Source organism: Phragmites australis, chromosome 7 (genome assembly GCF_958298935.1).
Source record: "Phragmites australis chromosome 7, lpPhrAust1.1, whole genome shotgun sequence".
NCBI classification, from domain to species: domain Eukaryota; kingdom Viridiplantae; phylum Streptophyta; class Magnoliopsida; order Poales; family Poaceae; genus Phragmites; species Phragmites australis.
Genome location: NC_084927.1, coordinates 15,952,453 through 16,024,541, shown reverse-complemented (window position 1 = coordinate 16,024,541; position 72,089 = coordinate 15,952,453).

Below are 72,089 nucleotides of genomic sequence, written 5' to 3'. Positions count from 1 at the left end.
TAACTAATTTTCAATGACAATGCTGCAAAGCATCATGCACAAATCATCACTTCCATTCACTGCGACACCAAATATTTTAAGCCTAATACAATTCTACACTTCCAGTACATGCATATTTCACATTCCCCACACCCAACAAGCCAAACAGAAGGACTGCGACAAACACAACAATCAGAAGCCCTTCTGCCAAGCGATGTCATATCTTCACGTAATGCATCAAGTGTTTGCTCCTTTTCTTTCGGCTTCTTATTCAATTCAGATACTTTCGCAGTTTGCAATGCATTCACCTTATCCAGCCACCATTCTTCATCTCTGATTGCCCTGTTCAACTCAATACGTGAAAAATAGACAAGGATGATGGGTTATAACCATCATGGGTGATCGTCACCCCGAACGCGTAAATGATGATATGTAATAAGTGACGGGTAAGGACCCGTCATCAATAAGGTCATTGGTGATGGGTCAAAACTTGACCCGTCACTTATTAAGGTCATTGGTGACGAGTCATAACTGTGATCCGTTACTTATGACTTGTTTGTGACCCGTCACTTATGATTGATATACGGTTTTCGTGCTTTTTGGATGCGAAAAAGAAGTCAAAAAAATATATATTTTTCACCCAAGCCAATCCAACTCAGGCCTATCACTACTCGTCACATGTCTTTACCTATTTTTCAGGTTGTTTTTAGAATGTGCGTTCTGTGGGAATCGAACTCGCGACGACCCCTCACGCGCATAGCTGCCTAACCACCTCAACCTCGCGTGCGACCTGAAGGGACTCGGATAAAAGATCTTTTTAACTATTTTGCCGAGGGTCATAAGTGCTGGGTCACAGTTATGACCCATCACCAATGTTAATTTTACAATAGACATAAAAACCAGTTGACTCGGAGTGCCTTCGGTTAAATGGCTATAACTTTTACAGACGAACTCCGATTTCGACGTTTTTTTGACTCTACGGACATCTACAGAAAAAGTTACATCCGTTTCTCCCCCACTTTGTCGGGTTCGGTGAATTTTTCGAGGCTTAAAACGGCTTGGAAGATTGAGTTCTCGTCTCTGGAAGTTTCTGCACCGTTTTCAGAAGGAGTGTTTGTGTCCATAGCCGTTACCCCTTACATCAAACTTGAGCAGAAATGTACAATGGTTCATATTCTAGTGATTCTGAATGAGAAAAAATAAGAGAAAAATAAAATAAAAATAATTTTTTTGCAATGTTTAGATCATTTTTTGTATTTCTGAATAACGTCATTAGTGACGGGTCACAACTTGACCCGTTACTTATGACAGGCCTATGAGACCTGTCACTTATAACAGGCCTACGATGACCTATGAGTGATGAGTCGTCATTGGTGACGGGTCAAGTTTTCACCCATCACCAATGACTGGCATTAGTGACGGGTTACAACTACGACCCGTCACTTTTATCATAAGTGACGGGTCCTTATATAGTGTCTTCTTTGTCTGTTTTTCACGTAGTGACTCCACATTCTCCCTCTTTAAGCTCCAAACAGCATCACGTAGATTCAAAAAGCTTCACAAAGGGAGGCACCTCTGGGTCTATGCCAGCGCCAAAGTTGCCATCCCACAACCTGTGCAAACCAGATCCGATTCGCAATAAGCAAACAAACCAAATCGCAGAACACAAATGGAGCAATGAACAATTGAGTAAATGAGCACATGATTCATACTTTCTCAGTGATCTAATGTTAAGTTAATTCATGGAACTCAGGGAGTAGCTGAGGGATAAGGCACTGATACAACGAAGAATCTTCAGAACTAGATGAACAATCCTTATTAACAAAATAAATCCTAGCTGAGCAATTAGTTGTGTGCTTATACAGAACAATAAACATCCTCAGTTGCTAACTGCATGTTCATCCCACGCACCCACATAAGCTGATTGGCAAGCTAGATTGCAGGAATTTTTTGGCGATATTAGGAGCATGGATTGAATTCCAAGCACATTCGTACAGGACCAGTACTATGCGATTCTTACCTGATGTGAAGATCTGTGACGTCGAGGTTAAGGCGCGAGTACCAGAGCAACATCTCGGCGACCCAGATGGCGGGGTCGTCGCAGTACTGCATGAACCCGATGCTGCACAGCCACACCTCGATGCACGGCAGGCTGTGCGTGTATAGCGGCTTCTTCTTCGGCAGCCGCTCCAACCACTGTGCGTCCGACGGCAGCGCCGTCGCCAGAGCCACGACCCCTGCCCCCCTCCTCTGCCGACCCTGCGCACAAGACGCTGGGGCTACGATCCCACTCGGGTGCGCGGAAGGTAGGGTCGGGGGAACGAGGGCTAGGTTACAGAGCGAGCACGAGAGGACCATGGACAAATCGAATGAGCAGCGGAGGTCTTTGCGAGGGGTGGCAGCTGATGGCAGGGGCGCTCAACGAATGAGTGGCGGACAGCGGAGGGGCGACGCCTAATGGCGAGAAAGGAGGAGCGGTGGCGGTGGAGGTCTTTGCGAGGGGCGGCAGCTGATGGCAGGCGCACTAGCAAATCGTGATGCTCGCCTAACGTAACTGCCGTCTGACATGATTATTGACATGTGGCCCCATGCCTAGGTTCACACATCAGTGACAATATCATTGAGCAATTCACATCAGAGAAACCAGATCCTTTGGAAAATGAACAGCGGACATGCGTTGGAATGGGATCTCGTGACTTCACTAGAGAGTGAAGTCAGGTGACTTCAAATTGTTGTGTACCATTGGATCGTAAAGCGAAGGATAAGATCTTGATGCTATAGTACACTGTAAACAGTAAAATCTGATGGAATACTACATTACAGTTGCTACAGTGACCTCATTATACTGTTTTGCCATTAGGTTACTATTCATCCTATCATATTTTACTGTTCTCCCGTGACTTCACGCTCCTGAAGTCAGAGGATCCGGATCTGTGGTGACTAGGTTGGGAGGGGAGCGAGATGCAGAGGAGTCGAGCTGAGCCGACCGAGCGCAGCCGCATCGACCCGATCCCCCGCCACGCTGGACAGTCGACGGAGACCACGCGGCGCAATCTGATGCTCAGGTATCTTAAAACACTTAAAAATTTGCAGGTGTTTGACTGAACTGAGAGTTCCGGTGAGAATGTAAATGAAAACTTCCTATTATGTAAGTGGGTTTTTACAATTTTCTTTTTTTTTTTCTATTTTGTTCTGTTTTTCGGTAGCTGTAATGATCTAACTTCCCAGTAGAGAGCTTTTACTTTTTACCATCCTGAATACTTTGGGTATTTTGTTCAATTTACTGCTAAACTAGAATAGCTTGTACCATAACAACTTAATAGGTAACCAGTTTTGCAATTGATTGTTATTACTGCTGCTAAAATAGAGTGTTGGAGTTCGACTAATTCCTTATGAAACAGAGCCTTAGCTCAATTGATGTGAATCCTGGGTGTTTCTCTTAAGTTCAAAATCTCATGTTTGCATTGTACGGGCTGTTTCTCCTTTCACTCTTGAGGGCATAAAGGACCTGCTGAGTGCATTCTGCTTACTATTGTTGGTCCTTTCAATAGTGAAGTGAAGATACTGAACAACCTTAGGCAACTAATTTATCCTTGGGATCTTCTGTCACATTTAAGCATTTCATCAGCTCGCAAATTTTTGTAGGCCAAATATTGCTTTCTGCTATCTATCTATCGACTACATGATTTCGAGTTCTCATATGATTATGTTATTCTGAAACAGTTAACTGCTTGTGTACATGTGATTATATGTAGTACTTTCTTTAATTTCCTTCAACACAGAACGTGCGAATAGCACAGTGGTAAGACGTTTAGGACTGAGACTACCAACTAGAACTCGAACCTTGATTCTCGTAAGAACAGACCCCTCGCTGTGTGTTCCCTGTGGTCGTGTCGTGGTCATATACAGGTTGTAGCTAGCTTTTGGGACCTTTTCTGGATCTTAATTGGATCGAGTTTTTTTTTTATTTCCTTCAACAAGCCTGTGTGCTAACTCCAATAGTGAAACGCCTTTGAAGGCCACCATTGAGAGGTACAAAAAGGCCAACAGTGACACCTCCAACTCTGGCACAGTTGCAGAAGTATGCTCAATTGAAGAACTCCACAGTTTGGAAGTCAAACTTGAAAAGAGCCGCCATATCATCAGGGGAAGAAAGGTCAGTTATTTCCTAATCAGTATAGTCTATAATGTTTTAAAAAATGAAGCTGCCTATGTGCGCACACAAGCTTACAGCCTTACATGTCCTACTCAGCTTCTGGAATAAAAAGAATCATAGCACCATTAGTAGTATACAGTCAGCCATTACCTTGAGGTTGCAGCTTCGCTTTCGTTGCATCTGTCAGCTTGTATAGCCCCAAATCATAAGTTCGTTTCCTTAGTTTACAATTTTGCATATGTATGGAGTCATATTTTCAATTATTTGAATTGACGCATTTTGTGCGATTTCGGATGTATGTAGATGGTTAGATTTGTGAGGTTGAACCATGGAGGTACTGTGAAGAGGACCAATAATGATAGTGTGATATTTGTGAACATGCGAGAGGAGATATTGCTTTTTGGTGAAACTCCGTCTTTGTCAAGTTTGTGTGCCTGAATGAAAGAGCGGTTGGGATGGACGAAAGAAGGGGTTGATGTTGGGGCTGAAGGGAGGATTGATGTGGGTTCATCGAATGGATCTTGCATCAAGATGATGGCCCCAATCAGTAGTGATAGTGAATATGAAGCTTACATTAAAATTGTGATAGACTCAGAAGTAAGAGTTCTAGACTTGGTGATCCGAAAGTTGATGAGGGATCCTTTGCATCAATCTGAAGTTGAAGTACCTCTACCAACGCAAGAAAATGGAGATGATTGGCCCGAAGTTGTTACAGATGATGGTGGTGCACTTAATTTGGATACCGATACATTTTCATAGGTGGTTCTAGATGCTGAAGAAATTCCTCATTTTTACGAAATGGAATCACCAATTGCTGATGATGTCGCTGATGGGGTTCCTGATGATTCAGCTAGAGTTGGTATCACAGCAGACCCAGGTGGATGCAGATGTCTTCGGTGACAATAAGACATACGAGAATGAGAGAGTTGTACACTCGGATGATGACCGACCGATGGTGCAATTGTCCCCTAGGGAGATTGCAGCCTTGAGGAAGTTGGTCACATATCGTGATCCCCTTGTGCCAGACTTTAAGGACCTTAGCCAAACACATAGAGTAGTGGCGGATGCGGAGCATGAAGACAATGATGTCCCTCCAGCTAACTCAGCTAGTATCATAAATAAGGGGATGATCTTCTCAAATATGGAGGCATTGAAGATGTGGATGCAGGAGTATGCAGTTGTGCACCACCAGCCGTATCGTGTGATGCACTCGCACAAGAAACGATATTATGTAGTCAAGTGTAGGAGGGGTTGTGAGTGGACCGTACAGGCGCGCAAGACTAGAACTGATCAATGGAAGATTACTAGCGTTGTGCAGCCTCACACTTGCAGTACCGTAGAGCCTAAGCAGAAGCACCAGCAAATGACCTTTAAGTTCATTGCGAGCCGGTTAGTCAAAACGATCAAGCATATGTCTATGATGCCTGTGTGCTCCCTCGTTGAGATGGTTTCAATCATTTGGATCTATCGCATTAAGTATGGCAAAACTTGGCGGGCGAAGCAACGGGCTCTTAAGATGTACTATGGAGATTGGGCTGAAGCATACGAGCATTTATCGGCTATGTTGTATATAATGAAAGCAACGAATCCTGGGATACATTTTGAGTATGTGCCAAATCCAAATACCGTGCAAGATGGTGATGGGAGGGAAATATTCTTCAGGGCGTTTTGGACATTTGGACAATTCATAGAATCTTCCAAGCACTGTCAAGACGTCTTCTCTATTGATGGGACGTTTCTGACACGGAAGTACGAGGGCACACTACTGACTGCCATTGGGATAGATGCATATCATTAGCTGGTCCCTTTGGCATTTGGGCTAGTTGAGAAAGAGAAAACTTCAAGCTGGGGGTGATTCTTGAGGCTTATCAGGAAAGTGGTGGTTGGAGCTGGCTGTGAGGTATGCATAATATCCGATTAGCACGTCGACATATTGAATACAGTTAGAGAGGAGATATCGGGTCATGGGTGGGTGCATCATCGTTGGTGCACTAGACACCTGGCACAAAATCTTATCAGCCATGATAAGATTAGAGACAATTTCAAGCCATTCGAGGAGGTGTGCCGACAAATAGAGCCAGCGCTATTTGAAGCAAAGCTGAAGAAGCTGGAGGTCAAGACAAATGCTCTGGGGAAAGAATTCCTTAATGGTTTGATGTCTAGCAAAGAAATGTGGTCTCTAGCGCACGACGCTAGGGGTAGGTGCCATGGGTTCATGACAAGCAACATGACAGAGATCTTCAAACAGTTTGCTCAAGGGTGTCCATTCATTGCATGTTACTACAATTGCCTTGTACACATTCTTCAAGTGCGCCCAGTGGTTCGTAGACCGGCTCTGGCATGCTAGGGCTCTAAATATGCAAAACAGGAGATGGACACCACGAGTTTCTTATGAGCTTACGAAGGCAAACAAGAGTGTGAATGCTCAGTGTGAGGAACTATCCAAATAGTATTCTAATTAATCATCAGGAGGATCATTATTCATAATCACAACCTCGACGATTAACCAGAATACCATTCCGGTAGTCCCGGCACGTGTTTTGTGCCCAGGATCGGAACACATGCCTTCCAACTCAAATATCACAACACAGTTTAATAGAGAGCAAGTAATTAAGCTGTATTACAATACTTAAACATGCAGCTGCTTCCACAATTTACAACAAAAGAGGAACAACAACAACTATGCAGCGGAAGATAAACCTATACAACAAAAGAGTATGGAACCGTATGCCCTTAGGCTCCATACCAAAAGCGCCGGAGTTCGGAGTAGAAGGTGCTACTCCTGCCCGCCACCCTGATCAGCAGGCACAAAGTAACCGAACACTGCCTCTTCCTCGCCAACCTGCGAACCTGAAAGCAGCTTAAGGGCAGCACCCCTTAGTACGAAGGTACTAGCAAGTCTTACACAGTATGAGTATATATATTCTCGACTCCAAGGATCATGCATTTAAAGCTGTAGCAAGATTAAGACATGTTTAAGTTCATTAAGCGGTAAGCAACCTAGACTCTAGGTGTAAGCAACTGACTTAACCAACCACCGACTCAAACCCTGCCAACCAACTGATCAGAACAGATATATGAACAACAAGTGTATAAAAGCAAACCATTCCCACCAAACCACCAACCACATACCGACCAAACCACCCCAATCCAACTAGGCCACAACCCACATCGAAACTCTACGACCAAAACATGGTCGCTCGGTGGAGATAAGCGATAGCGATGCTCATGACCGAGAGCGCGGTAGTTCGAACTGATTATACACCCTGCAGGGGGATACTCCTGGACCCACACGACACAGGGACCATACAGCTTGTGCCACCCGCTAAGATGCACACAAGGGGGTACCCGTGACAACCTTTCCCAACCAGGCCCAACCATGTGGATCAACCATAGCTCGGCACGGCGGTATTAGAACTACTCCCCGAGCAAACTAATACCGCTAAAAGCCCGGACTCAAACCGGACTCACCGTCTATGACGAGGCCCACATGACCACGTCTGCGAAGGTAATTAGCTCGCCTACCATTATATCAACATGTGGTGAGTAAGGTAAGTGCTAAAGCCGACTACACCGACGGTCGGTGCTTAACCAGTGCAAGCGGTCTACGGTGTCCGGGTTCCCTCCCCGAACTGCCTGAGGACTCCTCGTGAGCAGATGACACCCCTAACACCGCCCACACCTCGTCTCAACTCACCACTCACCAAACCGACTCCTCATCAACACAACCATAAGTGTGAACAAGTAATAAGCCCTAGGCTCGCGACAACGGTGGACGCCGTCATCGACTTCTACCGGAAAGCCTAAGTACCACTAAGCATAGCGAACTATAATTAGACCTCGACGACACCACTAGGATCCAAGGAATAACACATGACACGTGACCGAATGGGAGAATGCATCGGCATAGGTTCTACCCAACTCGGTACCCGACACATGCAATGTATACATAAGCATAGATAACATATTAGATTTTGAATTGACACGGTGCAATATGATAGATGCTTGCCTTGCTGCCCTGGATCAGAAAGGTGGGGCGCCTCACGATTGCCCACGGCCTCCGGGATCGACGGATCGGCGTTCACTATAGAGAGCAACGCGTGCAATGTAATGAGCATGTATGAAATGCGACCATATAAGAAAAATATGCTCTACAATACATGACAATATTTTTCCCAGATCGCACTATGCAAAACAAGAGTTTTCCCAGTAGTCTCACAACTTTCGAACATGGCATTGACTATTTGTGCTTTAACTAAGCTGAAACACATTTAATCAATAAATAAATTCTCAGAACGTATTTAATGAGTTTCAACACTTTTAACATGTAGTTCATGTTCCTACGAAGCCAACGCAACTGGTCTCATGAAGTTTGGAATTCGTACGAATTAACTATGAATTTTACAAGCTACCAGCTTCCAGGAAAGCCTGATAACCGCCCTGCGACCACTGCTATAGTACTCGGGGTACCGGGGTGATCAGTGCTCGGGGTACCCGGGATGAACCGTGCTCGGATGCTCGGGGTGAACAGTACCCGGGAGTACTCGGGATAAACAGTGCTCGGGGTGCTCGGTGTGCTCGGTGAACAGTACCCGGGGAGTGGTCGGGTGCTCGGGTGAACAGTATCCGGAGCGCTCGGGTGAACAGTACTCGGGTGCTCGGGTGAACAGTGCCCGGAGTGCTCGGGGGCAGCTGTGCTCGTGCTCGGTGTACAGTACCCGGCAGGCTCGGGTGAACAGTACTCGGGCGTACAGTAACAGCCTCGTGCAGCTCTAGAACAGCAGCCATTACGAAGGGAAAAATTGGGCTAAACTAACCTGAGAGTCTCTCTAAATCAAAAGTAAAAATGCCTAGAAGGGTGTATAGGGTCTAGACTTTGCTCAACCACCTAGCAACATGATTCCTAACTCAAATCCACATAAAACCTCATTTGTTCCCAGACTGAAGAACTTTAAGAACTTTGCAACCCTAGTTCCAGATTCAAGATCTATCCAACCAAAAATGAGCATACTTGCCATGGGATCCTAGCAGACTCACCCAAGGTCCTTTGCTGAGGTTGGTGACCGCCAGTTGAAGGAGGAAACGACGGAAAATGGCTTGGAGAAGAGAGAAAAAACTGCTGCTTCCTTGCTTCTCCCAAAGAACACCAAACAAGTTCAGAACCAGCTCGAATTCCTTCGGGGAAACTGAAAATAAATTGGATGGACGAGTAATCCTTGAGCTGGTGGTCACGTGAGTACCACATACGTACCTTGATCTTGCTCCCAGAGGTAGGGATCCAAAGGGGAAAAAGGGAGCCTAAGAGAGAGAGTGAGAGACAGCCAACTCCAACTTGCTTGCTCAAAAAGCCTTACCTGGTGGAGTGGGTGAGTAGTACGTATGGGCAAGTTTGAGGGGGAGAGAGAGTGTTGTTGCCCACCTATAGAGAGATATTTTCCACCCAAGTGGGCCCCATTTACCTAGAGGAAAGTCCAGACTTGCTTCTAGCTCCTTTATTTCTCTTAGTTTTTCCTTCTCCCACCTCATTGATTCAAAGTGAGGTGCTCCAGTGACCCAAACTGGAACATGAAGCTGAAATTGCATGTTTTAGAATTAAAACACACAATTACGGATTTCAGAACGTGACACTCAGAGAGCGACATGTTTTGACATGGACACATCGATATATGAGGTTATGGAATGAGGTGGGACGACTATGGGAGGCGAGCATCGTGGTGCATGGAAGCAAAAGGTGGTTATCAACATAAATTCTTGCTCATGTGGAGTACCAACCTTATTGCATATGCTATGCTCCCACATGATCACAGCTTATCGAGAGCGTGGAGTTGATGTGGAGGCACCCATACGAATGACCCAATATTATAGTATACAGGCACTAGCGCAGACTTGGACACCACTGTTCTAAGCCTTCCTTGATGAAGATCAATGGGGACGTTACTTGAGTCGTCGGTACATGGCAGATAAGGGCCTACTATGGAAGAAGAAGGGTCCAAGAAAGAGGGTCCGGTACACGATGGACATGGACCAGGCTCAGCCTAGTTGGTCAAAAAGGAGAAGGGTGTCGATGCACTTTCTAGAGGATCCCATGACCACATATTGTTCAAAGCGCCACAAGCCTGGTCAACAGGAAAAAGTGCAAACATACACCAGCTGAAGTGGGACAGCTTACATGTATTATATGTTAACAATAGTACGATTCTTGCTTTACGTAAACTTTAATTTTTTTTCTTCATTTTATAACTTGTGCCATATTTTACAATGCAGGATGGCGCAATACCAGCTGCTGGACGAGTTCTACGAGAGGGAGCACGAGGCACGGAGGATAGGGGAGGGGGAGGTACCTAAATACTAAAATAATAATGTTGTTGACTTTTGTAACATACCTTTGCTCTATATTGTCACGTACTGATATCATGCATGTGTTTCTAATTTTAGGTTCTTCCCCTACTCCGCATCCGGGGCCATGACAGAGCCTCTCTCATGCAATTCGATCACCACTACACCCCACTCCTTCAGCAAGTGAACCTCGCTACAGTCTCCATCATCATGAAGTGGGCCATGCCAACTTCAGCCCATCATCCCTCACCGCACTTCTGGACAGATGGAGGCCTGAGACACACTCCTTCCACCTTCCGTGCGATGAGATGATGGTGACCCTGCAGGATGTCGCCATGATCCTGAGTTGCCAATCAGAGAACAGCCAGTGACTGAGAGATATGTCTCCGAGGGCTGGTGGGGTCACATGTAGGCATTTTTGGGTGCAGAGCTACCACCTCAGCCAGAGGGCAGGAAGGGTCATGTGTCATGTGTCCCTATCAGCTAGCTGTAAGATCGATTTGGGACAAGCCCTCCCGATGCAGACGACGACACGGTGTAGGGAAACGAGGATGTCCTAAGAGGGGGGTGAATGAGGACACTTAAAAACTTTTGGCTCCAAAACTTTCACAAGATAAACCTATCTCAATTTCTATCTAAATGTGCTCTAGGATTATCTAGTGTGTCTACTCTACCGCTTAAGAGAATTGCAAGGTAAATTGCAAGTAAGTAAATGCGAAAACGTAAATGAGGTAGAGAGACAAACTCGGCACGAGGGATTTTTATCCCGTGGTATCGGTGGCACACAAGCCACCCCTAGTCCACGTCGGAGCTTCACAATGGATATGCTACCGGTTGCCAAGTCTCTTTCGGTCACTGCTCTTGAGATACCAAGTCACCAAGATAAGACCTCAAGCACGATGAGCCACCAAGCCACCAAGGCTAGGTCTCACCACTAACCTCTCTTCCGGTCATTTGTACACCGTCTTCACTTCAGACCTTTAGTCACAAAGACAAGGGCCTCCCCGTCCCTGCACAATCCTCTTGCCGCCGCTCCACACCAAGTCAAAGGGTCAACAAGTTACCAGCGAGTCACAAAGACTCCAAGGCGCCGGCATATCTCTTGGTACACTTTTGGATCACTCCTTGATCCACACTCTAGGTTTCAGTACCTAGCAACTCTTCTCTCTAGACCTATAAGCACTAATGACTCACTAATGGTGTGCTTAATCACCTTAGATGAATACTTTATGCTCTTGGATGGCTTGGATGTCTTCTTAGGTGTACAAGGGTTTGTCTGGACTCCAGCAGCTTCAAATTAATGAGTGGAGGGGTATTTATTGCCTCAACCCCGAGGACTAGCCATTATCCCAACGTCTCAAATATTCTGTGAACACCGGATGATCTGGCATTAACAGAGGTACAAGCACCGGACCATCCAGTGTGTACAATCTCAAAAACTAGCCATTGGAACTCCATTCAGAGTTCTTCTGAACACCGGATACTCCGGTGTATACATCCTCTTCATCACTGGACTATCCAGTGAGTTATCCTGAGCCAGACCATGCCAAACTTCTTCTCTGCACAAAATACTCCGGTGTGCACTATCTTCATCACCGGACCTTCCGGTGTGTTGAACTTCTCCTTTTCTTGAATTTTCACACCTTCTGTTAAATGCTCCGGTGAAGCCTCCGGTGTGTTATCCATCTCATCACTGGATCATCGGGTGCCTTATAATCTATTTCCTCTGAAAATACCAAGCTTATGTTAAATGGTCTGGTGTACATCTCTTCTGATCGTCGGACCTTCTGGTGAGTGCAATCAACTTTGATCCCTTCTGACATAATTGCTCCGGCGTGTATATTCCTTATCACCGGATCATCCGGTGAGGCAAACTGCCTCTGGACATAATGCTCCGGTGAGTGCAATTCTTCTAGCGCCAGACCTTCCAGTGAGAACAATTTCTTTGGGACTTTTTCCAATTCAATCAAACTTTATCCTAGCTGTGATGGCTTCTTGATGTATCATCCATGATACCTACCAAAATATATTCTTGACAAACATGTTAGTCCTACTGACTATGTTGTCATTAATCACCAAAATCACTATCATGGCCTAATAGGGCCATTTTTGCTACACACAGTCACCTTCCTTGCATGGGCATGGGTGATGCACATGTTTGGTGATGTGCTTTTTTCGGACACCACTAGAGACTGCGCTTCCTGGATGTATCTTGTTGAATATATAACTATAGGGTACATGAGCATAAGGAATACACCATATACGAACATGGTATACCGTACACATGCTTAACAACTTCAGATATTGCGGACCCGAATCTACGGGACCAGGTATACTTGGAGATCTCGAAGACGCATACTAGGAAAGTCTCGATTGGGTTACCCGACTCGAATACGACTATTATCCAGATCGGATTCATCTGATTTACCTTGGCGAACAAGACAAAGGACTCCCTATCGACTATGGTCGGATCCAGGATGGTACATTGACCCCTATATAAGGCGGGGACCTAGACCGCAGGAAGAAGGAGGGAGAGGAAAGCGACATCAAGACCCTAGAAATTGGAGATACTCTGCGACTTCAACCCTAGATTAGCTTAGATCTAATTATCTTCATTGTAATAGGTCTAGCCACATTGCTTGTACTCGAGACGATCACTATACAACAGCATCCACCCAGGACGTAGGGTATTACTCCAATTGGGGGCCTGAACCTTTATACATCATGTGCCATGTTTCATGATTGATTCCTAATCTCAAAGGTACCCATGTTCAGTTACGGATATATTGTCGGGCACAAATATTCGACAGTTGGCGAGCCAGGTAGGAGCCTTCATATGTTTCTCAGGATCGATCATGTCTCAAGTGCATGTTAGTTTTGAATTTTCTAACACCGTCTTCTACATCCACTTCGGGTCGGCGGTAGTCATCTTTGCATCACTTCCTATTGGATCCGAGATCACCTTCAAAAATGGTGTACTGCTGGGACGATCAAGGTGAACTGATCCACACTGGTAACATCAAGTCCAGCCCATTGGACGCATACCATAAGATGGGATACCTCGACTGGGATCCCAAGAAGCCTAACATTCATCAGTTCATGGACACCAATAGCGATGGTGAGGGTCACGAGAGCAGCGATGACAACTCCATCAATAGCCAAAGCAGCTGAGCAGATCGATTAGTGTTCATGGCCAAAGGAGTCGAAGGCACACCCACTGACCCGAACGCAAGAGATCCAAACGCCATAGTAAACAATGGTGTGGGAATCCCTGAGGATCCAGTAGTGGCTGTCGTTGCCCAAGGTATTGGCATTGCCGGAGAGTTTCCACTAGGGACGTCTGTAGCTGGAGCTTTGCAGATCTTTGATACCACCCATCATCGACGAACTGCGAAGAATCTGGTGAACCTCGATATTCAACATCGACTTGTCACAGAGACGCCTCGGGGTTAGGCGATACCCCCACCAACAACAGCTCCAAGATCAAGGAACGAACTCCTTCGGAACAGTGATTATGGGGCAACATTGGCTCAACTACAATCGAGCCTTGACAGTGGTGCCTTCAGCACTCTGGAGGCTAACGTCCAAGGCGCTCATCTGATTCTAAGATCCTTCCTCGAGTTGGATCCGGTGAATCCCTTAACCCCAATGGTCAACCAATTGAAGATTTTGCTCGATGCAGCTCAGATCCAAGCTGCTCGAGTAAACAACCCTAGCGACTCTAGGTGCCCCAGTCGGCAAAATGCTGGTTCGAGGAACTACGGACGCGGGCACCCCCAAGTCGAGGGATCGCAAGTAGGAAGCTTGGGTAGTCAAGCTCAAGCATAGCCTTGGAGGTCGAACTGCAGCTACTCCATTCATAGGCGCAGGAACCAAGAAGACCTGAGGAACCACATCGCTCACGACAAATACGACTTACAGGAAGTAAGCGATAACCATCACAAGAAGCACCGTGAAGACGTTCATCGTCATAACGGCCACAGATCTCTAGGATGGGACTGTCGATGTCACTCTCCTGTCTGAAACAGGCATGACAGTTCTCCCCCATCTCCTCCTGAAGAATTCGATGGAGGTCGCGAAGCCTTCGCACCCGAGTTTCAGTCGATACGATGGCCCGAGAAGTTCAAACCGGGTTTGATCCAGAAGTATGATGGGAAGCTCAACCCCAACGAGTGGTTATAGATCTACACCACTGTTATTCGAGCAACAGGAGGAGCTGCCCTCGATGGACCTACAAGGTGCTAATTGTTGAACCTACCCTCCAACTCAATTCGATCATAGGCCGAGTTAAAGGAGCAGTTCATCGCCAACTTCTAAGTTATGTTCGAGCGCCTAGGAACAGAAGATGATCTCCATCAGTTGAACCAAGGCAAGGATGAACCTCTTCAAGATTTCATCTGGAAGTTTAATGATAGGCGTAATATGATCCTGGATATCTCCGACGGGTCAATTATCATTGCCTTCAAGAGAGACATCAAGGACAGAGATCTGGTTGGGAAGCTAGCTACCCGAAAAGTCCAGAAGGGCCCTACATAGTAGTCGAAGTCACTCGACCTGGATCAGTGCAATTATCTACTACAAACGGTGAAGAACTTGAAAACTCATGGAAAATCGATCAATTCTGATAGTTTCATTCATAGATAATGTCAATTGAAGGTAAGTTGAGTATATTTAATTAGACTAACTATTCGATTACATACCTTTTCTTTTCCTTCCAACCTGCGTGGCTAGCGCAAAGTTGACAGAAATGATTCGTCTAGCTCTTGCAAATAGTGAAGATCCACCACCTACAAGAGTTCAGAACTAGGTGGAACCCTACTACTTGCCCTCAAACGAGTCGAGAAACCTCTTCTGCTCCTCCTTAGGGTAGCAGCTGATCGCACCAGGGACTGGCCGCTGACCAACGTAAGGGCTAGGGAGAGTGGTCGAGACAAAGACCCTACTTGTGCTGGAGCTACTGATAGAACCAACGGAGGCATGTGTTGGGTCGATGATAAACAACTACACCTCATAAGGCATAACGGTACCAAAGATTGTCAGACATCTCACGCCTAACGACCCACAAGGTTCTAAAGTTCTAGTCTGTCCCATATGTGTTCTTTATTGAGTTCATGTTTGTATGCTGGCTGAATACGTAAGTCAGTAAAAGTTTGCAAAAACCATCATGTTATCTCTTTTTCTAGTTTTATACTAGCATTTTCCTATTTTGTTTGGTTACCTCAAGTGATTACTCAAGGGCCATACATTTAATAATGTGTCTAGTTGAGCTTTCAGGTGCCAATAGGATACACAGTTAGCCAGTTTTGAGGATGGTCATAACATGTACTAATCAGTATTGCATCTACTTATGTGAACTCTATTTCACCGATAAGGAAATAGCAGGCAATAGCATATTATACAAGAAAAATACCAGTAATGTTACAAGACATCCCCAAGTCACATGACAAGTTTAAGATGTTTTGAGTTGAAAACTGCAGAAAATCAGCTAGAAGGACTACTCTTGCTTTCGCCGTCAGGTAGCCTAAGTGCTAGAGACTTGATGAAGGCAGGAATCAGAGGTCCAACGCTTTGAATAATATTTGTTGCCTCCTCTACAGAGCACTCGAACCCCTCAGTCACTACTGATGTGTCAAGATTGGGGTTGTAGGTCTCGAGGAGACCAAGCATCGTCTCAGCGCTGATGGAAGCCGATTGGGTCATGCGGTCAAAGGTTTGCTCCTTCAGCTTTTGAAGTGCTGCAAGCATGGTGTCTCGACTGGCATCCATAGCGTTCTGATCAGTTTTTGTTTTCTTCAAAGTGCCCCTAAGTCCTTCGAGTTCTTTATCCTTCATCTTGATGGCTTTTATTGCCTCATCAACAGCCTTGAGTTTGATATTCACGTCGGCTTTGAGAGCTGGGAAAGCAAACAAAGACAATTCATCATTAGTTGTTTAATGTTCGAATCATACACTAATGATCTATAGTAAAACTAACCATTGATATTCTCTTGGCTAGCGGCAAGCAGCACATCCTTCTCCTTGAGGGCCCTTTGGCAGTCAGTATGGTTGATCGTCGAACACTGAGCTTTGGCGGCTGCTACCTGGGTGCTTGTAGCCTTGATGCGAGCTTCTATCGCAGCCCAAGGATCAATAGTTCACGCCGTCACCAGGGCCTCGGCTGCATTGAGCTTCGAGCTTGGTTCAGGAGCATCTGCAGGAGGTTGCCCTGCTCGAGAAGGTGAAGGCAGTGTGATGGAGGAATCTAGAACCAGCTGACCAGCTAAACCACTTGTCGTATGCTCCTTTGATTCCTTCATACGTGGCGACCTGCAATCGACAGGATCAAGAATGGAAAGGAAATATGTGAGTCAAGACAAATACTCAAGTCAAACCTTTTGGCGACCTGTATGCTCGAAAAGAACGGTTGACTTCTTTTCCTTGATTGTTATCTTCTTCTTCATCATATCGACAGCTTGGATCAATTGTGTCGAAGAGATGACCTGGGGGTCAGACAAAACCAGGGCATCCATTGCCTGCAAAAAATCCACCCACAATGACTCATCATCATTCTAGCCTTATCGAGCCAATCCTCAGAAGAATGACCAATGTAAGTGGGCAATTTGATACGAGTTACCTTTCTTACTGAGTCATCAGGCACGCTGGTCACTCGAGGAGGCGATCGAGGAGGAGATCTAGCTTTCTCCTGTAAGAAAAGGCCACCCATATAGACCGGGCGTCAGTTGGTATGTGCTTGACAACTGGAGCAGTAGCTGGGTAAGTGATCACATGACAACTCGATATTAGTACCAGTTGACTTGTTCTTCGCGTGTGCTTGAGGGGCGGCAGATCAAATGGCGAGGACAATCTCTTGGATCAAGGAGACCCTTCAGCTTCTTGATTGGCTGCCTTTTTCCCTTTGGCTTTAGCTTCCTTTGCAACAGCACTGGTTGTGGGATGAGAGCCTTGCTTATCATTGGCGCTATCCTCGAGAACAAGGACCCCAGCCATGGGGATGTTTTTTTCTTGGTGGAAGACTGGAACCTAGAATCACAAAGACAAATCAGGTCAAACAAAAAATAATCATTACTGCTTCCTTGGTTAATGAAATTCTCACCGGTTGTCAAGGATTCATGAGGGAGTAGGGCTGAACATAGCATGGCTGCGCCTCTTCAGCAAATAGCTTGCTCAATCGAGTAGCAGTGTCCTGGAGGGACAAGGCTGAAAAAAGAAAAGAAAGTGTCACTCGAAAGAGCTCGATTGCAACAATAGAAGTAGTAAAGTGTTATATAAATCTTACATCCGAATATGTCTTGGGAGCTATCATCATCTCCAGCATAGTCCCATGCAAAGTGATCCCGCGCTTTCAAGGAGCTTGACCTCCGACTAATGAAGTCTTTGGCTACATGCCACCCGGTTAAACCACTCTACCAAAGTTTGCCAATCCTCTTGATGTACTAGGTAGTGTGGTCAAACTCATGGTGTTTCTTCGACCAGGATGGATTTGGGTGGGGATGGAGGCCCTTATACACTAAGGGAGAATTGACTGGGTCAGGGTTGGAAACATAAACCAATGTTTCTTCCAATCTTTCTGCTAGGAGGTTAGTGAAACTGGAATATAGGAATTCTTCATTCCATTTTGTAGCTGGAAACCACAGCATCCGACACATTTGTTCTCAATATTCCTTTTCAAATGATAAAAGTACTGGAACAAATTCAAGCTCGACATGATACCGAAGAAGGCTTCACACAGATGGACAAACACGCTAAGCATGGTAATCGAGTTGGGATTCAGGTGATGAAGTTCGATTTGGTAGTACTTGAGTATGGTGAGATGGAACTTAGAACGGGGAACATTGAAACCGCATCAAAAAAATAATTCAAATACCACAATCTCATGGTCAAATTGGTAGGAGGGGAATTCCTCACCTGACGCCAGCCTCCAGTTGGCCAGCTAGCGAGGAGGAACAATTGCTTCGACTTTGAGTTCCTCGAGTTTCAATTCTTGCATTGTCGAGATTGACCAGATATCTGTCAGGAGCTTCATCTTGTCCAATTGCTTGGGAGAGGCATCGGCGCTTTTCACATCAGACTTCTTCTTAGGCGAGGAAGGAGCGGCGACGTTCATAGAGGGACTAGAAGCCATGGGGCTAGGTTTCTACTCAGCTGTGCATGCTTTGGCCGAGAAAGAAGAAGGTTTGTGAGAGAAGATTGATGGTGAGAGGGTTGGCTACAGTCTAGGTTCGTACAGATAAATAGCCAGTAACTCACCGTCTCTTTGGTAACCACTCCCTTCACTGTAGTGCCTCGTTCGGTGCAAAAGGAGGCATGATGGCATCATGCGAATCTTTGCATGTCCATCCATAAGCATTAAATGCACCTATACCCAATGGTCCAAATTTCAGAGTTTGTTTTTTAACTCTACTCAAAGTCAGGTCTCGATCAGTCGAGTTTCATGCCTTTTCTGAGCCATGAGTGCGGACAACGGCATGACACTCGACCCAACTACGTTTCCACTCGATACTCAGAAAGGGCCCTTTCCTGCTCGATTCTTTCGACTACAAGCTTGATTCACCTTACTCGACCAAACCTGGACTTGACGGTACTCGAGTGGGCGCTTGTGGAAGCCCTCCTTACTGAGCAGAGTTAGGGGGCTACTGTTGAATATCTAACTATAGGGTATATGCACATAAGGAATACAACATATATGGAAATGGTATACCGTACACATGCTTAACAACTCTGGATATTGCGAACTCGAATATGTGGGACTCGGTATACTCGGAGATCTCGAAGACACATACTAGGAAGGTCTCGATCGAGTTACCCGACTTGAGTATAGCTAGTATCCAGGTCGGATTCATCTGATTTACCTTGGATGACAAGACAAAAGACTCCATATTAACTACGACCGGATCCAGGATAGTACATTGACCCCTATATAAGACGAGGACCCAGACCCTCAGAAAAAGGAGGGAGAGGCAAGTGACATCAAGACCCTAGCAATTAGAGATACTCGGCGACTTCAACCCTAGATTAGCCTAGATCTAATTCTCTTCATTGTAATAGGTCTAACCACATTGCTTATACTCGAGACGATCAATATACATTAACATCCACACATGACATAGGGTATTACTCCAAGGTACCATGCTTAGCATCCACACAAGATGATCAATATACAACAGCATAGTGTGTCTTGTTTCCTGATTGATCCCTGATCTCAAAGGTACCCCTGTTTAGTTATGGATATATTGTCGGGTGCAAATCTTTGACATATCTCCCCTGCCTCCAAGACTGGGGCGACGTCGGGCAGTATAGCTGGTGGTCGGTTGTGCTTGCCTTCTTGTAACGGTAGCTTTGCGAAGCCTTGCGATGTTGATCCCCGTCCTCCTCACTCGGTGGCTACGCGTACCTGCTCCAGATACGGATGTGGGAGAGGATGCAAATAGGAAGGCCAAGGCTGCTCTATCCACGCATTTGGGGTCCCATGAATGATGTTGTGTTGTGCCCCTCTGTTGCCTACATGTGGGACTAGGTTTCAGCCCCCTACGCACTTACCAGCACAGCTTATGTTGAGTACAACAACGAGTTGGACATCCTGCACCCCAGCTCGGTAAGCATTTCATATTTGAATTTTCTCTCTTGAACCTATGCATTATGTCAAAGTTACTATTAATGCCACACCGAGTCAATTGCCGCCAGCCACCCTCTAGCCAGGCTCTTTAGCCGAGACCTACTCCATTGAGTTCACCATCTGTTGTTACCTTTCTCCGACCGGATCTCACCGCTGGTCACTGACGATGTGACCACGCCACCACGCTCGCAACAAGATATGAAGGTAGGAACACATGGAACAAGATAAGTTGTACCCGATTCACCTTTTGGCATACATCACACTTAGGGGGGATAAAAAGAAAACCTCCTCCCATTCAAAGTCCGGCCACATACCGAGCGATCTCTCGCATCATGCGAGTTCACCAAAATCTTTGCTTGAGGTCTTGATACATTTTGGTTCTTCCGGAACGAATAGATAATAAAGAATTATGAGCATCATACAAAATTTTCCTCCTCAACTCATGGACCTTAGGGACCACAAGTCATTTCCCAAACCACAAGGTGCCTTGATCATCCTCTGAAAAATAACTAGCTTTGCCCTCTTTTTCTTGTCATGAATTCTGGCCAGACCCTTGTCATTCTTTTATGCTTCCTTGATTTGGTTGAGGAGGGAGGATTTGATCTCAAGATTAGCAAGAACTCCCTCTGATACCATCTCAAGACTAAGTCTCCGAAATTCATCACAAAGTGTGGAAATTTCGGGCGTCAGCACAAGACAATTACATCGAGCCTTTCTGCTCAAGGCATCGGCGACGATGTTTGTCTTGCCAGGATGATAATGAACCTCTAACTCGTAGTCCTCGATTAATTCATGCAATCTCCTTTGCCTCATGTTGAGATCGGCTTGAGTGAAGATATATTTGAGGCTTTTGTGATTGGTGTAGATGTTGCAATGATTTTCGAGGAGGTAGATGTTGCAATGATTTCCAAGGATATTTTTCAAGAGGAATTACCGAGAATGCCAACTAGATCATGAGTACAATAATCATGAGTACCCAGATGTCCTAGTCGGGCGGCATTCTCGGTAATTACTCTAGAAAAGCATCCGGGTACTCACATACCATAGGGATATCAAAGAGGTCCGTGGTCACGGCACCCTCCAAGGCATAAAGACAAGAACCACCTTCATTAAGGTTGAGAGGGAGTTGGATACCGGAAGAGTCATTAAGTGTGATGGACCTCCGAGCACAATCGATTATGGAATTATTTTTTGTGAGCCAATTCATCCCTAATATGACATCAATCCCCTTAGTATCTATTACTATCAAGTTTGCGGAAAAAGAAGCCCCATTGATAAGAATCGATGCCCTTGCTATGATTTGATCGGTGAAGATTTTTGCTCCAGGTGCTTCTATGAGGTATGGTGTATTGGTGGTGCAAACTTTTAGCTCATGATACAAGGCATAGCTCCTCTTTATGAATGAATGAGAAGCTCCCTAAACCTTATTTTTCAGCATTTATACATGTTAGGGCTGTTAGTAATTAAGTTCCTTTCCATGATATTGTGGCTGCTCTTAAGCGTTTATTCTTGTGATGGTTGCCACATGTTTGTGTGTCATTTATATGTTGTTGATGCTAAGTTTTATTCCGTTGAGTACATGCTATCATGTGCCAACTTATTCCTAGTAATGCTCATGTTAGTAGCTGAAAGTTAGCATGTATATTATGTTAGGGCTGCTAGCTGGTTGCTCTCTTTTCCATGATCTAGTGGCTGCACCTAACTTGTTTTGGTCATGCATATCCATGCTCTTTAATTGTTCAAGTTCATGACCCACGTGCATCGACTCAATCGATGACTACGGTAAGAAGGTAAGTACGTGGGATCCATACCACATTAAGGCCATGGACACTGCTGTACAATGGAGTGTACGGATGCTAGCCATGCGGCGAGAAAGCATGGAATGAATACATTCGAAAGAATGTATGAACGCCCACCATGCGATGAGAGTCATGGCTGTTTGCTATGCACGAGAGGCATAGCCATCCGCCATCCAACGAGAGCTCGTGGCTGTTTTTGCCCATGTAGCGGGCACATGGGTGTTCACGTACGAAAACGGCATGGGAAGTAAATACGTTAGCAACAACGTATGAAAAGTCGCTTGTGCGGCAAGTTGCATGAGCACCGTCCGTGAAACGCTTTTATTTTCTCTCACGGAGGGTGATGATTGGTGGGCCATTATATATTGAATGTATGTGATGATTGTCTCTTGATTTTTGTTGGGGAGTGATGAACACGAGAAGAAATGTGTAGATAGGAACGTGAGCATGTTCTTTTTCCTATCTCACATGTTGCATACATTTGCATTTTGTGGGCTTTTAAGGAGCCTACCCGCATTCATGTTGATTTATCCCCTCCTTGTCATCCTAAAATTCCATATATTGTTATCTCTCTTATCAAGACCTTGGCGTCATGCAAGCTCCAAAGCGTGTCCATGTCAACTACACCACAACCAAAGAAGTTCAAGAGGGCACTAACACCCTCTTGGGTACGCTCTTCATCAATCCTCATTCCACCATCGTTCTTTTTGATTCTGGAGATTCTCATTCTTTCATAAGAGGAGGTATGCCTTTCTTCATGAGCTAAAAATATGCACCTCCAATACACCATACCTCGTCGAAGCACCTGGACCAAAAATCCTCACCGATCAATTCATATCAAAGGCATCGATTCTTATTAACGGGACCTCCTTCTTCGCAAACTTGTTGGTAATAGATACCAAAGGGTTAGATGTCATCTTAGGGATGAATTGGTTAAACTAAAATGGAGCTCTCATCGATTTTTCTCGGAGGTCCATCACACTTAATGACTCTTCCGGTATCCAAGTCCCTCTCAACCTTGATGAAGGTGATTCTTGTCTTTATGCCTTGGAGGGTGGCGCGAGTACCTGAATATTTTTCCGGAGGAACTGCCGGGAATGCCGCCTGACCAGGACATCAAATTTGTCATTAAACTCATGCCCAAAACGGCCCAGGTATCTAAAAGACCCTATCAGATGCCTCCAAATAAATTGGTAGAATTGAAGAAACAATTAAAGGAATTGCTAGAGAATTGTTTCATTCGCCTAAGCTTCTCACATTGGGAATGCCCGATTCTCTTTGTCAAGAAGAAGGATAATACCTTGAGGATGTACGTTAACTATCGTCCTCTCAACACGGTCACCATAACACGGTCACCATAAAAAACAACACGGTCACCATAAAAAACAAATATCCTCTTCCTCGCATTGATATCATATTCGGTCAATTGACTTGTGCTCTTTTCTTTTCCAAGATTGATTTAAGGTTGGGCTATCACCAAATAAAAATTCGACCTGAGGAAGTTCCAAACACAGCCTTCTCTGCTCGTTATGGGCTCTGTGAGTTCACCATGATGTAATTCAGCCTAACCAATACATCGGCATACTTCATGTATTTAATGAACACCATCTTCATGGAAGAGATTGATACCTTCATTGTAATATTCATCGATGATATCCTCATTTATTCCAAGACCAAAGATGAGCATGCCAAACATCTTTGAATTGTTCTTGACCGACTCCATGAACATCATCTCTAAGTCAAATTTAGCAAATGTGAATTTTTGCTCAAAAAAGATGCCTTCCTTGGTCATGTCCTTTCTGAAAATGGCGTCGTGGTTGACCCGAGCAAGGTGCAAAATTTTCTAAATTGGGTGTAACCTCAAAGTGTCACCGATATTCGGAGTTTTCTTGGACTCGCGGGATACTACCGCCGATTCATTGAGAAGTTCTCCAAAATTGCGAAGCCCATGACCGAACTATTGAAGAAGGGCGTAGCATTGAAATGGTCTGAGGATTGTGAACGAGCTTTCCAAACCTTCAAGAATCTCCTTACCACCGCTCCCATTCTTGCCCAATCGGAGATGTGCAAAAGCTTTGATGTCTATTGCGATGTTTCCTGCATAGGCCTCGATTGTGTTCTCATGCAAGAGGGTCGAGTCATCGCCTATGCTTTTCGTCAAATGAAGGGGCATGAAGAGAATTATCCCACTCATGATCTAGAGCTTGCACCATTGTGCACTCTCTAAAAAATTAGCGCCACTACCACCATGGAAATCTTTGCAATATATATACTGATCACAAAAGCCTCAAATTAATATATCTTCACTCAAGTCGATCTCAACATGAGGCAAAGGAGATGGCTTGAATTAATTAAGGACTATGAGTTGGAGGTTCATTATCATCCTGGCAAGGCGAACGTCATTGCCAACGCCTTTAACCGAAAGGCTCGATGTAATTGTCTCATGCTCACGCTCGGCATTACCACAGTTTGTGATGACTTTTGGATACTTGGACTCAAGATGGTCTTGAAGGGATTTCTTGATAACCTTGAGATAAAATCAACCCTCCTAGATCAAATCAAGGAAGTACAAAAGAATGACAAGGGTATGGCCCGAATTCGGGACAAGAAAGAGGGCAAAGCTAGTTGTTTTACCAAGGATGATCAAGGTATTCTTTGGTTTGGGAAATGACTTGTGGTCTCTAAGGTCCATGAGTTGAGAAAGAAGATGTTGGAAAAATATCATGATTCTTTATTGTCCATTCATCCTGGAAGCACCAACTCAAGGAAAGATTTTAGTGGACTCGCATGAAGCGAGAGATTGCTCGGTATGTGGCTGAGTGTGATGTATGTCAAAGGGTGAAAGTGGATCACTAAAGCCGGCTGGTATGCTCCAACCGTTGCATATTCCTTCATGGAAGTGGGAGGAGATCGGCATGGAATTCATTGTTGGATTGCCCAAGACTTCTCAAGGGTACGATTCTATTTGGGTTATCATCGACCGGTTCACAAAGTCTGCACATTTCCTTCCCATCAAGACTTCTTTTACCATAAATAAATATGCGGAGTTGTACCTCTCTCGGATTGTTTGCCTACATTGTATTCCTAAGAAGATCATTTCAGATCAAGGCTCTCAATTTACCTCTCATTTTTTAGGAATCGAAACTAGGTTTTGGAGCAACTAAGGTTGGGAACTAGGTTCAGTGACGAATTGATGTTCTAGTGATCAAGATTGTCATGCGTGACGTTCGGGTTAGAGAACAGTACACATGAAGACAAGGTTGCTTGTGTGCGACTAGGTGTGTTGCGGGGAGGGCAGATGTACGCGAGGTCGTGGGCAACCAGATGATATCATTAGATGATGGAGTCATCCAAGTACATGGTGAGGTCAGGCTACAGTCTGACTGGATGAAGAGTACAGTCCCATAAGGAGTCGAGTGCGAGTCGGAGCTGGACTCGGGCATGAGTTGGATTCGGTTATGGGTGGATGTGTTTATTTGGTATTGTTCGTGTCCGTGTTGGATACAACAAGGTAGTTACCTTAGATACAGCTACACATTGCACATGTTGCATATGTCACCGTATAGGATTTGTTTTTAAACCAAGGTTGGTTTGGGAGGCTATATATTGAGAGGGTCTCGGCCATGAGGGCAAGCGACAAGAGCAGACCCAAAGAAAGAACTTAGACTTTAGATCTAGGGAGAGGATCTGTCTAGGGTTTGAGATTTCAAGGAAATCCTTGTTAGGATACTTTGGAGAGGCATCTTGTAAACTCATCTATACAATGAAGATAAAATTTCGTAAGTTGAAGAGTTGATGATTCGGTATTTTCTTTTTGTTCTATATTCTGCGTATACGGTTTTGGTGTTCAATTGATTTCATGTTTTAACAAGTTTCATCTTAGTTTAATCCATCCAAAATCTTGCTAGAACATCTAGTGTTTGATCTGAGAAGATTCCGAACTGTTTTTGTTTGATCTTGAGTTGCTTTTGATCAATTCCGACTAGGTTTTGATCTACTCAATTCTATTTGGTACAATCTACTTGTGAAGGTCATAACTCTTGATCCATATATCTGATTGACCTGATTCTAGTTGAAAAAGTTTTGTATTTGAATCTATAATCTACTATCCAAATTTGAGGGCAATCGAATCTATGGATCTTACTCAACATTGGTTTTAATACAGTGTCTGCAATCTATTCCGAGTGGAATACTGAGTTTAAGTTTATTTTCGATTAGGGTGAATTATATTTTGAATTTTTTCCCCGCAATCATTACCCCCCTATGATTGCGTTATTAGAGTGTAATTGATCATACAATTGGTCTCAGAGCCTTAATCCTTTCTAATTGATCTTAATCGGTAATTAGAAACATGGCATCGGATAGGTGTTCCACAAAACCTTATATTTTTGATGGAGTTGATTTTCAGTTCTGGAAGGCAGAGATGGAGGCTTACATTCAAGCATAGGGCTTTGCAATTTGGAAAAAGGTCTATAAGTCGTACGCGGTTCAAGAGAATAATGAGGTGACGACGCAGAATATACCAGCTATTGAGGGAAGCAGTAAGGCAAAACTTGATCATCCAAGGTTCAGGAAGGAGCGACTTCGACCGAGTGATACATCTCAAATCGATGTACGAGGTATGGAAAGCATTTTGCGATTACCATAAAGGTTCATCTACCATTAAAGAGGTACGTCAAGATTTATATAAGAAAGAATACATGAAATTTGAGATGAAACCCAGTAGGTCTCTTGATGATTTCTTTGCCCGCTTTAATAAGATTCTTAGCAATATGCTTGATGTTAAAATATACTGATGCTGAAAATGCATGACAACTACTTGGAGGTTTAGACATGTCGGTATGAGACATGAAAGCGACATCTATTAGAGAATCTACTATCATGAGTTCACTTACTTTAAATGTTCTTTATTCTAAATTAAAAACTCATGAGCTAGATGTTTTTGCTTGAAAGAACACTAATTAATTGATTGCTTTGAACTCTCAACCTAACATGTCTTAGACTAAGTCTTCTTCAAATTTTACTTTATCTGCTTTGTCTTCACTAACCGATGATCAATTTGAGCATATTCCTGAAGAAGATTTAGCACTACTCTCAACTAGTTTTTCTAAAGCTTTGCAGAATGTGCATATAATGAAGAGAGGAAGTGGAGGTCCTCAAAGATGCTATGAATGTGGTGATCTCAACAATATACATTCCAATTGTCCTAAGCTTGCAGATACATCATCTAAGGAGGAGATGAAGAAAAAGAAGCGCCCGTTCAATGACAAAAAGTAGAGCTTTCTCAACCGTAAGATTATGCATCGAGTTCTTTCGGCGCTTGAATAAGTCAACTTAAGCGATGTTGATTCTTAGAGTAGCGAGGATGGCACAACATCCAAGGGCAAGATGGTACATGATTTGACTAGGTTGTGTCTCATGGCAAGCAACAAGGAAAGCTCCACCAAGGACGAACTTAACAGTGATAGAAACGAGGTATTACCTTCTTATGATGATTTATCTAATGATGTTGTTCGTCTTGGTACACTCTTTAGAGAAACATAACAAAAAAATTAAGAAACATGACATTTTAATTGAATCGCTTAATTCTAAAATTGCAAGACTTAAAACTTTAATTCCTGATGCTGATGCTTGCAAGAAATGTGACTTAATTTATTCTGAGCTTACTTCTCTTAGAGATGTTCATGCTTCGAGTCTTGAGAAACTTAAAGATGAAATTGTGAAGAATGAGAAACTTGTTGTGTTGAATAACAAACAAACTAAAAATGCCAGCTGTTCAACTTTTGATTTTCTTTATTCAACTCCTTGTTCTAATTGCTCAATTCTTGATTTGAAGTTGCATGATGCTAATACTAGAGTTTCTTAAATAGCTAATGACATGATTAATCATGAGGTTCTTTCATGCTCTAATTGTTATAAACAAAAGAAACCCATGGATGTTGCTTGTGACAAGTACCCAACTCTTTCTAAACAAGTTAATTATTTAAAAGGAACTTTAGAACGCTTTTCTAAGGGAAGGAAAAATCTAAACCTAATTTTAGATTCATCCAAGTAAAGAATATGTAAAGAAGGTTTATGTTTTGATCCCTATGCTCATTCTAAGACAAATGCAACAATTGTTGTTAGAGCTCTTGATAATGGCAATGTTGAAAGTCTTGTTGAACCTGAATCTAAGAAAGCTATCTTTAAATCTGCTGGATTTTTACCTTCTTCAATGAATCTAAATGTTGTTTCTTCTTCTAAATCTAAATATCTAGTTAAGTACACTTGCACTTATTGTGGTAGAGATGGACATTTAGTAGATTTTTACTTTAGACTAGCTAAACAACAAAGGAAAGAAAGGGTTAAAGCTAGGTCTAATTTCTGAATGGCACAATTTATCCCTCGTGAGGTTGTGGCACCTCATTTTGTACCTCGGGTAAAAGAATCATCACATTGCTAGTAACTCGGGAAAAGCTGAAACTAATTTTGCTCATAAGATTTCTCGGGTTGAGCATACTCAAGTTACTCATGTTGTCCCTACTAATGCTACTAGTTGGGTGACTCAGTACTATATCCCTAAATGCTTTGTTACAAACCCAAGTATTGAGCCCTCGACATTTGTTGTTGCTTTGTAAGCTTCTCAAGCGAGGAAGGAGAACATATGGCTAGTCAATTTTGGATGCTCATGCCACTTGTCTGGTGATAAGAATTGGTTCTCCTTCCTTGCATGTGCATCTCATGCTGAAAGTGTTACATTTGGAGATGCTTCTTCTAATTCTATTGTTGCAAAAGGTACAGTGCAGGTAAATGATAAGTTTATGCTCAAGGATGTTGGTCTTGATCATCTTACTCGTGTTAGTGGTTTAGATCTTATTTGTGACTTGCATAAGCTTAAGGTTGATAACGAGTTAGTTTACTCTTCTTATAGACATGGTAAAATGCATTCTTGTTCATATCCACCTATTACCATGGTTATGACAAATGCGCTCAGTCGACTTTTACACCTTGATACTGTTAGCCCTTCTAGAGTTCATTTTTTTAGAATTAAATGGTATATGCTTGTTATTATTTATGACTACTCTAGATATTCTTGGGTTTATTTTATGGTATCTAAGGATGAAGACTTTGGTCATTTTAGAAGTTTAGTTCTTAGATTTTCTGTTGGCCTCCCAGCATCTTTGAGAGCGACTAGAAGTGATAATGAACCTAAATTTAAGAATTCTTCTTTTGATCACGTTTGTGCCGAAAAGGTATTGAACATCAATTTTCTTCACCTAGAGTACCTCAACAAAATGGTGTAGTTGAAAGGAAGAATAGAACTTTGGTTGCGATAGCTAGGCAATGCTAGATGAATTTCATACTCCTAGAAATTTGGTAAAACTTCATATGAGCTGCAGTTTGAACATAGGCCTAATATATCCCATTTTAGAGTTTTTGGCTGTAAATGCTTTGTACTAAAATCTAGAAGTTTGGATAAGTTTGAATCCAGATCAACTGATGTTTTCTTGGATATCCCCTGTTTTCTTGGATATCCCCATCATACTCATGGCTATCGTGTGCTTGTTTTGGAGACTAATAAAATTGTTGAAACCTGTGAGGTTACTTTTGATGAGGCAAGTTCTGGAACTAGACCAAATGGTGCAAGTACAGGTACACATGTTCAAGGTGAGTCTGAAAGCATTTTTGTAGATGAATATGATGAGGCAGAGGATGAAGATGTGATTCCAATGACACAACCCGCTGTAGATTCTTTGACACCTTCGACTATCTCGGTTATAGTTGGACATTCTCAAACTACTACATCATTTGTGCATGTTGAAGGAGAAGAAGAGGAGGTTGTTTCTAGAGTGATAGCTCCTTTGCACATTCAGTGGAGTCATCCACCTGAGCAGATGGTTGGAAATTTACATGAGCGAGTTACACGGTCCAGGTTTGTTCACTCTAATTCTCATGCTCATTCAGCTTTTGTTGCTTCTTTTGAACCTAAAGATATTTCACATTATCACATCCCAAATCCGTAAGCATGTCATTAAACATGATCACGCATCATGAGCATCATGTTTAATTGTTAAGCATTGTTGATTGCTTGTTATTTCTAATGGTTGTTTAAACAAATTTCTTTTAGTTATGAAAATAACCGACGTTAGAGTTTTTTTTAGTTTAACCTTTGCTTATGTGTTGTGGGGGAATCCATTTAAAATGGGTTCATCTCATTTTGTAAACGCGGCACCAAAAATTCGAAGAATTTTTGGAGTACTAGAGCTTCTCTTTTGGGCTAATAGAATGGGGAGAGAAATAAATGAGTTTTCAGATGAAATTCTTGTCTCTCTAGCATGTGGGACCCACCGGCTGGCCCCACCCCTCCTCTCTTTTCCCACTCGGCTGCACCACCCCCACCAGCAGCACCCCCTCTCCACCTCACTCACTCACTCACTCTCTTGCTCTCTCTCTCTCTCAACCGGCCAAACAAGAGGACAGCAGCCTTCTTCTCCCTCTCTCTTTCATTGCCACCCAAATCTCTCCTCTAAGATCAAGGACTCAAGGTATGCATGTGTTGCCATGGTGTTCCCCACATTCTTAGTTCTCTATCCACCCAAAAATCTCGTGCATGCATGAGGTTTTGAGTGATTCCCGAATCATTTTTGTCACCCTCTTTGTTCTGAAAATTTCAGCAGCTTTCTTCTCCTCTCCAAGCACTTCTCCCATCAATTTCTTCTCCAACCGAAGGTCACCACCCTCCAACAAGACCTTGGGTAAGTCCTTTAGGTTTTCCTTGGTGAGAATGCGCGTTTGGGTGGGTTGGATTCGCGTTTAGGAGGTGCGGTTAGGATGTTGCATAGCATGCTCATTCTTGATGTTAGAGCTCGTAGGGAGATGTTGGAATGAGCAAGAACTAGTGTTTGTGTTTGTTCCTGTGAGTAATTTAGGTTTATGACCAATGTTTTAGAGCCTATGCATGCTTAGGTGGTTCAAAGTTCAACATGCAAATCGAATCAACCAAGCTTCTTCACAAAATTTTGCATTCTGGAAGGTATCAGAAGTTTCAATTTTTATATCGGAAATTCTAGTTTAAACTCGGGTTAACCCAACCCATAACCACATATTTTACCCATATCGGAAGTTCCGACCTTGGGACCAGAACTTCCGATTGAGTAGAGCTGCAACCCGAGAACCCCTGCCCGGAGCCTCACCCGAATGTTCCGACCAGATCGGAAGTTCCGATCTACATACCGAAACTTCTGATTAAACATTTTGCTAACCGAGCGTCCATATTTCGAAAGGGTCAGAAGGTCCGATCGATCGGAAGTTCTGACTTCCAGGTCAGAAGTTCCAATGTTAAGTCAGAAGTTCCGATATTATCCAGTTTGTAAACTTCTTTTTTCTTTTGTGTTATTGTATTCTAAACTTGTTGTAATGTACCCTCATTCATTATACATCTTGTAGCATACATCGTTGCACCTCATTCATGCTCATCACATTGCACGCGTTCTTCTTTAGTGAATGAAGGACTGGAGTGTGATGCGGGCGTGGTCGAACATGATCCAGAGCTTGTTTTCGTTGATTGTGATCAAGCTGAGCACCAAGGCAAGCATCTAAGCATGTTGCACCCCTACTTTGGATCATTTGTTGTGTTAATTTGATAAGTTATGCTATGCGTATGTCTTGCATGATAGCTAGTCAGATGTTGGGTTTTAGGAGTAGATCCTAATTGTTGCATTATCCTTCCTTGGTATTGTTATCTCTTGATCCATTGTAACCCAGGGTATAGCACTTAATGGTCTAACCTAAAATGAATACTTTATGCTTAGCAAGGCTTAGGTCATCAGTAGAAGTCGAGCTGTGGTTCGACCATCGTTCGCGAGCTTATGGCTTATTTTATTAACAAAGATAATGATGATGGAAGGATGTGTAAATTAGTGAGGATGAGGCAAGGTTTGGGCGGGAAATAGGGATGGTTCAAGAAGGGAGTCTCGGATGCTATAGGCCTACTTGAATCAATTAAGCATCGTCCGTTGTTGCAATTGGCTCTAACACTTTCCGTACTTTTCACATGTCGATATAATAATAAGATAAGCTGAATACCTTTTGTATATGTGACCTTTTGGCTTGTTGGCCTATGGTGTTGTGGGCATAATAGGTTGTAGAGGTAACGTCGTAAATGTGTTGTGGCATAATAGACTTGTGAGGTATCTACTTTGCTCGAGGAGTAGTTCTAGCTACCTTCACACCTTTAGGCGTAACTAGGGTGCTCCGGGAGTAGCCCTAGTGGACCTCCGCACCTATAGGTGCATGTTCAAACGGTCCGGGCTCAATTGGAAAAGGATGACACGGGTACTCCCTTGTGTGTACTTTAGCGGGTAGCACAAGCCGAATGATTCTCATGTCATGTGGGTAAAGGAGTACCCCTTGCAGGGTATAAAATCAATTTGAATTGTCATGCTCTCGGTTATGAGCTTGTTGCTGTCCATTTGCATCAATCGTAGAGTTCTCGATATCAGGATGTTGTAATGGTATGTTGTGAAATGGATGGTGATGATGATGAAGAGTTGATATGGTACAAGTTACAATTTTATTATGTTGATGAACTAATGATAGAATGGTGTTTTGGTTAGGTGTAGATGCCTACACTTGAGTCCAAATTGCTTTTGCATATGAAGTCACTTAACCTTATGGCCGAGTCCTTGCTAGTTTATACAATTGCATTCTCCTTGGAGTCGAGTTATTTATAAGTATCCATTACGGATTAAGTCTTGTGAGTACCTTCGTACTCACGTGCTTTGTTTGCTTTTCAGGTGAGGAAGATTTAGTTTTTGGCTACTTTATGCCCATCGATGTTGGCAATGGGCAGGAATAGTGCCATCTACTCAAATGTTGCTATTTTGGAGTGGTGCCTTAGGGCAAATGGCGCTGCCCACCTTTTGTCATTATGTACTTATTTTGCTAAGTAGCTACTTTAAACAGATAGGAGTGGAAAACAGTCCTTCATCCTCCTAGGGTTTGGGTTATGTATTTTGTTGTAAGGTTTAAATCACTTGGGGTTTGTAATATATTTCTTTACTCGCCCTTTATTATATCTTGTGGTGATGTGCTTGTTGTAAAGGCGTGTGTTCCAGTCTTGGACACAAAACATGTATCAGGACTACCGGGATGGTCTTCTGGTTAATCACTACAGTCGTGATCGTGTTAATGATCGACTTAGTGATTAATTAATACTATTGGGACGATTCCCCACAGCATTGCATCATAGCTTGGTTTAATAAAGTAGCTAAAAATGCTTAGGGTGGGTTAATAAAATATATCAACCTCACTAAGACAACCCACTAAAGTTTATCTTTGAGTCCTAAGTGTTTGTTCTATTTTATTCCTCATCTTGTCTTAAACATGATCTCTAACTCTCTTTTTTAATGGGTTAAGGATAGCCGAACTTGCGTTGGTAATGGCTACTCGTGCTAAGGGTGTGGAAGGGTTTCCCACCCTCCTCCATGAGATGCTTTGACGCGCAAACTTCACCTATGCGCCAGAGTACGCGGTGTATGCTCGTGGAGTTGGACCTGACTTGGTGGATTTTGTGGCGACTGTGGACATTCGAGTGCGGATTATTGAAGGCGGGGCCAATCCCCACTACTTTGAGGTGATGGGAACTTTGGAAGAAATGGTGGTCCAAGTTGTGGCATACAAGGCAATGGCTGCCCTTCGTGATGAGCTGCCAGTTCTACATGGATGGCTGTTCATATACTTTCCAATTAGGGGCAATAACGTTAACAACTTTGAAGATGTCTTGGATGCGGTCCCACTCAATGAGCTCCTTGGACCAATTCTACCATTGCATGGTGGCTGAGTCGTGGGACACGCGAAGACGCTACAACAGGTTGCAACGCGAGATGGAGTTACAAGTGCGCTGCGGATTGGTGAACCGTGAGGTGTTGTATAGAGTGGGCCATATTACACCGTATGGCATGGCACCTCAGACTCACCATTTTTCGGTGGTACAAGGCACATAGGTACCTCGTCCCCATTGCCGAGGCGCGAGAGCATCTTTTGGATTGCAAGTGCCACATTTCTACAACTCGAGCTTCATGAGGGAGACACTGTTGGGCGAGTCACAACCTCTCATGCACCCCTATTCCATTGACGATACGAGCTCCCCTCAACATCATTTCTTGGATGAATTTCCAGAGGACTTTGTTCGGGATCTGTATCATGGGTGGTTCTAAGTGGTCGAGTTAAAACTCGTGTAATAGGGCGTAGCTTCCTTTTTGCGAACTTTTGGACGATTATGTTAGCTATACTATGCCCTAAGTATGAGACTTGTATGATGTACCTTTATGTTTGTATGAGTTTTATGACTACTTCATATGTATTTCATTCTATTGATTGCTATTTATCTTTCTATCTTTATTACTATTGTTGCATCGACACAATCGATGAAAAAGGTAAGAAGGTAAGGGACGCATCCCGATAGTGGTCAATATCGGGGGCTCAACCAGTACGAGGTAGGAGCCTGGTGCGTCCCGTATGTAATGGTATGGGAAGTGAATACGTTAGCAATAACGTATGAACATCCACCATATGATGATAGTTATGGTCGTTTACCTATGTGGCGATTACATGGGGTGTCCCGTAAGACGAAGGTACGGGAAGTGAATACGTTGGCAACAACATATGAAAGATCGCTTGTGCGGTGAGTCACACAAGCACTGTTCACGCAAACACTTTTCTTTCTCGCATGAAGGGTGATGATTGGTGATCATTATATTAAATGCATGTGATGTTTATGATCTTGATGTTTGTTGGGGAGTGATGGACTCGAGAAGGAAACATGTAGATAGAGATCGAGCATACCTTCATTTTCCTATAGCTCATTTTGCACGCATTACATATCATGGGCTTAAAGGAGCCTGACCGCATTCATGTTGATTTATCCATTCCTTGTCATCCTAAATTCCTTTTCGTTATGTTCCTTGTCAAAATCAGGGAAAATGACGACGAGATGAGGACCCGCAGCAATTCAGGTGATCTTCCTGAGGGTTCCAACGAGAACAATCCCGTGCCGCCTCCGCCGCTGAGTATGACGAATGTGCTGATGCAGATCAAGCAGAACCCTCAAGCCCAGACCACTCTGCTCAATGGGCTCGTGCGCAATACGACCCCTCAAGGAGGAGGAGGAGTCGGGCGCCATGACAACTACTCGGATTTTCTCCGCACTAGTTCTCCCACCTTCACGCACGCCAAGGATCCTCTCGACGCGGACCATTGGCTGCGCACCATCGAGCAAAAGCTCGCTCTCCTTTGGTCTGAAGACCACAAGAAGGCCCTCTTTGCCGCACATTAGCTCCAAGGCAAGGCCGGCACATGGTGGACCAACTAGCTCTCCATGCACGCCGCCGATCATCGCGTCTCTTGGGAGGAGTTATGCCAAGCCTTATGTGACTATCACATCCCCAAGGGGATGATGGAAATCAAGAGACAGGAATTCTTGGACCTCCAGTAGAAAGGCAAATCAGTCATGGAGTACGTGCAAGTGTTCAACCACTTGGCACAATATGCCCTGGAAGAAGTCAACACCAACGAAAGGAAGTAATATCATTTTGCGAACGGTCTCTCGTCCAAGATGCAAGACCAACTCTCAGCGTATGAGTTTGCTGACTTCAACAAGTTGGTGAGCACCTCCCTCACTATTGAACTGTAGCGAAAATGGCCCTATTAGGCTATGATTGTGATTTTGATGATTAATGACAACATAGTCATTGGGACTAACATGTTTCTCAAGAATATATGTTAGTAGGTCTCATGGATGCAATACATCAAGAAGCCACCGGAGCTGGGACAAAGTTTGATTGAATTGGGAAAAGTCCCAGAGAAATTGTTCTCACAGAAGGTCCGACGCTGGAAGAATTGCACTCACCGGAGCATTATGTCAAGAGGCAGTTTGCCCCACCGGATGATCCCGTGATAAAGAGTGTACACGCCGGAGCAATTCTATCAGAAGGAGTTATAGTGGATTGCACAAACCGGAAGGTCCGGCAATCAGAAGAGATGTACGCTGGACTAATTCTTGCAGAGAAGAATCCAAGCGCAGAAGATCAAAGATCTACTAACCGAATAGTTCGGTGATGAAGTGACGCACACCGGAGGCTTCACCGGAGCATTTAACAGAAGGTGTGGAAAATACAAAAAAGGAGAAGTTCAACACACCGGAAGGTCTGGCGATGAAGACAATGAACGCCAGAGCAATTTACATAGAGAAGCTGTCGAATATGAGAAGGCTCAGGTGTACTCATCGAATAGTCCAGTGTTAGATTGAAGATTACACTGGATAATCCGGTGTTTAGAAGAACTCTGAGTGGAGTTCCAACGGCTAGTTTCTGAGAATGTACACACCAGATGGTCCGGTGCTTGTATCTCTTTTAACGCTGGATCATCCGGTGTTCACAGAATTTGTGAGCCATTGGGATAACAGCTAGTCTGTGGGGTTGAGGCTATAAATACCCCTCCACTTATTCATTTGAAGTTGTTGGAGCCCAGAGAACCCTTGTACACCTAAGAAGACATCCAAGCCACCCAAGAGCATAAAGTGTTTATCCAAGGCGATTAAGCACACTATTAGTCAGTGATTAGTGCTTATAGGCCTAGAGAGAAGAGTTGCTAGGTTCTGCAACCTAGAGTGTGGATCAAGGAGTGATCCAAAAGTGTATCGATAGGTACGCTGGCGCCTTGGAATTTTTGTGACTTGCCGGTAACTTGTTGACCCTCCAACTTGGTGTGGAGTGGCGACAAGAGGATTGTGCAGGGACGCTGAGGCCCTTGTATTTGTGGCTAAAGCTCTGAAGTGAAGACGATGTTCAAGTGACCGGAAGAGAGGTTAGTGGTGAGACCTCACCCTGGTGGCTTGGTGGCTCATTGTGCTTGAGGCCTTGTCTTGGTTACTTGGTATCTCATGAGCCGTGACCGAAAGAGACTTGGCGACCGGGAGCATATCCTTTGTGGAGCTCCAACATGGAATAGGGGTGGCTTATGTGCCACTGATACCATGGGATAAAAATCCCTCGTGCCGAGTTTGTCTCTCTACCTCATTTACGTTTTCGCATTTACTTACTTGCAATTTACCTTGTAATTCTCTTAAGCGGTAGAGTAGACACACTAGATAAGCCTAGAGCACATTTAGATAGAAATTGAGATAGGTTTATTTTGTGAATGTTTTGGAACCAATAGTTTTAAGTGTCCTAATTCACCCCCCTCTTAGGACGTTCTCGATTCCCTTCAATTGGTATTAGAGCCTTGTGCTCTTTAATTAGGCTTAACCGCCTAGAGTTGTGACATCCGACGTTAAGGATGAATATTTGTAGTGCTCCACACTTTGACGGCACTAATTTCCCGTGTGGGAAAATTCTTATGACGTGTTATTTGGAAGCAAAAGGCCTAGATGTTTGGAGGGTCACCGAAGAGGGGATGAAAGAACGCATCACAAAAGCGGAGAAACAATTTGATGCTTTAGAGAAGAGTACCCTTTTATCATCTTTATGTGCTAATACATTCAATAGAGTATATTCTCTCACTAATGCACATGATATTTAGACTAATCTCATTGAAATACATGAAGGTCCAAAGGATGTGCACAATGAGAAATGTCATGTTCTTGTGACTAAACTTAATAGCATCAAACAACTTTCCCATTAAAATGCTAATGACATGTACTCACGTATGAATATTCTTGTCAATGAGATCAATGGGTTAGGTTTGACAAAGATTGAAGATGCTCAAGTGGTGAGAAGAATGCTCCAAGCTCTTCTTCCAAAGTACAAGCTAATTGTCTCCATCATCTACGACAACCACGACATGAGCAAATGACTTCAAGCCAAGTATTAGGCAAGATCACTACCCATGAGATGACCATGAACATAGGGGTTGAAGCTTCTACCTCATCCGACACCAAGAAACTTGCCCTCGCAAGCAAGCAAGCATCATGTTCACACATGAAGGCAAAGATGAGGAGACAAGAGCAAGAGTCAAGCTCAAGTGAAGATGATGAAGATCAAGATGAAGAGAGCAAAGAAGAAGATGATCAAAGCACCTTAAGTGATGAAGAGATTGATCCTAAGATGGCAAAGCTCATGCTACAAGTGGAGAAGAATATCAAGAGGATCAATGCAAAGATTGATCATCCAATCTCCTTAAAAGACTTGGTCAAATCATTTGATCATATCAAGAAAGAGAAGAAGACCAAGAACAAGAGGGAGACAAGAGGAAGAAACAAAGCTTTTGAAAGCGTGGGAATATGGGTGAGTGAAGATGAATATTCAAGCTCAAGTGATGAAAGCTTCACCATCCACTCATCCAAAAGAAGCTCTTCCTCAAAGTCATCATCATGCAAGTTGTTGCCTCACAAGCCATCTCACAAGTGCCTTATGGCCAAAGGTACGAATAGCGATGTAAGTGATGATGAATCTGATGAGGATTCTCCTTCCTATGATGAACTCCTTCATTTGATCAATGAGCAACAAATGGCCCTTAAGAAACAATTTAAAGAGCTTAAGAAATTCAATGCCCTTAATGATATTCACGCTACTTTTGTATCTAATTATAAACAATTATTGAGCAAATTCGAATTGCTAAACAAGGAGCATGAAAGACTTAAGGTAAAACTTGAGGGCATTGAATCTCAATCTAAGGTCCGTTTGAAGCAATCTACCTCTCTCTCTTTAATTTCAAACCTAAGGTAGGTGCTTCCACTTCTTGTGATGATTTAATTGATTTATCTAGCTCACCCCTTTGCAATGAGAAATGCATTGAGAATGTTATTGTAGAATCATCTAATGAACTCATTGCACAAGAAAATGGTGAGCTCAAGCAAGAAATGGAGAAGCTCAACAAGTACTTGGCAAGACTAAAGGGCAAGAACTATATCCAACCTTCTCAAGATAACCATGCCACCATGGTGAAGAAGCTTGCGGAGGGGTCCACCGTGGCATGCTTAAAGTGCCATCAAGAAGGCCACAAGTCCTTCCAGTGCAAACAAGTCAAGAAGGAGACCAAGGAGAAGAAGAATATGATAAACCTCTCCAAAAAGACCTCCAACATCTACACTAAGCCTGACTACAAGAACAAGAACAAGAGCAACCACTACAAGCTCAAGATGAAGAACAATGGCAAAGTGGTTGTGCACATGGTTGGGAGAAAGGATCGGGGGTGGAACCAACTTATTTGGGTGTCCAAGGAAGTCATCACCAACATGAAAGGGCCCCAATCGGTTTGGATTCCAAAGAAGACTTAAAGACCACAGGTCTTCGAGGATTTGGAGACTTGGCACACAAGATTAAGTGAAAATTCAAGCAAAAAGCCAAGTGTACAAGATTGGGCGCATTGATGAAGATCATGATCATCCTATACCCAAATCCTCATCCAAAGGTGAAAGGTACTAGATATAAAATATTCTCAATTGGTATCTTTGCCTTGTCTAGGATTACATGTGCTTATTTCAATTTATTGCAATGCCTAGTGTAGGTTTTCATATGGTAGGTTGCTTGTGTTTCCCCCTCTCTCTCTCCTATGAGCAACCTACATGGTTTATTAGTTGTAGGTTTATTTCATGGTACTAGTCCTTCAATTGGTAATCACTAGCTCTTCAATTAGTATTCCTTATGTGCCATGAACCAATTCATAGGATAAATTTTCCATTGTTATCAATAACAAGTGCATATCTCTTACAAGTATTCAACACTTGTATGCACACTTTTATGGGGAGTATATCTTATGGGTTGTGATTTTGAGACTGACATGTATTTCAAGTGATATCTTTTGTAGTCTCATGAAGTGATCAACAAGTCCCCGAAGGTATGTGATGCTTACAAGATTCAATTGGTATCATTGTCAATTCATTTTCTACATTTAAGCTACCTCCATGCATGATATGTCTTAAACTTCCTATCTTGTCATATTGTCTAGTTGTGCATATATTTTACTCTCATCATATGAATTGACACATATAGGGGGAGTTTAGATTATATCATGTGAGTTTCATGATTTATGATCCTTGTTTCTCTTTTGTAATTTTTATCAATGCCTCCTATTCTTTCATTTGGTATATCTTTTCAATTGGTATCACTACCTCATATCTTAAGTAGTATCATTCATATGGATCATATTTTATGAAACTCTCTCCCAAATACTCTAAAGCTTTCCCTTGAGTTTAACATGTGTTTGTAGCCTTTTTGAGATTGTTGATAAAGGGGGAGAATTTTGAGACCAAAGCAAGAAGCAAGAGAAAGCAAGATGCGAGAACTATCTCGAGTAGATTGTTGACAAAGGGGGATGCATCTTGAGTTGACAAAGGAGCCAAAGAAGCTCTTGTATGGGTCAATCAAGGGAGATATAAAAAGAGGGGAGATTGTAGCAAAAACAGGAGATATAATTTGGTAAGAACATGATTGCCTTACAATTAGTATCATAAATTGTTCTTACCATGCATCCAAGCAAAGAGGTATGGCCTTATGAACTTTTGAAATCATGTATTCTCTTAATTGGTCTAAATTGGTATCATTTGCCTCTTGCTTTGGTTGTGTTGTCATCAATCACCAAAAAGGGGGAGATTGTTGCGAAAATAGCCCTATTAGACCATGATTGTGATTTTGATGATTAATGACAACATAGTCATTGGGACTAACATGTTTGTCAAGAATATATATTAGTAGGTCTCATGGATGCAATACATCAAGAAGCCACCGCAGCAAGGACAGAGTTTGATTGAATTGGAAAAGGTTCCAGAGAAATTATTCTCATTGGAAGGTCTGGCGCTAGAAGAATTGCACTCACTGGAGCATTATGTCCAGAGGTAGTTTGCCTCACCGGATGATCTGGTGATAAGGAGTGTACACGCCGGAGAAATTCTATCAGAAGGAGTCAGTGTGGGTTGCACTCACCGGAAGGTCTAGCGATCAAAAGAGATGTACACCGGACTAATTTTTGCAGAGAAGAATCCAAGCGCAGAAGATCGAAGATCTACTCACCGGATAGTCTGGTGATGAAGTGATGCACATTGGAGGCTTCACTAGAGCATTTAACAGAAGGTGTGGAAAATCCAGAAAAGGAGAAGTTCAGCACACCGGAAGGTCCGGCGATGAAGACAATGAACGCCAGAGCAATTTACACAGAGAGGCTGTCAAAGATTAGAAGGCTCAAGTGTACTCATCGGATAGTCCGGTGATGGATTCAAGATTACACTGGACAATACGATGTTTAGAAGAACTCTGAGTGGAGTTCCAACAGCTAGTTTCTGAGAATGCAGACACCAGATAGTGTCTGGTGCTTGTACCTCTGTTAATGCCGGATCATCCGGTGTTCACAGAATATGTGGGCCGTTGGGATAATAGCTAGTCTGCGGAGTTGAGGCTATAAATACCCCTCCACTCATTCATTTGAAGTTGCTGGAGTCCAGAGAAACCCTTGTACACCTAAGAAGACATCCAAGCCATCCAAGAGCATAAAGTGTTCATCCAAGGCGATTAAGCACACCATTAGTGAGTGAATGGTGCTTATAGGCCTAGAGAGAAGAGTTGCTAGGTGCTACAACCTAGAGTGTGGATCAAGGAGTGGTCCAAAAGTGTACCAAGAGGTACGCTAGCGCCTTAGAGTATTTGTGACTCACCGGTAACTTGTTGACCCTCCCACTTGGTGTGGAGTGGCGAAAAGAGGATTGTGCAGGGACGCGGAGGCCCTTGTCTTTGTGACAAAAGCTCCAAAGTGAAGATGACATTCAAGTGACCAGAAGAGAGGTTAGTGGTGAGACCACACCCTGGTGGCTTGGTGGCTCATCGTGCTTGAGGCCTTGTCTTGATGACTTAGTATCTCAAGAGCCGTGACCGGAAGAGACTTGGCGACCGGGAGCATATCCTTTGTGGAGCTCCAACATGGAGTAAGGGTGGCTTGTGTGCCACCGATACCACGGGATAAAAATCCCTCGTGCCGAGTTTTTGTCTCTACCTCATTTACGTTTCCGCATTTACATACTTGCAATTTACCTTGCAATTCTCTTAAGTGGTAGAGTAGACATACTAGATAAGACTAGAGCACATTTAGATAGAAATTGAGATAGGCTTATCTTGTGAATGTTTTGGAGCCAATAGTTTTAAGTGTCCTAATTCACCCCACTCTTAGGACGTCCTCGATTCCCTTCATGAACACAAGTTGAAGAACCATCAGGAGGAGAAGAAGTGTAAGAGGGTCCTGTTACCCTCTGTGGGCAGGAGCTATTAATGCCCGTGTGCGGGGAGTCAACCTCCTCCATCTGATACAGCGACTTCAGTGGCTCCACAACCAATGTGGGTAGCACAACATCCCTACCCCTCATCGCAAGGACAGACTGCAAGGCCTGTGGGATCACAAGGAAGTGTGACTGGTGGCCCTGGCGGCCCATGTTACAACTGCGGGTGTGTCGGGCACTTCGCACATGATTGCCAATTCCCGAAGCCAGGAGTCATGGTGGCTGCACCAAGACCACCACTACCAGGGCAATCCTCTCAGCAGGCATCCAAGGCTGCGCAAGTTCCCAAGCGTGGTCGAGTGAACCACGTCACCGCTGAGGGAGCCCAAGAGGACGATGGTGTGCTTATGGGTATGCTACTTGTAAACTCTCAACCCACCATCGTACCTTTTGATTCTAGAGCATCTCATTCGTTCATCACAGAGGATTATGTCTTGTGTCATGATCTTGTTACCCAGCCGCTTTCCACCACTTTCCACGTAGATGCATCTGGTGCAAAAATACAAGCCGACCAAATACCTATGGTGAAAATTCTCATCAATGAGGTCCCTTTTCTCGCAAACTTGATCTTGATTGACACCAGAGGGATAGATGTCATCTTAGGGATGAATTGGTTAACCAAAAATGGTGCTCTCATCAATTATTCACGGAGGATCATCTCTCTCAAGAATTCAACCAGTGTTCGGATCACCCTTCATCTTGGAGAGGGTGGTCCCTATCTTTATGCTTTGGAGGGTGCCGCAACCACGGATCTTTGGAGTATCCTGGTGGTGTGAGAGTACCCGTATGTCTTTCTTGAGGAATTACCGGGGATGCTGCCCTACCGGGATGTTGATTTTTCATCGAACTCGCACTCGGAATGGCCCCGATATTTAAAAGACCTTATCATATGCCTCCCAATGAATTGATGAAGTTGAAGAAACAATTAAAGGAGTTGCTTGAGAAGGGTTTCATTCGTCCGAGCTCCTCACCTTCAGGATGCTTGGCGATCTTCATTAAGAAGAAGGATAACACCTTGAGGATGTGCGTGGATTATCATCCTCTCAACGTGGTCACTATCAAAAATAAATATCCCCTTCCCCACATCGACATCTTGTTTGATCAACTGATCGGTGCTCATTTCTTTTCCAAGATTGATCTAAGGTTGGGTTATCACCAAATAAAAATCCGATCAGAGGACATTCCTAAAATAGCTTTCTCTACTCGCTATGGACTCTCTGAGTATAGTGTCATGTTTTTCGGCCTAACCAATGCACCAGCATACTTCATGTATCTAATGAACATTGTGTTCATGGAGGAGCTAGATTCTTTCGTTGTCATCTTCATTGACAATATTCTTGTTTACTCCAAGACCGAAGATGAGCATGGCTAGTATCTCCGAATCATTCTTGAAAGACTCCGTGAACATTGTCTCTATGCCAAGTTTAGAAAATGTAATTTCTAGCTCAAAGAAGTTGCCTTCCTCAGTCATGTCCTTCCCAAAAATAGTGTCACTGGTGACCCAAGCAAGGTTCAAGATGTGTTAAATTGGGTGCAACCTCAGAACATCATCGACATTTAGAGTTTTCTTGGACTTGCAGGATACTACTGCCGATTCATTGAGAATTTCTCCAAAATTGCTAAGCCTATGACCGAACTCTTGCAGAAGGGCGTGAAGTTTATATGGTCTGATGCTTATGAGCGAGCCTTCCAAACTTTGAAGAATCTGCTCACTACCGCTCTCGTCCTTTCGCAACCAAATGCGGATAAAAGTTTCAACATTTATTGCGATGCTTCCCGTATAGGCCTCGGTTGTGTTCTCATGCAAGGGGGTTGTGTCGTCGCCTATGCTTCTCACCAATTAAAGCGCCATGAGGAAAACTATCCAACTCACAATTTAGAGCTTGCAGCTGTTGTGCTGCTCTAAAAATCTGGCACCACTACCTCATTGGAAATCTTTGTAATATCTATACCGATCACAAGAGTCTCAAGTATATCTTCACTCAAGCCGACCTCGACATGAGGCAAAGGAGATGGCTTTAATCGATCAAGAACTATGTATTGGAGGTTCATTATCATCCTGGCAAAGCAAACGTCGTTGCCGATGCCTTGAGCTGGAAGGCTTGGTGCGATTGTCTTATGGTCAAGCCCGGAAATGCCACACTTTGTGATGATTTTTAGAGACTTGGACTCAAGATGGTCTCGGAGGGATTTCTTGCAAATCTTGAGGTCAAATCCACCCTCTTCAACCAAATCAAGGAAGCACAGAAGAACGATAAGGGTATGGCCCGAATTCATGACAAGAAGATGGAGGGCAAAGCTGTGGACTTTTTGGAGGATAGTCAAGGCATCTTGTGGTTTAGAAAGCGACTTGTGGTCCCTAAGGTCCATGAGTTGCAGAAGAAGATCTTGGATGAAGCTCATCACTCTTTGTTATCTATTCATCCTGGGAGCACCAAAATGTATCAAGATCTCACGCAAAGATTTTGGTGGACCCGCATGAAGCGTGAGATCACTCGATATGTCACCAAGTGTGATGTTTGCTAGAGAGTGAAGCCTGAACATCTCAAGCCGACTGGTACACTCCACCCCTTACCTATTCCCTCTTGGAAGTGGGAGGAAATCAATATGGATTTCATTACCAGACTACCTAAGACCTCTAAGGGGTATGACTCGATTTGGGTCATTGTGGATCGGTTGACCAAATTAACCCATTTTCTTCCCGTCAAAACCACGTAATCTGTCAAGCAATATGCAGAGCTATAACTCGCTCAAATAGTTTATCTTCATAGTATTCCTACAAAGATAGTCTCTGATCATGGATCCATCTTTGTCTCTCATGTCTGGAAGAGCCTTCATGAAGCTATGGGAACTGAGTTCTTCCATAGCACTGCCTACCATCCCCAAACTGAAGGACAAACAGAGAGGGTAAATCAAATTCTTGAAGACCTGTTGCGAGCTTGTGCTCTCACATATGGAAAGCAGTGGGAGATTTGCTTACCGTTTGTAGAGTTCTCTTACAACAACAGCTACCAATCAAGTATTAAGATGTCGCCATTCAAAGCTCTCTATGGAAGGAGATGCCGAACACCGTTGAATTGGTCCGAGTCTAGCGAAAGAGCTTTTCTGGGCCCGGATTTGATCAAAGAGGCGGAAGAGCATGTCCTGACCATTCACAAGAATCTTCTCACAGCTCAATCTCGTCAATAGAGCTATGCCGATCGTCGACGGTGTGAGCTTGTGTTCAAAATCGGAGATTTCGTCTATCTCAAAGTCTCTCCTCTCAGAGGAACGCAACATTTTCAAATCAGGAGAAAGTTGGCGCCGCGATATGTTGGCCCCTTCCAAATTGTTGCCCAGTGGCCTATCAACTAGAGCTACCTCCATCCCGTTCTATCATGCACAACGTCTTCCATGTCTCGCAATAGAAGAAGTGCCTCCGCGTTCCAACCGAAGTTGTGACAGTAGGTGACCAAGACATTCGACCCGACCTGTCTTATTGCGAACATCCAATTTGAATTCTTGATGAAGCCGAACGGAAGATGCAACGCAGTTCAAGTAAATTTCTCAAATTCCAATGGAGAAATCATACTGAAGAAGAAGCAACGTGGGAACGGGAAGATCGACTTTGTGCTGATTATCCTGAGTTTTTCTCCAACTTGTGAGTGTTGCGTTAGCTTCAATTCCCACAGCATGGTATTTTCCTTTACTGCGCAAATCATGAAGCCCTTAGTTTCGCCATGCTCTCCCCTAAGCTCACTGAATCTTGGGATGAGATTCTTTTAAGGGGGGAGGTTTGTCACATCCCAAATCCATGAGCATGTCATTAAGCATGATCATGCATCATGAGCATCATGTTTAATTGTTAAGCATTGTTGATTACTTGCTATTTCTAATGGTTGTTTAAAAAAATATCTTTGAGTTATGAAAATAACTGACGTTACAATTTTCTTTAGTTTAACCCCCGCTTATGCGTTGTTGGGGAATCCATTTAAAATGGGTTCATCTTGTTTTGTAAACATGGCACCAAATATTCATAGAATTTTTGGAGCACTAGAGCTTCTCTTTTGGTCTAATAGATTGGGGAGAGAAAGAAATGAGTTTTCTGCTGAAATTCTTGTCTCTCTAGCATGTGGGACCCACTGGTCGGCCCCACCCCTCCTCTTTTTTCCCACTCGGCTGCACTACCCCCACCAGCAGCAACCCCTCTCCACCTCACTCACTCACTCACTCACTCTCTCACTCTTTCTCTCAACCGGCCAAACAAGAGGACGGCAGCCTTCTTCTCCCTCTCTCTCTCATTTCCACCCAAACATCTCCTCCAAGATCAAGGACTCAAGGTATGCATGTGTTGCCATGGTGTTCCCCATGTTCTTAGCTCTCTATCCACCCAAAAATCTCTTGCATGCATGAGGTTTTGAGTGATTCCCAAATCATTTTCGTCACCCTCTTTGTTCTCAAAATTTCAGCAGCTTGCTTCTCCTCTCCAAGCACTTCTCCCGTTGATTTCTTCTCCAACCGAAGGTCACCACCCTCCATCCAACAAGACCTTTGGTAAGTCCTTTAGGTTTTCCTTGGTGGGAATGCACATTTGGATGGGTTGGATTCGTGTTTAGGAGCTGCGGTTAGGATGTTGCGTAGCATGCTCGTTCTTGATGTTAGAGCTCGTAGGGAGATGTTTGAATGAGAAACAACTAGTGTTTTGTGTTTGTTCTTGTGAGTAATTTAGGTTTAGAACCAATGTTTTAGAGCCTATGCATGCTTAGGTGGTTCAAAGTTCAGCATGCAAATCGAATAGACCAAGGTTCTTCGCAAAATTTTGCATTCTGGAAGGTATCGGAAGTTTCAATTTTTATATCGGAAGTTCTGGTTTAAACTCGGGTTAACCAAACTCGTAGCTGCATATTTTGCCCAGATTGAAAGTTCCGACCTTGGGACTAGAACTTCCGATTGAGTAGAGCAGCAACCCGAGAACTCCTACCCGGAGCCTCACCTAGATGTTCTGATTAAACATTTTGCTAACCAAGTGTCCATATTTCGAAAGGGTCGGAAGGTCCGATCGATCGGAAGTTCCGACTTCCAAGTCGGAAGTTCCGACGTAAGTCAGAAGTTCCAATGTTAAGTCAGAAGTTCCGATATTACCCACTTTGTAAACTTCTTTGTTCTTTTCTTTTATTGCATTCTTAACTTTTTGTACGACACCCTCATTCATTATACATCTTGTAGCATACATCGTTGCATCTCATTCATGCTCATCACATTGCACGCATTCTTCTTTAGTGAACGAAGGACCAGAGTGTGATGTGGGCATGGCCGGAGGTGATCCGGAGCTTGTTGTCCTTGATTGTGATCAAGCTGAGCACCAAGGTAAGAATCTAAGCATGTTGCACCCCTACATTGGATCATTTGTTGTGTTAATTTGATAAGTTATGCTATAATTATGACTTGCATGATAGCTAGTCAGATGTTGGGTTTTGGGAGTAGATCCTAATTGTTGCATTAGTGGGTAGCACAAGCCGAATAATTCTCATATCGTGTGGGTTAAGGAGTACCCCCTGCAGAGTGTAAGATCAATTCGAATTGCCGCACTCTCTGTTATGCGCATGCTTATGTCCATTTGCATCAATTATAGAGTTTTCAATATCAGGATGTTGTAATGGTATATTGGGAAAGGGATGGTGATGTTGATGAAGAGTTAATATGGTACAAGTTACAGTTTTGTTATGTTGATGAACTCGGGATAGAAGGGTATTTTGGTTAGGTGTAGATGCCTACACTTGAGTCCAAATCACTTTTGCATATGAAGTCACTTAACCTTGTGGCCGAGTCCTTGCTAGTTTATCCAATTGCATTCTCCTTGGAGTCGGGTTATTTATAAGTTCCTATTATGGATTAAGTCTTGCAAATGCCTTCATACTCACGTGCTTTGTTTGCTTTTTAGGTGAGAAAGATTTAGTTTTTGGCTACTTTACGCCTGCCGATGTTGGCGGTGGGCAGGAGTTGTGCCATCTACTCAAGTGTTGCTATTTTGGGGTTGAACCTTAGGGAAAATTGCGCTATCCACCTTTTGTCATTATGTACTTATTCCGTTGCATAGCTACTTTAAACAGATAGGAGTGGAAAACATTTCCTTCATCATCCTAGGGTTCGAGTTATGTATTTTGTTGTAAGGTTTAAATCACTTATGGCTTGTAATATATTTCTTTACTCGCTCTTTATTATGTCTTGTGATGATGTGCTTGTTGTAAAGGCATGTGTTCCAGTCTTGGGCACAAAACACATGCCGAGACTACTGATATGGTATTCTAGTTAATCACTGTAGTCGTGATAGTGTTAATGATCGACTTGTTGATTAATTAGAATACTATTTGGACGGTTACTCACACAGATGCATTAACTAACAAATCTTGAATCAATGCTATGCATGAGGAACTTGAAAGTTTTGAACGCAACAAAGTCTGGAAGCTAGTTGCACCTCCCCAGGGTAATACATTTATCGGTACTAGATGGGTATTAAAAAATAAACAAAGTGAGGATGGTGTTTGATGATGAATAAGGGATATTTACCATATCCGGGCACCTCAGGGTTTCCGTATTTCTCGGAGCATATCTTTATCTCTAGGAATGGGGCCTTGGAAGAAAGGAAACTACCCGTAGGCGCCCAAGAAGGGCGTATCCGGGAAGGTTATCACCAAAAACAGGAAGGAGGAGTCAAGAGGACGAACAACACCCCCATATATATATGGAGCCAGGGGACCCTGTGGAGGGGAGAGAAAACTAGGAAGACGCAAGTCGCTTGACAAGCCTACAAGCCAACAAGAAGTCGAGAAAGAAGTCACCGACTAGGTTTAGATCCATCTAGACTAGACACATACCCCTTTGTAACAAGATATATAGGACGTAGGGCTATTATCCTCTGGGAGGCCCGAACCTATCGAAAAACCCATGTGTGTTCCCCTTGTGATTCGTCTACTCAAAGCATCCCTTAACTCTTCAACAAATTTGTAAGATCGTTGGTTCACCAATCATTAATAGTGTTCTTGTTAGAAACAAAGCTAGACTTGTAGCTCAGGGTTTTACACAGGTGGAAGGTCTAGACTTGTAGCTCAGGGTTTTTGTAGATCTCCCTAATGTCTGTCCCGACCAGCATTCTGGTCCTTCCCGAGATAGAAGCTTTACACCAGGCTCCGAAGAATGCGATGGTAAGCTCTGGTGTGACCTCCACTAGACTTACAACCATAGCCTCCATGAGTGCCGCCTTTGGAAGAAGATGGTCAAAGCAGAGGTTGGGAAGGCGGCCAAGGGAAAGAAGATTTAGGTCGCAACCCAAAGCAGTGACACCAACTCAGTTGGCAGTGAAGACAATTCGGACCCAATATCTTTTCAGCGTGAAAGGATGATCGACCACATGTTTGGTGGTTCCGCATCCTATGAGTCCAAGCGGCAATACAAGACGGTGGCCCGAGAAGTCCTAGCTGCCATCCCGAAGGGTTGACAGGCCCTGAAGTGGTCAGACACCGAACTCCTTCGGCCAAGAAGATTGCCTCAACAACTTCGTACGGCTAGGCCGCTTTCGAATAGTGGTTGAGCCCACATTAAACAATTGCAAAGTCACCCGAGACCTTATCGATGGAGGGAGTTCCCTGAACATCCTCTAAGCTAACGCACTCGAAGGAATGCAGATCTCTTGGTCTGCCATCAAGCCGATTACTTAGGCCTTCCATGGCATAGTACTTGGGTCTTCGGCCACTCCCATCGGCCAGATATCACTACCTGTTACCTTCAGGAAACATGACAACTTTCGGACAGAGAAAATTATGTTTGACAAGGTCGTTTCAAAACGTCATATAATGCCATCTTAGAAAGACCTACTCTTGTCAAATTCATAGCAGCCACGCATTATGCCTATCAATGCATGAAGATCTCGGGACCTGAGGATGTCATCACCATTCAGGGTTGTCCCAAAGCAAGTCTCTATTGCAACAAGTGGAGTATCGACATGGCGGTTCAACACCAACTAAGCGAGGAACCCAAGAGCTCAAGGATCAAAGTGGATAAGAAGTCTAAGTCGTAACCGCGATAACAGCGCCTCGAGAGGCAAACCCAGAAACCTGAGGGCTTGGCTTCACAACTACTCCTAAGCTCATTAAACAGCACCTACACTACCCCAGAGTCAATAAGGGTTAGTGCTTATTGGCTTAATCTAGTCTGTATCATGTAGGTTTAAGACAATAGGTCTACATATCTCGTTGGTCGTCAATAAACTCTGTAAGTTCTAGGTGTAAGTACTAAGAGTATTTTTTTTGTAATAATAAAGATCATATTGCCTAAGAAGTTGATCAATTTTTTTCTGCCTTACTTGTCCTTCCGTGCATCTCCATGCCCGACAAACAGGGTAAGTTGCTTCTCGAGTCCTTCATCCCAAACACGCACCTAGGGCGGCGAAAAGCTTGTCTCGACCCAAGGGCAATATGAGTTCTCTTTACTTTATTATGTTTTTTACTATCTGGACTGCCTACCCGGATTTCCTATTTCCGATTTGACAGTTTGGGGCTTATTATGTACTAGGCACTGAAAACCAAAAACAACATATTGTGTACCTTCTGAAAGCATATTCTAACGAGAAGAGAAGGATCATCGCGTTGTGAACTCGGGGTTGCGAAAAGGCTCCTTATCACATTCCATGAGTGACTGGGGGCTACGATGCCTCCCACTCAAGTGGACCTAAGGCTAGTCATAATAAGCGCTCTGGTTAGCAATCAATGCATCCCGAACTAATCGAAGGAAGAGGACAATAAGAAAGTCCGCAATATGTTGTCGAAAGAATCCAGCACAGGAGTACTCCCTTCAAGCCTATCCTCAAACAGATACCTTCAAAAAACTAAGATCCTTCCCGAATGGCCAGTCGGAGGCTTATGTATACTAGGAGTACAAAACTTTTTGTTCGCGCCATATTTCTGACAAGAAGGGAAGAAACGTCTTTAGGAACCGCGGTAAACCTTATCATGTCCCCAAGGTGCTTGAGAACTAAGACATTTTCCACTCAGAGTTTGACCTAAGCTAATCGCGATGAACATTCCGACAAAGAACCTCCCTAACCTACTCGAAAGAAACAAAGGTTGAAAACTTGTTAAAATTTCCTTGTATTCAAAAGAAGGTTCACAATCATACATAGGTATTCTAGTAGAGGTAGGAACCTTCCATTTAACAAGATTTTTTGAGCTTTTTTACAGGTAAACTAATGGAGAGATGATTACAAAAAGCTATAAAAGAGCCACCCAATGAACAGGAAGGAGGGACTGCCTTAACCTGCCCGATGAGAGGTTAAGGTCAGTAGCGCCCCAACTCCCGGCTGAACTCGCTGGTGATGCAGCCTGAGATCATCAACATCTCCAACGACGATGATTTTGGCTACCCATCGTGGGTTGCTTCTCTATGACCACGGCGAGGCTCCTAACCACCATTGTTGGAGTCACCGCCTAGGCTACTCGCTCCAGCCACCCTCGCTGGAATAATACGAGGATGGAGAGGATGAAGTGGCGGGCGTCTTTCCGTCTTTAACGGAGACGCTGCTGGACACCTCCTTGTTCTCTGCCTCAATCGCTGCTTCCTCCTCCTGGAACAGCGACCCTTTCGCGTTCATGACAGAGAATCTTTTTTTTCACCAATACATAAACTTCTGCTACCACGGCTCAACTTCCAAGCCTAGCTAGTGATGAGTCTTATCTCCCTTGTATTCGGCAAGGACGAGGTAATTTTTTGAGTAAATCAGAAAATCTACCCAAATGGAATACCTTCTCGGGAACTCTCTTGAGAACTCGGAGGTGTTCGGAATCCTGAGTAGGTGATCTGAGAACCCAAAAAATCCTATTAGATGCTTCATCCTAATTGAAAACCCGAGTCCACTCAATGATATGGTCAGACAAAAAGTTTATCTTTGCAGGCTATATATTTGAACCATCAAAGCCTCATTTCACGTACCGATGGGGGGCTTGACGATGTAATGGATAGTTACCATATCCATGCACCCCTGGGTTTCCCATATTTCTCGAGGAAAAGCATATCTTTATCTCTGGGAAGGGGGCCTATGGAATAAAGGAAACTACTCGTAGGTGCCCAGGGCGTACCGTATCCGAGAAGGTTATCTCCAAACCCAGGAAGGAGGAGACTAGAGGATGAACAACAACCCCATATATATACGAAGCCTAGAGACCCTGCGGAGGGGGAGAGAAAACTAGGAAGAAGCAAGTCACTTGACAAGCCTACAAGCCAACAAGAAGCCGAGAAAGAAGTCACCGACTAGGTTTAGATTCATCTAGGCTAGACACATACCCCCTTGTAACAAGCTCAGATCAATACAAGACATACATAACATATGGCTATTATCCTCTAGGAGGTCCGAACCTGTCTAAAAACCCATGTGTGTTCCCCTTGTGATTCGTCTACTCAAAGCATCCCCTAACTCTTCAACAAATTCATAAGATCGTCAGTTCACCAATTGTCGAGAGTGTTGTTGTTAGAAGCAAAGCTAGACTTGTAGATCTGGGTTTTACACAGGTGGTGTAACACCCTAATTTTTTCTAATTCCAATTTTTTCTTAATATTTGTTAAAGTTCAAATGAATTTAAGTATTTTATTTTATAAGAGAGAAAACCTATTTTATATGAAAGAAAAAGAAAATGACATAGGAAATATTTTGCATTCATGCTGAATTAGGCAAATAGTATTTTATTTGAATTTTTGATGAATTTATTTGAAGAGATTTTGCATGGATTTTGAATTTGAATTTGGATTTGAATTCATAGGAAAAAGAAAAAGAATAAAACTTCTTTTGGGCTACCTTTCTCCTTTTTGGCCCAACTCCTCGGCCTCGACCCAGCCGCCCCGGCTTTCCTCTCCCACCTGGGCCTCAAGCCAGTCTCGGCCCGGTCGCGCGTGCGCCAGCCCACGCGCCGAGCCGCCCACACTGAGTCGCCGACAGATGGGTCGTCAGACCTTTCTTCCTCCTCAGTCGGATTCCGACGCAGAGACGGGAACGCGCCAGCCGTCAATTTCCATTCGAATCCGAGGCCAAACCAAAACCGAAAGCTTCTAGAGAGATGCCAAATCAAACCCCCGGGATCCCCTCTATCTCTAACCTACCATATCCCTAAGGATTCCGCGTTTAAACGGGGAAACCGAGCTCGGATTTGGTCTTCCGCCGCTGTGTCCGAGTCAAACGCGTTGTGCCGTCGCCCTGGACACCCCGAGCTTCCTATATAAGTAGAGCCTCCCTCCCCGGACACATCTCAACCAGAATTCGCTAAAACCCGATGTCTCTCTATTCACTTGAAGGAACAACCCTTGAGCAGATCAAGATAGTTTGTGAGTTTCCCGATGTCTTCCCCGACGAATTGCCAGGTATGCCACCTAATCGAGAAGTCGAGTTTGTCATTGAGTTGGTACCTGGTACGGCCCCTATAGCAAAAAGGCCATATAGGACGTCGGCTAACGACCTAGTCGAATTAAGGAAGCAAATTCAAGAGCAGTTAAGCAAAGGTTTTATTAGACCCAGTGCATCACCTTGGGGAGCCCCAGTTCTCTTCGTAGATAAGAAGGATGGTAGCCGAAGGATGTGTGTAGATTACAGGACACTTAATGAGGTAACCATTAAGAACAAGTATCCTTTGCCCCGGATTGAGGATTTGTTTGATCAGATGAGAGGAGCCCAGGTGTTCTCCAAGATTGATCTAAGATCAGGATACTATCAGTTGAAGATTCGACCGTCGGATGTACCAAAGACGGCTTTTAGTACTCGATATGGGCTATACGAGTATACAGTTATGTCATTCGGATTAACTAATGCCCCAGCCTACTTCATGAATCTCATGAACAAGGTATTCATGGATTATTTGGACAAGTTTGTGGTGGTGTTCATTGACGATATTCTAATCTTCTCCAGAAGCAAAGAAGAACATGAAGAACATTTGAGAATTGTGCTATAGACACTCAGAGAACATCAGCTGTATGCCAAGCTTAGCAAGTGTGATATTTGGATAGACCAAGTCGCGTTCCTTGGCCATATCTTAACCGCTGGAGGTGTAGCGGTAGACCCTAGTAAAGTGAAGGATGTACTGAATTGGTTACCACCAACCAACATGTCAGAAATCAGAAGCTTTCTTAGATTAGCAGGGTACTATCGCCGTTTCATAGAAGGGTTCTCTAGGATAGCCCGACCTCTTACCTCTTTGCTTCAGAAGAATGTGGTGTTTAAATGGATTCCTGCTTGTCAGGCAAGTTTTGAGGAGTTGAAGAAGAGATTTACTACGGCCCCATTGCTAGTACTACCTGATATTAGCAAGAACTTTGACATCTACTGTGATGCTTCGCGACAAGGACTTGAATGTGTTCTCATGCAAGAAGGTCGAGTCGTGGCCTATGCGTCAAGACAATTAAGGAAGCATGAAGAACACTACCCCACACATGATTTAGAACTAGCAGCTGTGGTTCATGCTCTGAAGATTTGGAGGCATTACCTCATTGGAAAACGATGTGAAATATACACGGATCATAAGAGCTTGAAGTATATTTTCACTCAACCGGATCTAAACCTTCGTCAGCGCAGATGGTTGGAGTTAATTAAAGATTACGATGTGGGAATACACTATCACCCAGGAAAAGCAAATGTTGTGGCCCACGCCTTGAGCCGGAAAGGTTACTGCAATTTAATGATGGTTCAAGATAACCAACCTGGGTTGTGGAAAGAGTTTGAAAAGCTCAACCTTGGATTTGTGGCAGACATGGAAACAGCCACCATGGAGTTAGATTGTACCCTTGAACAAGAAATTAGGAAAGATCAACTGGAGGACGAGAAGCTCAAGGGAATTAGACAGCTTATTAAGGAGGATAAAGCTCCAGGTTTCACGGAAGATAGTCAAGGTACAATATGGTTCAAAAAGAGAATTTGCGTACCTAACCGGGAAGATATTAAAAAGACGATTATGAGAGAAGCTCACGAATCAGCTTATTCCATTCACCCTAGGAGTACCAAGATGTATCATGATCTTAAGGATCATTATTGGTGGTATGGAATGAAAAGAGAAGTCGCAGAGTATGTAGCTCTGTGTGATACTTGTCAAAAGGTCAAAGCAGAGCATCAGAGACCAGCAGGTTTACTGCAACCCTTGAAGATACCTGAGTGGAAGTGGGAAGAAATTGGAATGGACTTTATCATTGGATTGCCCCGTACCCAGAGTGGATATGACTCTATTTGGGTGGTAATTGATCGCTTGACAAAGGTCGCCCATTTCATCCCAGTAAAAACCACGTATAGTGGAGCTAAACTAGCAAAGCTGTATATGTCAAAAATAGTATGTCTACATGGAATACCAAAGAAGATTGTTTCAGATAGAGGAACTCAGTTTACCTCTAAGTTTTGGCAAAAGCTACATGAGTCTATGGATACGAAGTTGAATTTTAGTTCTGCCTATCACCCTTAAACAGATGGACAAACAGAAAGGGTAAATCAAATATTGGAAGATATGCTGAGAGCATGTGCTCTTAAGTATGGAAAAAGTTGGGACAAAAGTTTACCTTATGCCGAGTTCTCGTATAACAACAGCTATCAGACAAGCCTCCAAATGTCTCCCTTTGAAGCCTTGTATGGGAGAAAATGTAGAACGCCGCTGTTTTGGAATGAGACGGGAGAGAGTCAGGTTTTTTGGACCAGAAGTTCTACGAGATGCAGAAAAACAAGTTCAAGTGATTCCGGAAAATCTGAGGATTGCACAGTCCAGACAGAAAAGCTATGCAGATAATAGACGAAGAGAATTGGTTTTTGAAATTGGGGATTTCGTCTATCTTAAGGTCTCGCCAATGAGGGGTCTCCGTAGATTTAAGATTAAAGGAAAGTTATCACCAAGATTCATCGGACCTTTCAAGATATTGGATAAAAGGGGAGAAGTGGCTTATCAGCTAGAATTACCACCTCAGCTGTCAGATGTGCATGATGTTTTTCATGTCTCCCAGTTGAAGAAGTGTCTTCGAGTACCAGAAGAGTAATTACCTATGGAAGAATTAGACGTTCAGGAAGATCTCTCCTATATAGAATACCCTGAGAAGATTCTTGAAAGATCGGAAAGAGTAACCAGAACCAAGGTAATCCCAATGTGCAAAGTACAATGGAGTCACCACTCGGAAGACGAAGCAACTTGGGAAAGGGAAGAAGATCTGAAAGCGGAGTTTCCTCATCTCTTCTCTATTCCAGGTGAATCTCGAGGGCGAGATTCATTCCAAGGGGGGTAGGTTTGTAACACCCTAATTTTTTCTAATTCCAATTTTTTCTTAATATTTGTTAAAGTTCAAATGAATTTAAGTATTTTATTTTATAAGAGAGAAAACCCTATTTTATATGAAAGAAAAAGAAAATGACATAGGATATAAGTGAATATTTTGCATTCATGCTGAATTAGGCAAATAGTATTTTATTCGAATTTTTGATGAATTTATTTGAAGAGATTTTGCCTGGATTTTGAATTTGAATTTGGATTTGAATTCATAGGAAAAAGAAAAAGAATAAAACTTCTTTTGGGCCGCCTTTCTCCTTTTCGGCCCAACTCCTCGGACTCGGCCCAGCCGCCCCGGCTTTCCTCTCCCACCTGGGCCTCAAGCTAGCCTCGGCCCAGTCGCGCACGCGCCAGCCCACGCGCCGAGCCGCCCACACCGAGTCGTCGACAGACGGGTCCCACTCGTCAGACCTTTCTTCCTCCTCAGTTGGATTCCGACGCAGAGATGGGAACGCGCCAGCCGCTGATTTCCGTTCGAATCCGAGGCCAAACCAAAACCGAAAGCTTCTAGAGAGATGCCAAATCAAACCCTCGGGATCCCCTCTATCTCTAACCTACCATATCCCTAAGGATTCCGCGTTTAAACGGGGAAACCGAGCTCGGATTTGGTCCTCCGCCGCTGTGTCCGAGTCAAACGCGTTGCGCCGTCGCCCTGGACACCCCGAGCTTCCTATATAGGTAGAGCCCCCCTCCCCGAACACATCTCAACCAGAATTCGCCAAAACCCGAGCCTTAGACACCGAGTTCAAAGGTCGCTGCGCCGCCCTCGCCGCCGCTTCAGCCGAGCTCGCCGCCACGCCGTTCTAGAGCAACACAGAGCATCCCGAACCCACCATCGTGAGTGCCTGTCACCACAGAAGCTTGTCCCATTGTCAATTTGATCTCTACGCCACCGGAGAGTCTTCTCCGACGAGTTCCCGAAGCCGCCGCCGCCCCCTTCCGTCGCCGACCACCTTCCCGTGCCGCGCAGCCTTCGGTACGCCCCAAAACGAGATCGTCGTTCCCTCCTGATGCTTTTCCGCCGCTTATCATCGTGATCCGAGGCCGGCGACAAGGTTTGCGCTTGTCTCCGGTGAGTCGCCGCCGTGCCCGAGCTCGGCTCCGTCGACAACCTCTCCGCCGACCATCCCCTTTGAGCTCAACAGTTGGATCTAACCTCATCGGCCCATATTAGATCTAATCGTACCCCTTCGGTCAACCAATCAATAGCTACCACGTGTGGCCACTTAACACAGTCAGCGGTCATGCCATGTCACCCATCCACCTCAGCCGCCACCTCAGCCTTTATGCTGATGTGTCACCCTTGTCACCATGCCACGTCAGCCTGAGCTACCCAGTCAGTAATTCAAACCTTTTTCAGTATAAAAATAAATCTGGTAATTCCTTTAATTGGTAATTTTGCAATTTAGCCCCTGAACTTTTCTAAAATAACAAAAAGAGCCCTATCTTTTTATAGTTAGGTCCCTATACTTTTTCATAATTACATTTTGGTCCCTCTATTTTTACAAAAAGGTCCCTCGACTTTCTGATAATTCAATTTAAGTCCTTTTCTTTTTCCAGATTTAACCCTAGACTTGTTTTAGCCCTAACTTTTCCATCGTAACTCCGATTTAAGCGTTTCTTGCGTCAATGGATTCGTTTTTCAGTGCTCTTTCCTTTTAGCAAGTTTTTATCTCGTTGTTCTTCTGCTTTATGCTCTGTTCTTAGTGTATCTTGTTTGTTTGTTTGCCGGTAATTGTGCGATTAGCCGATAACGTCCCGGATCAATTTGAAGAACATCAAGATCAGGAACAAGAATACACTGAGCAGCAGCAAGGAGAAGGCAAGTGTCTTGATCATATTGAACCTATGTTTCTAAATGTTTTGTTTTACAAAACTGCATGCAATGTCTGTCAATATGATGGGTAGTCACCTATGTTAGGGTTTTCCCTAGATATTCCCTCATCATCCCTTGGAACCTAGATGGTTTATGGTTAGGAGTATTTTATGGGTAGATTGCTTAGCCTTGCTTTTGGGATATTGGGAAGTGTCATAATTTTGGCTAAAGAACATAGGCAGTAATGATGGTTAATATGATAATGTTTTAGCAACATGGAACCTTAGGTCTTGAGCATAGGGATGTTGGTGATGGTTGTCATGGTTATGATGTTGGATTAGTCTTTGCTCAAGTAACCTAAGTAAGGACCGGTTCGTGGAGCGACAACCCAAGAAGTAACGTACCAACCACGAGGCTGATATGGGTAAAGTGTGACATACTGATTAGAGTCTGTCCAGTGTGCGTTGGGTCAGCACAAAAGGGGGCTTCTGGGTAGGAGCTTTGCTTGCGTAAAGCCTAGCGGTGAAACCTAGTGGGCAGACATGCACTGGATTAGCCTCTGGTTAGTGGAAAGTGTCATACAGTGATTCTTGGCGGCACACCACTGGCGTGTGTTAAGTGTCTTGCAAACACGGCAACATGGAATTCACTGACTCGTGGGTAAAGTTGGACAACCTCTGCAGAGTGTAAAACTGTTATAACAGCCATGCTCACGGATATGAGAGACTTGGATCCTCACATGATTAGATGGTGGTTTGGTTTTGATTCTGGTACAGGGAGTACTAGATGTTGTGGTCTTGGTCTTGGTCTTAGTGCGGGGAGCACAAGACAGTTGTGGTATGCAGGGTGGAGAGCCTTGTATGCTAGTTGATGGATTGTTGGGTTTCATTCATTTAATATATGTCTAATGCTTTTGAGTCCAAATGTGTTTTCATTACTCGCATTTACGCAAATAATACCTTGTGTCAGCCTACTCTTGATATAAGCCTGCATGTCATTATTTTCCCACACTTGCTGAGTACATTATGTGCTCACCCTTGCTTTCTCCTACCAAAAACATATGCTGCTCAGTGGAAGACTTTGAGGATTTCCAAGACGACGAACTAGTGTTCTAAGGAGCGTATCTTCCAGTCGGTGCCTGAGGAGTTTTGGTCGCCAATGCTTTCATTCCGCTGCCGTCGTTTAGATGATGTCGTTTAGGTTAAATTTTCAGTTTTGCTTAGGTAAAGTCTTTTATTGTAAGAGATGAACGTTTAAATAAATAAAGTATTGCTTTTGTTACTTCACCTATAACGTCCTTATGTGTGTTAAACTTCCTGGGCACACATAAGCCGCACTTGGTTTTGGCCGTTAAAACCGGGTGTGACAGGTGGAAGGTCTAGATTTTGTGGAAACTTTCGCTTCAGTTGCTAGGCTAGGAGCTATTAGAATTCTTTTAGCTTTTGCTGCATCTAAAGGCTTTAGATTATATCAAATGGATGTTAAAAGCACTTTTTTGAATGGATAAATTAATGAGGAGGGTTATGTTAAGCAACCACCTTTCAAATCCTAAATATCCACATCATGTGTACAAGTTGTTTAAAGCTTTCTATGGTTTATAACAACCCTCTAGAGCATGGTATGATAGGTTACAAACTTTCTTGCTTGAAAAGGTTTTATAATCGGAAAAGACGATAAGACGATGTTTGTGCTCAAGCTTGCTAATGATCAACTATTTGTTCAGTTTATGTAGATGATATCATATTTGGTTGTTTTTCTCATGCTTTGGTGTCCCAGTTTTCAGAAATGATGAACATGAAATTTGAGATGAGTATGATGGGTGAACTAACGTACTTTTTGGGTCTTCAAATCAAACAAACGAAGGAGGGTACTTTTGTTCATCAAAGTAAGTATATAAAGACCTGCTACGATGTTTTGAGATGGAAAGTAGCAAGCCGATCATGATACCTATTGGAGCGACAAAGACACTTGATCTTGTTGAAGATGGTGAGCCACTTGATCAAAAAGAGTATAAAAGCATGATTCGATCACTTTTGTATCTCATTCATCTGCAATTTGGTTGCATTCTTCATTGTTCTTGCTTGTGTTCTTCGATTCGCAGGCAAGGATTTTAGCCTTCTTGGCGAGGTCAACCGTGCAACACCGGTTGATAACCAGAGGAGACGTGGTGCTGCGATTGCGGGGTTTCGGATCGTGTTGTTCGGAAGCCGGATCGACTTGTGTCTCGTTTCCACCAAATCGAGAGTTACCAGAACCTTTCGGAAGATCGGGAACCCTTGTTCATATTAAGTGGTATTCAGAGCTTCAGGTATACCGTCAGGTTCATATCTACCCTTAGTTTCGAGTGTTTTCGCCTTCGTTCCATAGTCCACTGCCATATCGTTTTTTTTTCCTGTCCTACAACCCTTCCGCGCCTTTAGCTTTTGCATATTTCAGTTTCAGAGTTCGTCGTGTTGAGTTTGTGTCCTGGTCAAGGTCTTGTTGCTGGTTAGGTCATGTTAGAGTCCAGTTCGTGTGTTTTCCCCCACCGTTTCCATCAAACCCTAGCCTCCGTCGCATATTTTCCCCACTTTCTTCCCGTTTTGTCCTCTAATTCGGAGTCGTTTCTCAAATCGGGCATAACTTTCGCATACGAACTCCGTTTTCAGAAAAGTCAGAGAGTTTTTCGCATCGAAACAGCGTTTCGGATCCGTTCGTCCCCCGCCTCGCTGGGTTCGGCGAAATCAGAATTCCCAAATTCGCCTCCGAAGTTTGAGTTTTCAATTTCCAAATATTTTTCTCATTTTACGGCTGAACTTCAGAAAATTCTACAGGCCACGTCTTTCACTTGTTTAAGCTCAAATTTTCTGTGGTTCCCTCTTGTGTGCTCCTTAGTGAAAAAAAAATATCAAAAAAATAAAAAGAAAAAGTCGAATTTTCCCAAAAAAACAACGACAGCCCAAAAAAATAGAAAAAAGAGAGGGGCAAAAGAGGAACAATATCTAGAGGAGCACATAGAGAAGGGCAAAGTGAGCTGTGTTAGCGTGTGCTGTTTAGTTCTTTGTTTCTGTTGCTTTTGCTATCCATCATACTTGTTTCTCCACCTTGTTTAACACACATACTTGGTACTTGCAACACTTTAGGCCAGCAACGAGAACAAGTACTTGGGACTATAATTCAGCATTACTATCTGTTTTTGATTTGTGTTCCACATATACATATTTGTTCTCTTTGTGTGCCTTCCAAGCCCCACAGATTCTTCTGGACAGCACTGGTTTGCATCCCTGCAATCGCCCGCACGCCTTCCAGGTATCCTTTGCTTTGCTGGTAAGAACCCTGGTAAGAGCTTGGTAAGGTGTCTACCTTTGCTGATCTTGATTGAGAGGCACCACTCCACCTTTGTAGTACGATTATTAGGGATAACCTTCACTGTTTGTTGTTGTGTTTGTTTCCACAATGTCAGTTGAAGGAGATAAAACGCCAAAGGATTTCAAGGAGTGTGTCAGCCAAGAGCAGCTACAAGCTGTTGTAGACAATGCTCAGAAGGAGATGAGGGAGACAGTCATCAAGGCTGTCACTGAAGCGATAATTGAGATGAAACTCGCAAACGCGGTTGAGCGGGTGGACAAACGGTTATCCGAGCTCACCGATAGGGTAAATGCTTTGGAAAACCGTCCTGTGCACAACGAAGATGTGAATGGAAGCAACACCGGTGATGAGTTGTATGATGACGATGTTAATGTTGATCCAGCGGCGACATTGCAAAACAGATTACGGCGTCGTCTTCGCACTAACACCACAGGTATGGGTGGCGTTCCACATCACCACCACCATCGAGGTATGTATAATCGAGCTCCTGAAGATCCTTATGCTAAGGTTAAATTTACTATACCTTCTTTTTCGGGACATTATGATGCTGAGGGATATCTTGATTGGGAGATGACAGTAGAGCAAAAATTTAGTGCCCATCAAGTACCTGAACAACATAGAGTTAGACAAGCCACTAGTGAGTTTAAAGATTTTGCTATTATTTGGTGGACTGGTTTAGCTGCAGATGGTGCCACACCTCGTACATGGGAAGAGCTTAAGGTTGCTATGCGTGATAGATTTGTTCCCCCATCTTATCATAGAGACTTGCGTAAGAAATTGATGCGCTTAGAACAGGGAGATAAATCTGTGCAGGATTATTATGGTGAGCTTCAAAAGGGCTTGATGCGTTGTGGCATAGTAGAGGGAAACGAAGATTCTATTTGTCGATTTTATTCGGGTTTGAGACGTGAAATCCAGGATATTATTGATTATAAAGAATTTAACAATGTCAACCAGTTGTTTCAGTTTGCTATGCTTGCAGAGAAGGAGTTGCAGGGGCGTGAGCAGCAGGGCAAGTACAAGGCCAGCACCACATACACGCCGCGCACAGGACCATCCTTTGGGCTGTCCAAACCATCCACTTACAGGGCTCCCTCACCAGCGAGCAAGCAACAAGCAGCTACGGCACCAAATCCTGTCACTACACGACCTTCGGGCTCAGGTAAAAATTCTGTTTTGCAGGGACCTTCCAAGAGTGCTTCCTCTGTTGCATCAACGGGATGCACCTCTAGCATTCAATGCCGTCGCTGCCATGGATTCGGTCATGTGCAGAAGGATTGCCCAAGTCAGCGGGCATACATTGCAACGGAAGATGGGTACATCAGCGCCTCTGACATTGAAGAAGAAGAAGAACCAGTTGTTGAGGAGAGCAACGAAATCTTGGGCAGTGATGACACAGCGACCTATAGGAGCATCATTGTGCAGCGGGCGCTCAGCACAAAGGTACAACAACCAGAGAAGCTGCAACGCCATAACTTGTTCCAGATTTTCTTCGTCATCCAAAATCGGCGAGCACGTGTCATCATCGATGGAGGTAGTTGTAATAATTTGGTGAGTTCAGATTTGGTCAAGAAGCTTGGCTTGACCACACGCCAGCAACCCCATCCATATAATCTTCAGTGGTTTAATGATGCTGGAAAAGCTAAGGTAACACAAACTTGCAGAGTTTCTTTTTCCATTGGTTCCTATGCTGATTATGTTGACTGTGATGTGGTACCTATGGAAGCTTGCTCACTTTTATTGGGTCGACCTTGGGAATTTGATAATGATGCTATACACCATGGTAGAAGTAATACATATACTTTTATGCATAAAGGAAAGAAAATTACTTTGGTTCCTATGACCCCTGCTGAAATTGTACAAGCTGATAAAGAACGAGCTGCTAATTTGCGTGATACTAAATCTGAAAATCAGCAAGTTGCTAATTCTCTTTACCCACCTAAAAAGGATAAGCCTACACCTAGTTCTAAGGTAGAGGGCATAAAATTGAAGGGTGGTGTTATGCTTGCACTAAAAAGTGACCTTGCTGAAATTTCTAATAATGATATTTGCTACACCTTGGTTTGCAAACGAGTTTTGTATTCGCTTGATGATGTTATTAGTTCGATACCTCCTGCTGCCACTAACCTTTTGCAGGAGTATGAGGATGTTTTCCCAGCTGAGATACCCCCGGGACTGCCACCTATGAGAGGGATAGAGCATCAAATCGATTTGATCCCAGGAGCAACATTGCCAAATCGTGCTGCGTATCGAACCAATCCCGAGGAGACTAAGGAAATTCAGCAGCAAGTCCAAGAGCTTTTGGACCGCGGGTATGTACGTGAGAGCCTTAGTCCTTGTGCTGTTCCTGTGATTTTGGTTCCTAAGAAAGATGGTACTTGGCGTATGTGTGTTGATTGTAGAGCCATCAATAACATTACTATTCGATATCGCCATCCTATTCCTAGACTTGATGATATGCTTGATGAGTTGTGTGGCTCTGTAATTTTTACAAAGATCGACTTGCGTAGTGGTTACCACCAAATTAGAATGAAACTTGGAGATGAATGGAAAACAGCTTTCAAAACTAAATTCGGATTATATGAGTGGTTAGTAATGCCTTTTGGTTTAACTAATGCACCTAGCACTTTCATGCGTTTGATGAATGAGGTTTTAAGAGCTTTTATTGGACGATTTGTGGTGGTTTACTTTGATGATATATTGATTTATAGCAAGTCTTTGGATGAACATATGGATCACTTACGTGCTGTTTTTAATGCTTTACGTGATGCACGTTTATTTGGTAACCTTGAGAAGTGCATCTTTTGCACGGATCGAGTCTCTTTTCTTGGCTATGTTATTACTCCACAGGGAATTGAGGTGGATGAGATGAAAATTGAAGCCATAAAGAGTTGGCCGGTGCCCCAAACCATCAAACAGGTGAGAAGTTTTCTTGGACTTGCAGGTTTTTATCGTCGTTTCATGAAGGATTTCAGCGCCATTGCTGCCCCCTTACACGAGTTGACAAAGAAAGGTGTAGTGTTCCATTGGGGTAAGGCACAAGAGGAGTCCTTTGACACTTTGAAGGACAAGCTTACGCACGCGCCATTGCTGCAACTTCCAAATTTTGGTAAGACCTTTGAGCTAGAATGTGATGCTAGTGGAATTGGCATTGGTGGTGTTTTGATGCAAGAAGGTAAGCCCGTTGCATACTTTAGCGAAAAATTGCATGGCCCTGTTCTTAATTACTCTACGTATGATAAGGAATTGTATGCACTTGTACGTTCTTTAGAGACGTGGCGTCATTATTTGTGGCCTAAAGAATTTGTTATACATTCAGATCATGAATCGCTTAAGTATCTTCGTTCTCAACATAATCTGAATCGTAGACATGCTAAGTGGGTTGAATTTATTGAATCTTTTCCTTATGTTATCAAACACAAGAAAGGGAAGGATAATATAATTGCTGATGCTTTGTCTAGACGATATGCTTTGTTGTCCCAACTTGATTATAGAATTTTTGGACTTGACTCAATAAAAGAACAATATGTGCTTGATCCTGATTTTAAAGATGTATTGCTGAACTGTAAAGAGGGACGTACATGGAACAAGTTTGTGATCAATGATGGATTTGTGTTTAGAGCTAACCGTCTATGCATTCCAGTTGGTTCCGTTCGTCTTTTGTTGTTGCAGGAAGCACATGGAGGAGGATTGATGGGACATTTTGGTGCTAAGAAGACGGAGGATATGTTGGCCACACATTTCTTTTGGCCAAAGATGAGGAGAGATGTTGAGCGGTTCGTGGCACGCTGTACCACATGTCAAAAGGCTAAGTCTCGCTTGAATCCACATGGTTTGTATATGCCTCTTCCTGTTCCTTCTATTCCTTGGGCAGATATTTCGATGGACTTTGTTTTGCGATTGCCTAGGACTAAGAGGGGGAGGGATAGCATTTTTGTTGTTGTGGATCGTTTTTCTAAGATGGCACATTTTATACCTTGTCATAAAAGTGATGATGCCGTTTATATTGCTGACCTCTTTTTCAAAGAGATTGTTCGCTTGCATGGTATGCCTTCTACTATTGTTTCAGATCGTGACGCTAAATTTTTGAGTCATTTTTGGCGCACTCTATGGAATAAGTTGGGTACAAACTATTGTTTTCTACTACTTGCCACCCACAAACTGATGGCCAAACGGAGGTAGTGAACCGCACTTTGGGTACCATGTTGAGAGCTATTTTGAAGAAAAATTTGAAGATGTGGGAAGAATGTTTGCCCCACGTGGAGTTTGCTTATAATCGGGCAACACATTCTACCACCAAGGTAAGTCCTTTTCAGGTAGTGTATGGTTTTACCCCTCGCGCTCCTATTGATCTTTTGCCTTTACCTACCACTGAAAGAACACATAGTGATGCTAGTGCACGTGCTGATTTTATTCGTAAGTTGTATGAAACAACTAAAATAAATATCGAAAAGATGAATGAAAAGTATAGAATTGCTGGTAGTGAAGGTAGGAAAGAAGTCAAACTTGAACCGGGTGATTTAGTGTGGTTACATTTAAGAAAAGATAGGTTTCCAGAGCTGCGTAAGTCTAAATTAATGCCAAGAGCTGCTGGTCCTTATAAGATAATTGAGAAAATAAATGATAATGCATATAAACTTGAGTTGCCACCCGAGTTCGGGGTTAGTCCTTCTTTTAACATTGCAGATTTGAAACCTTACTTGGGAGCCGATGATGAGCTTGAGTCGAGGACGACTCCAATTCAAGAGGGGGAGGATGATGAGGACATCACTCTCTCGGATACATACAATGATCCTCCATTGAACTTTCAAGGTCCAATCACAAGAGCTCGCGCACGACAATTAAATTTAGAGGTGAGCTCGTTCCTAAGCAACTCTTTATATAATTTTGAGAATAGATTACTACCTAATGATTATGTGTTGGTTAGGAATCATGGAGAGGACAAGGAGACACATAGAGGAAGGCTTGGAGGCGTGGAGGAGCAGCTAGGACGTCCAACAACAGCAGGAGGTCCAGTCCAACTCGAGTCCGAATCAGCCTCGACCTCCAGGACCAGCGAGCAGTAAAACGGACGTCCAGGACGCTTCCGGACTCCGTTTTCGACGATTCACATATGGTTAGAAAGATAATTTCATAAGGAAACCAATGGCGTTGGTTTGAAGCCCAAATATCTTCTGAGTCAACAGGAAACGTCGAAACAAGTCAACGTCCAGAATCTGTCCCGGTGCTGCATCACCGTTTTTGGTCCGTTGGGCCATGTATCGTGTTGGAGTCCAATAGGGACGTGTCCAGGGGTCCTTGGCCGACCCTAATCCTTTATATACAGTAGCTGCCGCCCTAATTAGGGTTGGGTTTTGCTTAGATTATTCTGTCAAGAACAGTTTCGCCGTTTCGTCGGTTTGTGAGACCCCAACTCGTGAGATTAATCATTCATCTGCAATTTGGTTGCATTCTTCCTTGTTCTTGCTTGTGTTCTTCGATTCGCAGGTAAGGATTTTAGCCTTCTTGGCGAGGTCAACCGTGCAACACCGGTTGATAACCAGAGGAGACGTGGTGCTGCGATTGCGGGGTTTCGGATCGTGTTGTTCGGAAGCCGGATCGACTTGTGTCTCGTTTCCACCAAATCGAGAGTTACCAGAACCTTTCGGAAGATCGGGAACCCTTGTTCATATTACCATTTCAATGCTAGACATACAATTTACTGTATGTTTGTGTGCTTGATTTCAATCTTCCCCACGTGCTTCACATCGACAAGCTATCAAACGGATTCTCAGGTATATTCATGGCACTCAAGATTTTGGCATATGGCTTTCTGCTTCTTCAGGCATTAGCTTAAGAGCATTTTCTGATGCTGACTTTGGAGGATGTAGAGTTGATAGCAAAAATACATCTGGTACGTGTCATTTCTTGGTAATTCTCTTGTTGCATGATCATCTAGAAAACAGTCCTCTGTTGCAAAATCTATTGCTGAATCTGAATATGTAGCTACTGCTAGTTGTTGTTCACAAACTATTTGGGTAGTTTCTACACTTAAGGATTGTGGAGTTAAATTAGAACGTGTTCCACTTTTCTGTGATAACACAAGTTCTATAAGTACTACTAAAAATCCTGTGCAACATTCTAGGACTAAACACATAGATATTAAATTTCATTTTCTTAGACATAATGTAGAAAAAGGGAAGATAGAACTTCTTTGTGTGGATACTTGTCGGTGTATCAAGAACCGGGGGTCCCCGAATCCCGAGGCCAGGCCAGCCATCCGCCACATGGCGCCATCCCGCGTAGTCTCTCCCACAAGGTGAGAAAAAGATCAAGTCCCGGGAGAAGGCGCTCGGGGCTGCAGTCCATGGCCCCCGAGTACCCCAGTTCCCCGATGATCCACGAAATCTAAGTACCGGGAAAAAGTGCTCGGGAAGGTGTACGGTGGCCCCCGAACACCCTAGTCCCCCAACGACCAGGAGAGCTAAGTACCGGGAGAAACGTGCCTGGAGCCGCCAGCGGTGGCCCCTGGGCACCCAAGTATCCCGAGGACCCACCGAAAGAAGTCCCGGGAGAGAGTGCTCGGGGCTGCGTGAAACAGCCCCCGAGCGCTCGGTTCCCCGAGGATCCGTACAAGTGTACCCGGGAGAGAGTGCTCGCGGAGGTCAACAGTACCCACGAGCACTCGGTTCCCCGAGGACAAGAAAGGGCATTCTCGGGAGACGGTGCTCGGGGAGATGAATAGTACCCCAAGCTCTCGGTACCCCGACGACCCAGAAAGGCCCCTGGCAGAGGCCCCCGAGGGGCCCACCTATGAGGTGTCAGCCAGTCAAAGGCCCGAGGCTGCATTTAAAGAGCGTGCGTGGCCTGTCACCTCCAACTGCTCCCGCTGCGCTCAGCATCAGTTCCTGCCACGTTCTGGCAGAGAGGCGTGGGGTTATTAATTGCACGGTTCCCGTCCCGTGCCATCCGGCCCGTCTCAGGATAACGTCGTGAGGGCCGAGGCGTTCCGTCTACCGCGCTGCTGTGGCAGGGGAACAAGACAGGGCGGGCACGCCGGGCCGCTCTGCAGCTGCCCGGTGGGCCATCTCCACAGCGCCTGTTGCCAGGCCATTTATGGTGACGGATGACCGAGCGTGTGCCTCATTTTCCACCCCCGGTCACTTCGCCCAGAGGAAATGATGACGCCCTTTCCATTTATGGTGTCTCGGAACTCGTGCCCCCCTCCCGTTTGGGGCACGTTGCTGTTGGCGGGTATTTGAAGCAGCCGGCGGTACAGAAGGAAACATCTGGAATAGATCCTTAAGCATAGAACGTAGCACAAGAGAAACACGGCCGAGAAGTGAGCAGCACGAGACAGGCCGAAGAACAAAGAGCCCCAGATTCTAAGATAGACCAACATTCTTGTAACCAGCAACATCCTTGAGGGACTTCCTCAGGGCATTCATAGTATCCATACAGGAGTAGGGTGTTATGCCCCCGTGCAGCCCGAACCTGTCTAAATTCCGGTGCATTTACTTCTTTTTGCACTAGGTCATTCCACCACCACCGGCAGTTGCATTCATTCCTATTTATTTCTCCGACGAACATACTCAGGATCATCCCCCCAGCCGAATCTCTAAAAAGGGGTCTCTCGGGATCCCTGCGACTGGAGTTAATCCTCCGACAGCTGGTGCGCCAGGTAGGGGGGAAGCATCCCTGAATCTGTTTGTTTATTTTCTTCCGCAGAAAAAATGGCCGGTGGTCACCACCTCCTGCGTTCCGGCTCCAGTTCCAGCGGGGAAATGCAGCCCCTCGCACAGGAGGCCCCAGCCGCTGCTGCGTCCCAGCAGCAGCCGCAATCTGCACGTGCGGTGTTCCCCTCCCAAGGGGACCAGGGCGCCAGGCCCAGCAGGGCCGCCGCCACCGTCGCTGGTGCCCCATCCGACCCCCAGCCGGTGGTCAAAACTCCTGCCGCCAGGTCCGCGTCTGGATAGCGCCGGGAGCCTCTCCGTCGTAGGCTCGCCTTCAGCGACGCCATCCCCGGGTGCACGCTGCTTGCAGCGCACGCCCTCCTCAGGCATCTGCCAGTCCAGGCGACGGGGGAAACGCCGGAGGGCCGTTGGCTCCTGGAAGTCGCTGTCCTGGTCGGCACTGCCCGCCGCCAGGTGCTGGCCGAGAGTTCTCGCGCCACCACCCTGCGTGGCGCCACTGGGACCGGCCCATCGTCAGGTGGCGTTCGCGCTGGCAGGGGAGCCTCCAGGCAGAGCGCCGCCCCCAGGCCGTTTCTGGAGCCAACGACCTCCGCTTGCACCTCAATGAGCGGAGGGGCATCGAAGACGCGCGCGTCACTCTCGAGCTCCAGCGGGAGACCCGGCAGGAGGCCGAAGCTGAGGACCAGGCTTCCTCGTTGCCGGCCTATGATCGCCGGGGCTCCCCGGCTCGCCAGCGTTCACTGCCCAAGGGCACTGCCTGCGCCACAGGGTACGGCACCGGCTGTCGTGCCTTCACTAGTGAGCTCCGTTGGGTCAAATGGCCCACCAAGTCCCCCCCCCCCCGAGCTGCCAGAGAAGTACGACAGGTCCATCGACCCCATCGAGTTCCTCTAGATATACACCCCGCCAGTACTGCAGGCGTGGGGCGACTGCCCCTGTTAGTGTCCCCCACCATCTGCAATGTGAAGGTCAGCAGAGTGCTGATCGACGGGAGAGCGGGCCTTAACCTCCTCTCCAAGGAGGCCTTCAAGAAGCTGCAGGTGCCCTCTAGGCGCCTAAAGCTGTCGCTCCCATTTTACGGGGTGACGCCCGGGCACTCCCTGCCCCTCGGGCAGGTCGAGTTGCCCGTGACATTCGAGAGTCGGGACAACTTCCGGACGGAGAACATCATCTTCGATGTCGTGGAGCGCCACCTCCCCTACAATGCCATCCTCAGGCGCCCGGCGCTCGCTCGGTTCATGGTGGTCACGCACTACACGTACCTCACGGTCAAGATGCCGGGCCCAGCGGGCCCCATCTCAGTGTCCGCCGAGACCAGCAGCTCCGCCACCTGGCGGAGCAGTTATACTCGGCCTTGGTCTCAGCCTGAGCCGAGGTCAAAGGTCATCCAGGGGGCCCGAGACCCTCTACATCCAAACCCCGACTCGCTGCCGACGCCTCTGTTCCTACGAAGGAGGTTGTGGTGGGCGAAGGCGCCTCCCAGGTCATCCGAATCGATGGTGACTTGGGCGGCAAATAGGAAAGCGCGCTCGTCGCCTTCCTCCGGGCTAACGTCGACGTGTTTGCATGGCAGCCGTCCGATATGCCCGGGATCCCTAGGGAGGTGATCGAGCACCACCTGGCTGTGCGTCTGGACGCACGCCCGGTGAAGCAGAAGGTCCGGCGGCAAGCGCCTGAGCGCCAGGAGTTCATCCGGGAGCAGGTCAGCAAGATCCTTGACGCTGGATTTATCCGAGAGGTCCTCCATCCCGAGTGGTTGGCAAACCCAGTTATCATCCCAAAGGCCAACGGCAAGCTCCGCATGTGCGTGGACTACACCGATCTAAACAAGGCTTGCCCCAAAGATCCTTTTCCTTTGCCCCGCATAGATCAAATTGTAGATGCAACCGCGGGATGTGAACTTTTGTGTTTTTTAGATGCAAACTCTGGTTATCACCAGATTCGTATGGCTATGGAGGATGAAGAAAAAACTGCTTTTACCACTCCAGTGGGGACTTATTGCTATGTGTCGATGCCTTGTTTTGCGCAATGCTGGGTCTTCTTTCCAGCACGCTATCTGCATCACCCTTGATTCGCAGGTTGGCCACAATGTTGAGGCCTACATCGACGATCTCGTGGTCAAGTCCCGAGACCGCGCCACCCTGCTCGAAGACCTTGCCGAGACTTTCAACAATCTCCGCACCACCCGCCTGAAGCTCAACCCCGAGAAGTGTGTCTTTGGGGTACCTGCGGGCAAGCTCCTTGGATTCTTGGTTTCCAGCCGAGGGATCAAGGCCAATCCAGAGAAGATCTGGGCCGTCGAGCAGATGTGACCCCCGGCTCGACTCAAGGAGGTCCAGTGTCTCACCGGCTGCATGGCGGCCCTCGGGCGCTTCATCTCCAAACTTGGGGAGCGGGGGCTCCCCCTCTTCAAGCTCCTGAAGAAGACCGGTTGTTTCGACTGGACGCCGGACGCCGAGCAGGCATTCCGTGATCTGAAGAAGTATCTCACCTCACCACCCATGCTGGTGGCCCCGTCCGAAGGTGAGCCACTACTACTCTACGTACCGGCCACTCCTCAGGTCGTCAGCATGGTGCTGGTGGTGGAGCGCGATGAGTGCACGGGGTCAGGTGCTGGGTCCCAGCTCCCAGTTGCCCCCGGGCACTCCCCCGTCCTCGTGGCTCCTCCCGAGCAGGAAGTCGAGCCCGAGCACTTGGCTCCTCCCGAGCAGGGAGTCGAGCCCAAGCACTTGGCTCCTCCCGAGCAGGGAGTCGAGTCCGAGCACTTGGCTCTTCCCGACCAGGGAGTAGAGCCCGAGCACCCTGTCAGCCCCAACCACGTAGCCAA